The 72089-nt window shown below is 39.3% G+C and overlaps 1 protein-coding gene and 1 pseudogene across 1 annotated transcript; one reads left to right on the top strand and one right to left on the bottom strand.

Moving 5' to 3' along the window:
• Positions 1-28691: 28691 nt before the first annotated feature.
• LOC118523864 (gametocyte-specific factor 1 pseudogene) lies at positions 28692-43392 on the top strand (annotated as a pseudogene).
• A 5653-nt stretch (positions 43393-49045) lies between these two features.
• Positions 49046-57411, bottom strand: SPAM1 (sperm adhesion molecule 1). The gene is made up of 3 exons (XM_036073680.2): positions 56455-57411; positions 55471-55560; positions 49046-49591 (listed from the first exon to the last, which is right to left on the bottom strand). Exons 1-3 carry the CDS (start codon positions 57409-57411, stop codon positions 49046-49048), a joined length of 1593 nt encoding a protein of 530 aa, XP_035929573.1.
• Between the last annotated feature and the right edge of the window lie 14678 nt (positions 57412-72089).

The following is a 72089-nucleotide window of genomic DNA, read 5'->3' as shown; positions in this document are numbered from 1 at the left end:
TCAGATTATGAATGTTATTCTAAGCCTTTATATCATGTAAGATTTGAATTGCAAAGAAAATGTTAAGTTCTTGAAATACTATACACTCTAGGTTTGGTGGGGGTACCAAAATGTATACTTTATTATGTTAATATTTATTCAACAAAATTTTTGAGTTATTTTTTTGTGGGTGTAATTATGTTATTGGACATGCTATAAAAGTTTTAATAATGTGCCTTTGAAGTGTCTACCAAATACACAGGTAAACAGTCCGCAGCTTACTAAAATCTAAAATCATGGTATTTCAGGGGCGCCAGTAGAGCGTGAGACTCTTGATCTTGGGGTTGTAAGTTGGAGCCCCCTGTTGGGTGTAGAGATTACTTTAAAAAAAATGAAAATCTTAAAAAAATAAGAATAAATAAAATCATGGAACTTTAGAACTTGAGGAGAGAACTAAAGTTCATCTAATTCAACTCCCAGACAACAGAATAATTCCTTCTAGATCATCTTTTACAGGTGTTCTTCCACTCTCTTCTTGATCACATCCAATAAGAGAGATTATGGTACTTACTCAGCTCTCCCTCACCAACCCATTTCTTTGTTCTATTGTTTTAGTTGCTAGAAAGTTCTTAACAATAAGACACATCTGTAATTTTCACACATTTTCCCAAGTTTTCACCCATAGAAAGAGGACCAAAGATTTGAAGAAAGTTTCCAAGTGTGTCTTAATTGTTTTACTCCAGGCGAAATATCCAAGATCTTTCTGCAATAGATAATAAAGTATACAACTGGAAAATTATACCTGCTTTGACCAGGGCACTTTATTTCTGCAAATGGGAACAACATTAAACACTGTTAGGTTTTTTAGCAGCTCATTGTTTCTTTTTTTTGTTTTTAAATTTTTGTTTATTTACTTGAGAGAGCGAGAGCTTGGGGGATGGGGGAGGGGCAAAGGGAGGGGTAGAGAGAGTCTTAAGCAGACTCACCATGTGCTTAGAAAAAAAGGTGGGAGTTGATTAATCTCTCCTCTTCTTCCCTCTTCTATTCAGCAACTTCTTTTGTCATGTGCAGAACTCAGGTGATTCTCTGTAAGAGACTTTAACTGCATTATAGATTTTTAAAATTTGTAGGCTATTCAGAGAACCCAAGTACCCTTTGAAATATGAATTTTAAAAAATTGATATGCCCATGAACTAGTTGGCAATATATGTATTACTACATGACACTTCCCTGAAGACCGACTTGCTTAGTTTGCAGCTTATTGATGCCTCTTGATTTTCATTGTTTTTTGCTGATGACCTTCTGGATTTCGGCAACTTTTGAATAGAAAATAAAAATAAAATTCAAAATTAGTTATATTTAGAAAATTGCTACTAGTGGCAGGTGGTAAACATTTATGTTTTGTTATCTATGTATCTGATCACTTCTTGATATATTTCAACTCCAAATATTATTGGCAGATTGTATTAGTTAGGGTTCTTCAGAGAAACAGAACCAATAGGAGATCTATATCTATAGGTAGACAAATGTAGTGATAGATAGATAGAGAAATAGATAGAGATATACAGAGAGAGAGAGGTTTATTATAAGGAATTGGCTCATACAAGTATGGACGCTGACAAGTCCTGAGACCTGCAGGGTGAGTCTACAAGCTAGACCCAGGAGAGCCAATGGCGCAGGTTCTATCTGAGCCCAAAGGCCTGAGAACCGTGAGAACCAGTAGTGTAGTTTCAGTTCAAGACTGGCAGTCTCAAGACCCAGGAAGAACTGATGCTTCAATTGGAGTCTGAAGACAGGAAAATACAAATGTCCCAGCTAGAAGGCAGTGAGGCAGGAAGAATTTCCTCTTATTCAGAGAAGGTCAGTCTTTTTGTTCTATTCAGGCCTTCAGCTGATTGGATGAGGCCCACCCAAATTAGGAAGGACAGTCCACTTTACCTCATCTATTGACTTAAATATTAAGCTTGGGATGCCTGGGTGGCTCAGTTAGTTAAGCATCTGCCTTCAGCTCAGGTCATGATTCCAGGTTCCTGAGATAGGGTCCCACATTGGGTTCCTTGCTCTGCGGGGAGCCTGCTTCTCCCTCTCCCTCTGCCTGCCACTTCCCCTGCTTGTGTGCTCTCTCTCTCTCTCTCTCTCTCTGACAAATAAATAAGATCTTAAAAAAAAAAAAGTGATGGGGTGCCTGGGTGGCTCAGTCAGTTATGCATCGGCCTTCATCTTGGGTCATGATTTCGGCATCCTGGGGTCGAGGCCCACATCAGGCTCCCTGCTCAGCAGAGAGTCTGCTTGTCCCTCTCTCTCTGACCTTCCTCCCCACTTGTGCTCGCTCTCTATGTCTCAAATTAAAAAAATAAAAATTTTTTTAAAAAGTGAGAGATGGATGGTGGGCTGGGCCAGGATTGATGGTGGAGATGGACTAACATACATAGATCTGAGAGACATTAAAAAGGCCCAACAGACGGTGTGTGGTGATAAGATGGTTGTGCAAATAGAGGGAGAGACGCAGATGCAATTGGCTGTGAGGTGACTATAGACTCCGAGCCTTGAGGACCTCCCACAGCTAGTGACAAGAGAAAGCCTGCAAGAGATGCAGGGATAAATGGTCAGATAGGCCGGTGATCCGGAGAATGCGGTTTGGCCGACAACAGGAGAGAGAAGGAGGATGTTTTCAGTATCATCAAATTCAGCTTGAAATTAAAGCAAATTAAGAACAGAATCAACGACCATTGTATTCCAAGATATTCAGGAAGAGGGAGCATAGGCAGGGAATCTGAGGATGTGAAACTGCAATATACTGAGGGGTGCAACTTGGAGAAATGAGGACAGCGGCTATGTGACTTGTCTGAAAAGTGGCTGTAGGGGCACCTGGGTGGCTCAGTCAGTTAAGCCTCTGGCTCCTGGTTCTGGCTCAGGTCATGATCTCCTGGTAGGGGAGGGTCAGGAGATCAAGCCCCACGTGAGGCTCTGCACTCAGCAGGGAGTCTGCTTCCCCTCTCCCTTGCCCTCTGCCCTTCTCCCCTTCCCCCTCATACACTGTCTCTCTCTCTCTCTCCCTCAAATAAATAAATAAATAAATCTTTTTTAAAAAGTGGCTGTAAAGTAGAGGGAAAGGACTGGCCTGTAGGCAAAGAGGGGTAAGGAGTCAAGGAAGAATTTTTTATCTTCTAAATTGGGAGATTTGTGCATATATAATGTTGCTGGGAAGGAACCAGTACAGAGGTTGAAGGTACAAAAGAGGAAGGGGATAAAAGGTCTCTGGTTAAAGCATAAGTAGGAATAATTGATAACTACTAACCTTAATGAGAGCTCACTGTTTGTTTTCAAAGCATGACATGTATGAGTTAATTCCCACAGCAACTTAATCATAGGTACTATAATTATCTCCATTTTTACATATGCTGTTACCGGCACATGGGGGAGTTAACCATCTTTCCTGAGGCCACGAGCGGTAGAGCCAGGACTTGGACCCAGGCAGTCTGGATCCCAAGCTGTATTCTCTAAACACCTACATAGTCAAGTGGAGGAAAAAGGAAAAGGGACAGAGAGAGGGAAAAAGAACCTGGGATTGGCACTACACTGAATGTCCATGCTGCCCAATTTATGCAATCTAATAAAGAACCCAGAGACAGCATCTGAAACCGGTTCTACTCAAGGAGAATTCAGATGCGTATCTGCTGACTAACTTTTGTATTTTTGATTCAATTATGGATTCATTCACTCATTCAGTAAAAATTTCTTGAGCATCTACTATGTAACAGGCACTGAGAATGATCGGGGATTAAAAAATGAGCAAATCTCGGGGCGCCTGGGTGGCTCAGTCAATTAAGCATCTGCCTTTGGCTCAGGTCATGATCCCGGGGTCCTAGCATTGAGCTCCACGTGGTGCTCCCTGCTCAGCAGGGAGTCTGTGTCTCCCTCTCCCTCTACCGTCCCCCCTGCTCGTGCTCTCTCTCTCTCTCTCAAATGAATGGATAAAAAATCTTTAAAAAAAAATGAGCAAGTATGACAGGGACCCTACCCTTGATACCCTACCTTATTGTATTAGTGAGCTGAGGCTGCCATAACAAAATACCACAGACTGGGTGGCTTAAGCAACAGAAATTTATTTTCTCTGTTCTGGAGGCTAGAAGTCCAAGATCAAGGTCCAGCAGGATCTGTTTCTAGTGAGAGCTCTCTTCCTGGCTTGCAGATGGCTGCCTTCTCACTGTGTCCTCACATGGCCGAGAGAGAACAAGATCTCTGGTATCTCGTCTTATAAAGACACTGATCTTACCAAGTTCAGGGTCCTATCCTTATGACCACAGTTAAACTTAATTACCACCATAAAGGCCCCATCTCCAGATACAGTTGCATTGGCAGTTAGGGCTTCAACATATTAAGGGGGGGGGGGGAGATAAAATTCAGTCCATAGCATATATTTTCTCTTAATTCCCACAATGACCTTGTATGGTGGTGGTGGTTATTATTTGTTATTATTATTAATTTACAACTCATAGATGAAGTCACTGAAACCTATCTGCCACACAGCTAGTAAGGGACAGGAATGAGACTCCATTTCAGTATTCTTTTTAGGCAATGTATCAGTCTCTCAGGAAGTCCAGGGCGGTATTATTAGTCCAGGGGGAAAGACTCTAAAAAGGAAGGAGCATCCTGTTAGTTTTATCCCTCTCTAGTTACATAAACCAATCATTGGTTTTTATTCTCTCTAGAGATAAGTTCTATTTTGTCCATGCCTAATTTTAACCTTTCTTAGTATTTATACACAGATTTCTAAGTGAGCCTCTCCCCATTTTTTTTCCTCCAGAGTCTATTTGTTACCCAGAAAATTAGCTCTCTGGAAACACTGATCACAGACACTGTGTCTCCAAGACTCTCCCAAGCTGACACAGAGGCTTTAAAGGGCAACTATACTCAGAGCCAATTCACTTAATTTCATACAATATATTTGGGGATTAAGGTTTAAAATAGTTGGCCAGTGGTGTGCAGGAGTACAAAATCAGTTTTCAATGTCTTATAACTTTTACTGGGTAATCACATTTCCATTAAGTTTATCGGGTGTTTATTTCCATTTCAGAAACATGAATTCCTCATATTTTTTCTAGATGATCTATAAATAACTCTAGATATGCTTGCCAATGTGTTGCTTTGCTTTTGATGGCATAAGATGGAAAACATAAATAACAAAGTATTCCATTTTCTTAGCCAAAGGAAAGAATTTTTTTTTTTAATCCAGAAAATTGTATATTACTTTGGAAGCTGCATGCAAATCAGGTAATTTAGACACAATATCAGAAGGAAAGGTGGTCTCCTAGGAAACTGTTTGCAGTTTAAATGTTCGGTGTATTCCTTCTTCAATTAAAACATAGTACAGTAAAGGGACACATCCTGTGAGTCACCCCTGGTGTTAGAAGTCATTAGCTTTTCCAAAACACTAGAAATAGTCTGAGTGAAAACTTTTTGTTGAGGCAGCTAGGTGAAATCTTGGAAGATAAATAAATTCCAGATTTTAAAATTCACCATACAAATCACATTTGGGGGGTAATATGTTTAATTTAATGGTAGGAATTCTGTCAAGGCTCCACTTGCTGCCCCCAAATGATTTAAGGAGGTCATTGGAAACTTTTCAGAATGAAAAGGTCAGTGATTGAAGTTAGCTATTCCAAATGGCCTTTCTACAAAAACACTTTCTTCTCCAATACCGAACTTTCTTGAATAGGCCCATTCACTAAACCAGATAAATGTTGATAAATAATTTGATAGTCAACTTTACTTTTCACCAGTATGATCCGATAGAACATTTGTTTTGCTTTGTGTTTTGGCCTCTCACAAAATACACTTGGGAAAACATTGCCCTAAATGTATCAACTAACATTCAGCCTATGCCATGACTCACTCTGATCTTCTTACTGTTGGTTACTCTATAACAAAAGCACTCCTTCACAGAGGATTTAAATGTATTAAAAAAGTTTCTCAAAATTTAAGAGTAGTTTGGAAACCTCCTTTTTGCATACCTTATATGCAGTCAGGAACCCAGAATTTCCTCTGACATTATCGTTTATATTAATTTCTTTCCATTCCCTCAGCCTCCAGAGCAAAGAGAAATCTACTGTTAACAGTCTCATACTTTATCTCCCTACCTGGGTTTCTGTACAGTTCAATGTCTAAACTAGTCTTAGAGGACAATAACAGAAGCCACATCTTCCTATTGTATACCTAATACCTGCAGTTGACTTTCAGCAAAGCAACATCATCCATCACTTTAAATTAACAGTTTATTTTAATGTTATTGCTTTATAATTTGCTTTATATTAATGTATAGATGCATTTCAGTTTTATATTTGTTTTTTGTTTGTTTGTTTCTTTGTTTTTTTTTTTAAAGATTTTATTTATTTGACAAAGAGAGACACAGCGAGAGAGGGAACACAAGCAGGGGGAGTGGGAAAGGGAGAAGCAGGCCTCCTGCGGAGCAGGGAGCCCGATGTGGGGCTCCATCCCAGGACCCTGGGATAATGACCTGAGCCAAAGGCAGATGCTTAACGACGGAGCCACCCCGGCGCCCCTCAGTTTTATATATCTGTAGAGCTATAAAAACAAGGTTTCATCCCTGTTTTTGTTTATTCATTATTTAATATCCGTGATAATTTTTTTTTCTCTTTCATGGAAATTTATGTAAGTATCTTTCATGTAAATGCCAGAAACACATTTGGGCAGTTTCCAGCTTTCATATACCATTTTGTGGAAGAGCTTGGTATTTCGAATTGTGGCTTCATCTAAACAAAACTTTCCAAACAAAACATATGGTGGTTTCAGATGGAGATACATCTGTATGTCTGACCTTACCTGAGCGCTATAGAAGCTCTTCTTCACACCACTGCATTGCTTATGCTCCTTATGAAACTGGGAGGAAAGTAGGAAAATAGAGAATAAAGGAATGAAAAAAATAAAATGTATAAGCTTGAAATTAAAGCAAAATCCTCTGTATCGACTTATAGTAAAGCTCTTAGGAGATCAACATTTTGAAATTCAAATATAAGATTTTGTGTATTAGAAGGAAATAAGTCTAAGTGCAAATTTCACTTATCATTGGGTATGTGGCACAGGAGTGGAAGGGAAGGTAGAAAGAAAGCCCATCATTATTCTAGGATGTCCTTCTCTGCACGGATGGTGCTTTTTAAGAGTCCCATGATCTGTTAATCTCTTTCTTTTTTTAGAGGCTTTCCTCCACTGTTGGTCATCTATTCTCCCCGCCCCTTCCTCTCTGGTAGGCCCTGTCTGTGGAATTCACTCAGCTAGATATGGTACCAAACACTTGGGCCCCACTGTGTTCAGTTACTATTTGATTAATGAATGACCCTCTCCTGTGAGATCAGTCCCACAGGATAAATTCAGGTTTAAATTAATCTTATCTTTTTGTGTTCAGTCTACCTTGAATTTTTTCTTTATTGACCAAATGTGATATAAAATTTTCACAGGAAGATTGAATAGGTAAATTTTATTTTAATTTAATGTTTTTAAAGATTTTATTTATTTATTTGACAGAGAGAGACACAGCGAGAGAGGGAACACAAGCAGGGGGAGTGGGAGACGGAGAAGCAGGCTTCCCGCTGAGCAGGGAGCTGGGTGCAGGGCTCCCCAGGGCTCCATCCCAGGGTCCTGGGATCATGACCTGAGCTGACAATGACTGAGCCACCCGGGGGGCCCATGAATAGGTAAATTTTAAATTGACTATGTAAATGTGTAAACTAACGCTTCAGTTCACTTCCTTTTAAAAACTGGCTTCAAATTAGAGAGGAAGATTTAGCTATGATTTATCAGGGATGAAAAATTATTCCGTAAACCACACTAACCAAGGCGTTAGCCTTTGCTGTGTGTTTTCTCTATTGTATATGAAATACCGCTTTCCTCCTTCCTCCCCCTCCCCCCTCCCCCCATAGGCTACATCTAACTTAATTCCAAAACCAGGAGGCACTTCTTAATAGATACTTTTAAGTACATTTTTACCTACTGGGGTCAGGTTTAAAAAAAAAAAAACCTGCATAAATGATACATTTTTTTTAATCTCAAAATTCCATACTTATAAGACTTTAAAGTCTGATTGGAATTACGCTGTACTTCCAAGTTCGTTGGTGAGAGTAGGTATTAAGTACCCTTTTACTGTAACCACAAGGAAATAGCTGCATCCTTCCCAAACAAATTCTGTCCTTAATCAAGCATGTGGGTCACTTAACTGGGGTGGGGGATGGAGAGCCTAGACACTCTGGTCAGAGATGGAGAGGCAGGGGATCAAGGTAGGAGTGGCTGCAGGGTGGGACTGGAAAAGGGGACAGACTATTTAGAGATGTGTATTCTATGCCAAGATGGGATTTATCCTATGGATATTGAGCGTTAATTGAAACAGGAGAGTGAAGTGTCTGTAAACAGATATGGATTTTAGAAGGATTAGTTTGATCAGCAGGGAGGGAATAGTAAATGACAGAGAAACCAGGAGGTTGCTGCAATAATCCAGGTAAATGCTGAAGGTCTGAGTAAGGCTGTGGCAGAATGGACAGGACAAAGTTATTTGGAAAGTAGGTTCTGGAGACTTACTGGGTGCAGCAAAAAAGGGATTGGAGGGGCTGGGATGCCAAAATTTTTAGTCATAAGCATGTGCCAGATGAAACACCATGTCATCCTCATTCTCCTCCGTCTCTCTTTTTTCTTTCTTTCTTTCTTTCTTTCTTTCTTTCTTTGTTTCGTTCTTTCTTTGACATACAACATTATATTAGTGTACAATGTAATGACTCAATATTTGTTTATATTGCAAAGTGATCACCACGGTAAGTCTGGTTAACATCTGTCTTCATACATAGTTTCATCCTGTCATAAGGACTTTTAAGATTTAGTCTTTTAGCAACTTAACAAGAGTGCAATGCAGTGTTATTACTATAGTCACCATGCTGTACTCCTTTTCCCCATGACTTTCTTTATATTTTTGTCTTAAAATGTAGTGGTGTCAAGACTGACAGAATTACCACATGTTAACAACTCCCCGTGGCTTTAATATCTTCTATGTAATACAGGTAATTTGCATAATTTCTTTTTCTTGTTTTAATTTTAATACACATTCATTTTGCCTGATGCTGGCTTGCTTCCCCTTTTAAAGTGCTTTATATATATGGTGTGATATTTAAAGGCCAAAGATGCCTAATAACCTTGTAAAGTAGTGGTTCAGGGTGTGGTGAAGTTGAAGCATCTCAAAGTGTCAGTGAATGGACTCATCTTGGGCCACCTGAGGTCACAGACCTGCTCCCTGAAGGGGCACTGGCATGCCCAGGAGTCTTTCCTTGGCCCACTCCCCAGAAAGTGCAGCTGTCAAAAAACACTTTAATTAGCACAACAATCCTAATATTTTCACACCAATTGAGAGGCACAAAGCAACTACTGACAATTGTAAATTAAATGGCTTTCTGCGTAATCTCAACACAATGCAGGTCTGGGCAATTTCAGTCTGTTCCCAGGAAGAAATAACAGAATTGAAAGACTGGTGCTAGCAAGTTCCAGGACCTGGGGTCAGCAAATAAGCCAAAGCAGCACTTCCGGCCAAGGTACACTGTTTGCTCCCCATCCTCTATTATCCTCCCTAAGGCTGTTGCAGGCTGGGTTTTAGAGTGTGGATTTTCAGCAGGAGAGGTAAGACAGCTCTCCTAATTGCAGCTTGCAAGAAAGCACTATGAGCAGAACTATGTTAAGGACACTTCTCCAGGAGGGCACAGATATTCTGGGTGAAGCCCCAGGTCTAATGGCTATTAATCCTTCAGTGGGTCCCTCTTTTTCTACCCCAGAAAGTATGTGTATGATCTGACTCTGAGCCTATTTATTTATTTATTTATTTATTTATTTTTTAAAGATTTTATTTATTTATTTGAGAGAGAGAGAGCATGAGAGGGGGGAGGGTCAGAGAGAGAAGCAGACTCCCTGCTGAGCAGGAAGCCCGATGTGGGACCCAGTCCCAGGACTCCAGGATCATGACCTGAGCCGAAGGCAGTCGCTTAACCAACTGAGCCACCCAGGCGCCCTGACTCTGAGCCTATTTACAGACCAACCCATTCTATAATTTACTGACCTACATGGGAGTTCTAACAAGGGAAAGTCCTGGTACCTGACCTATTTCTACATTATCTAAACAAAAAGTGAAAAATCCATTTAGCTGTAGGCTATAGCTGTACAAATAAGAAAGAAGGAAGGATTTAGTAGTAGAATATCTCTGACTGGATTTATGGTTGTATAAAAACACTTTGTTTTCCTGTTTGTCTTTCTTATCTTCTCTCAGAGTTGAAAGATATCCACATTAAAACAAATCCAGCATCATAGAAAAGTAACATTATTATAATATTACCTAATAAATGATAAATATAAGCATAATACATATATATTAATAAGTTTCTTGTATTACTCTGGGGGCTCTTTTGATTACTTTGCATGGTATATTAAGTGATTTATACAGTTGAACTCTTTTACATTTTTTAATAGACAAGCATATCTTAAGGTAATTTGCTTAGCATTTTCAAACAGAAATTGGCAAGTCTTTCGTCTTTTAAAATGTCCTTGCTTTCTTTTTGAATGTGTTTATCATTCAGTGACTCATAAGGAATGGTTACATTAGCACATTATAGTAGCATATTTTAAAAATATGGTGTTATAAATTTGTAGAGTATGGATATGGTTTAACTCTAGGAATGTTAATTAGAATAAAATTGATTTGTGTATTTTTGTCATTCAAATATTAATGTAGTCTAAGAGCAAGATACTTTAACATTCTACTTTAAAGTTCAAATAAGTTTAATTTCATTGTTTATAACATTTTATTTTCAAATGGGTATGTGCATTTATATGGCATAACATTTAAAACTTACAAAAGAGAACAAGAAAGCAAATAAAATCAGATTGAAGTGTTTTGATACATTTAATACTGCATTGCAATATGATTTTTTTTTTTGCAATATGATTTTGATGCGTATATATTTTCTGTAAGAATTCATGGTAAAAACTAAGGAAATTGCTTGAGTCTAGCAAAAAAACAACTAATTGAGACATCTCAAGGTAACTGACTTATGTATTTTAATCATTAGATTGTTTTTAAAGATTTATTTATTTATTTTAGACAGAAGGCGGGAGTGGGAAGAAGCAGAGGGAGAGGGAGAGAGAGTAACTCAAGCAGACTCCCCACTGAGGGCAGAGCCCCACGCGGAGCTTGATCTTAAGACCCATGAGATCACAACCTGAGCCGAAGCCAAGAGTCTGATGCCCAACTGACCGTGCCACATAGGCACCCCAATCGTTAGATATTTTGATAAGAGTTTCTTGTCATTTACATATATTACTAGTTAGCCAAGGTGGTAGATACAACTATTGTTAATTAATATTTGCTGTCCCCCACCCCACACCCATGGGTGTACTGAACTTTTCTAACCGTTGACTTTTGGCTTGGCCGTGTGACTTGCTTTGATCCATGGGAGATTAGGAGGATATGATAATCAGAGGCCAGAAAGCACTTACACAGTTGAGTTTGTTTTCCTGCACTTTTGCTGTCTGACGAGAACATGCCTGGGCCAGCTTGTAGGTAAATGGAGCCCATCTGCCTCTCATGAGCTGCTCCAGCCAAGCCCAGCCAAGCCCAGCCAAGCCCAGCCAACCCCAGACACATGAGAAATAATACATGATTGCTTCTTGAGGCACCGAGTTTTGGGGTATTTGGTTACACACCATTACTTTGGCAAATGGATAATGTAGAGGCCGCTTTTAGGCAACCAACTTGAAGGACAATCTGAGTAAGGTAAAAGGGCCCACAGCAACTACTGAGCTTCAAGCAAACAGGCTCATTAATCGACCCACCTCAAAATAGCCATAGGCCCTAACTGACTAATTACAACCAGGCACAGTTCCTAAGGTCACCAAAAAAGGGAGAATTCCATGCCTTCCCATCCTCCCTTCCTCCCTCACTCCGCCCTATAACTGTGGCTCCTCCCCGCCCCCCCCATTGCAGTCCGTCTCTCTTTTACTGTCCTGCCCACAGCTCCCTTCCCATGTATTCAATACACTTCTATCTCTTTTGTTCTGCCTCAGGGGAATTCTTTCACCCCCTGAGCCACCAGCCTCCACCCAGTAAGGAGGACCCCACAGGTCATCAATGCAGACACCTGTAAGAAATGTAAGGGACAAGGGCCTGCTGGGTTTGACTTCCAGCCCTGCCATTTATTAGCTGTGTGACCTTGGCACACTGAGCCTCTCTGAACTGGTTTTGCAGCTTTTTCCAACTTGGAAAATAAGACAGAAGCCTCCAGAAAAGCAGCTTCTCTGGGAGAAAAAGAACTTTGCACTAATTGGCAAGTTTGACAGTGTGGAAATTATATCGAGAGACTAATTGAGGACGTAGGAGGATTTAATGGTAGTTACGAAGAAAAGTATGTAAACGAAAAAAAAATGAACCAATGATTACCTTCGTGAGAAGCAAGTTATATAAAAAGGAAACAATCATGGTACGTGACTTGGCTCAACAGTAAACAACCATAATAATTTAAATGATGAATAGTGATATAAACAAAAATCATGCTGTATTTAAGTTGAAAGGAAGGAGTGCTATATTTACTTACCCCTCAGGTTTCTCAACCTTAGCATAATAAAATGTCCCCTGACTTCACAGCTCTCCACCTACTGTCCAATTCCTGCTCTCCTTCACAGCACAACTCTGTGAAGATTTCCACCCTGCAGTCTCTACTTTCTCACAGCTCATTCTCTGTTGAATCCACTCCAACAAGGTTTTGTCTCTACTACTCATGGAAAATGCTCTTGTAAGGTCACCAATGGCCTCTAAGTGGCCAAACTGGTGGCCAGCCAGTCTCATCTTCCCCGGCCTCCCCACAGCAAGGGTGGCGGCGGCACCCACGCTGTGCTCTCCCCGTTCCTCCTTTGCGCACCTTTGCGGCAGTGTGTACTCCACTCGAGTCTCCTATATCCCTCCCTCCCGTTTATCCTCAACAAAGCTGCAAGGCTTTTTCTTTTTTTTTTTTAAAGCACATATCTTACTCCTTTATTTGAAAATTTCCAACAGCTCCCTATTTCCTTTGGTTCACCTAAAATTTCTTTGTTCGAGGCCTTATTTCCACATGGAGCTAATGTCTAAACCCTACCTCCCTAACAGTCTAGTCTGAAGAGAAAAGGACCAAGTGTGGGGACAGGAATTCCTTCTTCAGCCTTTCCGAGGCCAGCCTCCCTAATCCCAGCTTCCTGCCCAAACCCCTGTCTCTTCTTCAGGGATTGACACTAATAGTTACCTCTTCGAAAAAGACCTGTCTTCTAGGGGCACGTGGGTGGCTCAGTCGTTAAGCGTCTGCCTTCGGCTCAGGTCATGATCCCAGGGTCCTGGGATCGAGCCCCTCATCGGGCTCCCTGCTCTGCGGGAAGCCTGCTTCTCCCTCTCCCACTCCCCCTGCTTGTGTTCCCTCTCTGCTGTGTCTCTCTCTGTCAAATAAATAAAATCTTAAAAAAAAAAGAAAAGAAAAGAAAAGAAAAAAAGACCTGTCTTCTAAGCACGGGACTATGGCTTTACACTGTGCCCTCCTCAGGGATGCAGATCAGAACAGAGGCATTGGAGTCAGATCCTGGGTTCCAGTCCCCACTCTGCCAGTTACCAGCTATGTGATGTGGAGCAGGTGACTAAATCCCTCTCTGCCTCCGTGCCCACCTTTGTGGAATAGGGATAATAATCATACTTACTTCATGGGGTGGATGTAAGGGTAAAGTAAGATAATAGATGTCGAATACTGGAAACAGGGCTCAGGACATAGCAAGGACTCGTCACGTTAACTAGCTGTAATGCAGAGCCACGCCTCCTGCCCATTCACAAGACGCACACAAGTAACCAGGAGAAATGTTCTCTGGCAAGAATACTGATCCGGTACGGGTGCCTGGGTGGCTCAGTTGGTTAAGCGACTGCCTTCGGCTCGGGTCATGATCCTGGAGTCCCAGGATCGAGTCCGTCATCGGGCTCCCTGCTCAGCAGGGAGTCTGCTTCTCCCTCTGACCCTCCCCCCTCTCATGCTCTCTCTCTCTCATTCTCTCTCTCAAATAAATAAATAAAATCTTTAAAAAAAAAAAAAAAAAAAAAAAGAATACTGATCCGGGAAGACCTAGTCAGAGTAGTTTGTCAGGCTAAAGAGGAACATGAAACCGGAGTGTGGCAGAACCTTGACCAGACACAAAGGCACCCCCACACTGCTCTGCAAAAGCTCATTGAGGAATGACAGTTTCCAGTTCCCTCATCCCAAGTCCCCTTGCCTCATCCCCATTTAGAATTCAAAGCTATTGACTTTCCTTCCTTCACCAGGATCCTTTGAAGTGCAAGTTTTACTCTAATCTTGAGTAGAGCCTCAGGGCCTCAGTGATTCATCTGTTCTTTTTATTATGCCACAGTGTTTCTGATCAAACAGAATTTGAGTAAGAGAATCCATCCTGTCAAACAGTAAACAAAGAAACTCTCATAATAACCCAGTGTTCTCACATGGCATCCAGCCTTAGTTGTCCTGGAAAGCTCCTGCCCTGTAGAAAGGCACTTAACCGTCTTGGATATAGAAAACGGACAAGAATAGTGTTAAGTTTGGCTGTTAAATGTATCTGTGTCATGATTATACTGATCGTTAAGTGTTCAAAAATGCTTTAGAAGCATAGCTTGGTTGGTAGAAAGGTCAGCAAATTTTTTTCTGTCAAAGCCTAGATCGTAAATATTTTAGGCCTCTGGGCTACGCTGTCTCTTGTCTCGACTACTCAGGTCTGCCTGTGTAAGGGAAAGCGGCCATAGGCACAGATAAATGAATGGGTGTGATTGTGCTCCAATTATATGCTATTTACAAAAGCAGGAGTGGATTTGGCCCAGTGGCCCAAATTTGCCAAACACTGGTCTAGGATAATGTTTCTCAATCTGGAGTCATGTCCATACTACCTTTATGGTTTTTTTCTAAACCTATGCACATTCATAATCATATTGATTATGACATAATTTAAAGCTCAGTCTATTTTTATTTTTTTTAAAGATTTATTTGTATTTATTTATTTATTTATTTATTTATTTATTTTAAAGATTTTTATTTATTTATTTGACAGAGAGAGAGACAGCGAGAGCAGGAACACAAGCAGGGGAAGTGGGAGAGGGAGAAGCAGGCTTCCCACCAAGCAGGGAGCCCGATGCCGGGCTTGATCCCAGGGCCCTGGGATCATGACCTGAGCCGAAGGCAGATGCTTAACGGCTGAGCCACCCAGGCGCCCAAGATTTATTTATTTTAGAAAGAGGAGAGTGTGTGAGCATGGGGAGGGGCAGAGGGAGAGAGAGTCTTAAGGAGACTCCCTGCTGAGCACGGAGCCTGACAATGCAGGACTTGACCCTGAGATCACCTCCTGAGCCTGAGCCCAAACCAAGAATCCGATGTTAACCCACTGCGCCACCCAGGCACCCCAAGCTCACTCTGTTTTTAAATAAATTGATTATAAAATGAAAATAATATTACTACAGTAAAAGGAAAATGACTATTGCTAGTACCAAAAAAAGGTAACCTGAAAAACATAAGTACAATGAAAACAAAGCATTGCAACTAAAATGCTAATTGAAATTTGAAGAATAAGATTTACCACCGAAGGCAAAGTTCCTTAACAAAGCTCATATTGTGCCTCCTCACTCCAACTGCTCTCTCCCCACTCAGCCACGGTAGCCTTCTTAAAGTCCCTTCTTGCATTACCCCTGCCACCACAGTGTGTGTGCACAAGCTGTTTTGTGTGTGTATAGTGTGTGTGCACATGCTATCTTGCCTACCTGGAATGCTTGTCCCTGCTTCTTTCCTTGGTTAACTCTAACCTGGCAGGGAATCTTTCCCCCTGAATAAGCCAGACCTCCCATTACAGCAGCTCACAGACCAGCAGGCCAGTCCTTGGAAGTACATGTCACAAATGCCGTTTTATATTGGCTGGGAAATTATTGGATTGTTTTCTGACTCCCTGCTGTGCCATCTTCTTTTTGAAGTCAAGGGATCAGGATCTAACACTGTAAGTTACCACAGCAGCTTCTGAGAAATAATTATTGCACTGAACGAGTAAATGAAATAACTAAGATTTTTAAAAATCGAAATTGGTCTATTCTGGTTGTCACTTTTCTTTTTTGTAATCTAAATCTACATTTTATCCGTAAGGCTCTATAAATTCATATTCTTATAAGTAGTTAAAAGCCAACACCTTCTTAATAAGGGAAATGTTTAGCTATTTACAGCAAAGCCAGGGATCAGAATTACTCCCTCAAAATAGGGAAGAGAAAAGTTGAGTGATTCTGGGCCATTTTGAGGTTTAGCTTTCTCCAAATATTCCCAGATGTCACCCTTCCAATGTCAGCATCCCTTTCTTACTTGGTCAGTACCCTCCCATCTCATCAGACCTACTGAGGATGTCAATTTAATGCTTTAAAGTAAGTACACAATTCTTTTTTTTTTTAATTTTTAAAAAAGATTTTATTTATTTATCTGACAGAGAGACACAGTAAGAAAGGGAACACAAGCAGGGGGAGTGGGAGAGGGAGAAGCAGGCTTCCCGCAGAGCAGAGAGCCCGATGCGGGGCTCCATCCCAGGACCCTGGGATCACGATCTGAGCCGAAGGCAGACAGACGCTTAACGACTGAGCCACCCAGGCACCCCTAAGTACACAATTCTTAAGATGTTTGGGTGCCTGGGTGGCTCAGTCGTTAAGCGTCTGCCTTCGGCTCAGGTCATGATCCCAGGGTCCTGGGATCGAGCCCCGCATCGGGCTCCTTGCTCTGCGGGAAGCCTGCTTCTCCCTCTCCCACTCCCCCTGCTTGTGTTCCCTCTCTCGCTGTCTCTCTCTGTCAAATAAATAAATAAAGTCTTTAAAAAAATAAAATAAAATAAAAAGTTTTCATGTCCGTACCATCCAAAATGATCTTGCATTTTACAGCTGTGCTGTACATACTTGGGAACAGTGACAAGTTAAACAGCAAAAGTTTGGATTGAAGCCAACACAGGTTAGAATCCTAGTTCTCTTGTTTACTGACTTCTGTAATCCCTGTTTTCCTAACCTGTGACACGGAGATAACAAGAGCTATCTCACAGGAGTTCAATAACAAAAATTCGACGAAGTAGAATTTAAAAATCTCATTGGCTTTATTAATCAATTCGTGGATCAGGCAGCACTGAGCAAGTAGAGGGGAGTTGCAGAAGACCATAGAAAGGAAAATGTTTTTAAAGACAGGACAAGGAAATCATAAACAGAAAAAAAAGGATTATTTCAGGTGAGGTCACCTTCCTTTGGGGACAGAAAGGTCTTATGAGGTGGATTACCTCATCTCTCCTTGGGTGATAGAAGGGTCCATGTGACAGACTACTTTATTGATGCTGACCAGTAAATTCCTGACTCACCTGCTTAAGACTACACTGTAGGCTGAGGTTCAAAGTGCAGTTAGGTTAGGTGTTAAGCCCTGGTTTGGTGCCATGCCTAGTACAAGTGACTCCATTTTGGGCTTGTGGTTTTCTTTGTTTAACACAGGACTATTCTGGGGATTTTGTTAGGATAATAATGTAAATACTAAGCCCAAGATCTACTGGTATATGATAAGCACTAAATACGCAGTATTGCTGCTACTATTACTTGCATAATTTACATGCTACATTCTCCTAAGTGAAGGTGAAAAAAATGCTACTCACATCAAGAACATTTTAAGAAATTATTTATTTATTTATTTTTTTAAAGATTTTATTTATTTATTTGACAGAGAGAGAGAGACAGTGAGAGAGGGAACACACGCAGGGGGAGTGGGAGAGGCTTCCGGCTGAGCAAGGAGCCCAAGGCGGGCCTTGATCCCAGGAATCCAGGATCATGACCCAAGCTGAAGGCAGATGCTTAACCAGCTGAGCCACTCAAGCGTCCTAAGCTCAATTTCATATTTAAGCAACATCAATGCAGATGAAAAAGAACAGAAATGTAAAAACTGCTAACCCGTAGATCTAGAGTTGATATTAAAAAGGTTGAGTGTAGGGAAATTTGTGGCACTCTCAGTATTTTTTAAAAGTGTGTTTTAATAAAAAGTGTGTTGTTGTTAAATAAAAGCTCCTTCAGCACTTTCAAGTCTTTGCTCAGATGTCACTTCTCAGTGACACCCACCCTGACTGTCATGTTTACAATTGTAACCTGCCCCACACCTCTTCCTCCTCCAGGAACCCCTGATCTCCCTTACCCTAGTCCTTTTTCCCAGTTTTCTATGACACTTATTGTCTTTCACCCTTCTATTTAATTTGTTTATTGTAGTTTGTTGTTTATCTCTCCATTAGAATCTTCACAGGAAGGAATCTTTGTCTCTTTTCTTCTCAGATGCCTCCCCTCTGTCTAGAACAGTGCCTGGCCATTATTGGAACTCGATAAATACATGTTGAATAAAAGAATTAAGGAGGACAGAGACTACAGAACGCCTTCTTGTAGAAGAGTTATGTCCTGCAAATATTTAATAAAATCCTGAACAAAAAAGCAGGGGGAAATAGCAATGTATAAAAGATATTATCTTAGTATCATATTGAGTCCATACTTTTGGCAATTTTGAAAAGAGCTAGATTATGGCACTAAGAAGTGAGCTGGGATTATGTTAACTAAGTGGAATTAAAATAAAAACTTAAAAAAGTAAGGTAGGGTTGACTTCTTGGTGTATGTCTTAGGACTAATCCTGCAAAGGAACAAATCAGAGTCTCATTCCAGTTCCTACAAAGATTTGCATGGAATTAGCAAGATATTTTTCCATGTATAAATTTAAAAGTCTCTGCTTCAAGTCTCTGATGCAAGAGATGTTTGCCTAGAAATCAGCATCTTGTCTTCATAGTGCACATTTTCGGAATGAAGCTTAAGCTATCACCTTATTTCTACAGAGACCACCTCAGTTATTCAATATTATCATCTGATTTGATAAAACCAGTGTCAAAATTAATAGGAAGTGGAAATCTAATATATGAACAATATCATTATATGGCCTTCAGATATGTCTAGAAACTAGAAAACTATAATACATATAAACCACTCTCAGTGTACATATGTATTGCTTTTTTTAAAAAGTCATGGGTTCTCTTCCATCTGTGTATACTTATTTCTTTTTAGAAACTGGACATAAACAATTATCCTTGTTTTATAAAATGGATTGTTCCAGGCACAACATTTTTATTTATTTATTTTTTTTTTAAAGATTTTATTTATTCATTTATTTGAGAGAGTGAGAATGAGAGAGAGAGAGCACATGAGAGGGGGGAGGGTCAGAGGGAGAAGCAGACTCCCTGCCAAGCAGGGAGCCCGATGCGGGACTCGATCCTGGGACTCCAGGATCATGACCTGAGCCGAAGGCAGTCGCTTAACCAACTGAGCCACCCAGGCGCCCCCAGGCACAACATTTTTAAATTGACCTATAGCCAATCCTATCACATTTTAAATACTCAAGAAACATTATTCTAAGGAACCCTGGAGTGGAAAAAGAATTGCCTTAAACAGCTGTTATCTGTTAATTTCAAGCCTACCGGGAATATGATACACTAATTTGGCTTCTTTCCTGTTCTCAGAGCAATAGAAAAATCCTTTCAGGCTAGGATTTAAGTAGACAGTAGACAATAGAGTAGAAAAAGCAAGTCGTCAATGAGAATGAAAAATGGGAAATACCCTCAAGCAATGACAATTTCCACTTTTTATTTATACATAAAAAACTTTTCCTTACTCCATACGTAGGTATGTTTTCTTCTTCATTATGTGGTCTTTATAATGAATATTCCAAATCTGTGCCTTGTGTTCACTCTTACTGAAAAAGGCAAGCCATCTTTGTTGCTTAATACCAAGCAGCTAACATCCCAACTGGACACAGGCTGAGAGTTTGAAGAACTGGTCTTCTGAGACCTTCATTTTATGTGCTACTCTGGTGAAGGACGTTGGTGATGGGAGTGGCTGTGTATGTGTGTAGTGGTGGCGGGTGGGATGTATGGGAAATCTCTGTATCGTCCCCTCAATTTTGCTGTGAACTTAAACTGTTCTTAAAAATTGTCTAAATTTTTTTAAAAAAGGAAACTGTAAATCAGTGTGTGAGTATGATTCCATTTTTTTGGTAAACTATATAAAATTATGTATGTTTATAAGCTTAAAAACTAGTCGAGAAAAATTTTATTTACTTATGCAATTCTGCAACACTTATATTGTTTTAGAATTTACTATTCTTGTACTTAATTTTTTTTCTTAATGCTAAACCAAATGTAATTCAAAGTCACCTAAAAAGCACCAAATTATAAATTGTTTTTATAAGAGCATAAACTTACTTATTTTCATATCTGTTCCGTATTTCTACTAAATTGGTGTTTAAATCATAGCACACAACCAAATAAGCCCATCAACCCAAGCATTTGCCCTCTCTTAAGTCTCATATGAATGGACTCTTCCTTATCTATAAAGAATGTCAGGAACATTGAAAATAGCTAGGGTCAGAATCACAGAATAAGGAACTAATAACACCCAACAATTATTGTGTTTAATATTTGCCTTCCATTGTTCTAAGACTTTTTCAATTATAAACTCATTTTTCCCCCTAACAACCTTATTGTTATTTGCATGATACAGCTAAAGAAATTGAGAAATAGAGAGTTTGAATAACATGCCCAAGGTCACAGGTAGTAAGTGGTGGATCTAGGATTCGAAGTAAGCAATCCAGCTGCAGACCCTGAACTATTTACCATTCAGTAACCAGCTCTCCTTCCAGGGGAATTCTTTATATAGTTTTAACAATAGACAGCATACATCATAGGGCAGTTTTTTGTTTGTTTTTTTTATAGGGGCAGTTCTAGGTATTTGAGAGTTTTTGTTTGTAATCACATTGAACCAAAGTTGGCTTCCCTGTATCTTATACCCAATGGTTTCAGTACTACTGTCTAGAACAATATAGAACAAGTCAGAGAATCAGAGATCTTTGAGTGGAAAGAAACCTTAAGTTCAGACATCCTTCAGGTGCTTCTTCACCTACATGGAATTTAAAGAAAGCTATCATATCTCCCTGTATTACTCTGCAAGCTTCACTCCTCCAATTTCTTCAACCTGAGTTGCTGCTTTGGGAAACATGGCAGTTTGTCAAAGTTTCTCTTTTTGACATGCAGAATTGACTTTAACATTCAAGATTTGGTATATTGCAAAATCAGAGACATTATTTCTTCATGCAGGTAATACTATAATTTGATAAGAAATCCCCGCCCTGCCCATATGTGTGTATCTCGTACTCATGTTGGACTATTGTATTAGGACACAGTTGTCCTATTGAGGCCAAAGTGTATTCTCTTGCCAGTCACCAGAGTAGAAACCAGGGTCTCATTGTGATGAAGTAGTCATTCCCAACGTCAATTGCCCATGGAAAAGAGACATCCTGGGAATAGAATTAAGACCTGGAAGGGGGTCTACAATGTGAAAGAAATGGATCATTTTCCTCTCTCCACTCGGGGTCTTCAGAAGTGTTTGGAGGACTCTCGTTTGCTGGGGAAATTAGACGTTGCACAGGGAGGCAACTGAATGGTTAGCAGGGAAACACAATGTGATGGTTGGGCAGGGGGTCCTGAGGCGAGCCATGGTTCTGCTGTTTGAGAAGAGCCATTCCTAGAAGCTGATTGTGTACAGTAGTCTTTGTGTGGAAATTGCCTCCAGTTTCCTGGCGCCTTTTGTTAAATTATAGCTTGTGCCAGAGTAAGGATATAGAGGGTATAGCTGTTGGTGCCAGTGTAATCTCTTAAGGGATAAGAAGAAAGCTGTGACGTCCAAGTGCTCATCCCTATCTGGAGACTCTCTGTCCACTGCTGAGCCTGGAGAATTAGTTATTCTATTAAGGGAGCTTGTAAGCTTCCTTGTAACATGCTAATACTTTTAGCTTTTCAACAATTACATTATACCTTATCAAGTAAAGTGCTCAAGATGTTCAGACATCTCTACTATACATATACCATACCTGTTTGAATTATATTTTTAATCAAAATATGAAAGCTCACAGTTTTTCAATTAAGTTTTTTTTTCCTTGATGGCCCAGCCTGTCAGGATCATACAGCCAAGTAGTGTCAGTGAGCCTTCTTTGAGCTTTGGTCACATTCAGATTGGACAAATGTGTTACTATGTCTTCAATCAAATCATTTGTAAAAAAGATAAATAAGACAGGGTCAAGGGTAAAACCTTGCTTTATTTATTTGGCCCATTGAAATGAATTCACTTAATATTATCTGGTACATAATTCATCAGCAAGTCCTCAAGGAGATCCTAGGAGGCTTGTCAGATGGCTTGCTGTATTGACAGTACACTGTGTTTGTATCATTCCCTGATAACCTAGTGACAGTTATTGAAATTAGAAAGAAGAAAAAATAGGCTAATTTAGCTATCAAATCTATCGTATGCTTCTTGTGCTCAACTTATTCCTTTCTAAAATACCAAACTATCTGCATACTATTCATTTTTAACTTTTTGCCAAGAATCAATTTTAGTACTAATAGAATTCACATCCCCATTTTTTGAAAATATGAACAGCGTTAGTCCAGCAATCCATTTGCTGGACTACAGCAATCCCATGGGGGCTACCATGCTCAGACCTTTATTTTTTTTTTCTTGGATATGATGCAGTAAATCATTTAATTAGAGAACTAATATGATTACTGTATTTCATAGGTTCCAAGGCATTTTTATGCACTTGAACAAAAAGGCTATATCTTATAATTGATCATTTATGGTTTAATTGAGAACTTTTTTGTCCTTCTTAGTGGAACTTAAAATGATGCCGCATCTTTTTACAGAAGAGAAAAAAAATCCAGCAACATACCAGGTCGCTCTTCCACTGACATCACCTATTGCTGGTTCTAGAGATTTGGCAACAGTAGCAGAACAATAGAGATAAAAAGCCAATGATCAGAAATAGGCTTCCTCTGTTCCAGTAGTCCCCAAATATAAATGACCAGCAGACCCAAGCGAGGAGTGTTTGCTAACTAGTTGGCTGGATTGTTTTAATATACATTCCTTGGACCCCCCCGCCCCAATACTCTGATTCAGCAGGCAGGGGAAGGGATCCAGAAATCCCCTCGTAGTTCTAACAAACAGCCGAGTTTGGGGGCTACCATGCTCAGACCTTTATTTTTTTTTTCTTGGATATGATGCAGTAAATCATTTAATTAGAGAACTAATATGATTACTGTATTTCATAGATTCCAAGGCATTTTTATGCACTTGAACATTTTTTATTAGGCTATATCTTATAATTGATCATTTATGGTTTAATTGAGAACTTTTTTGTCCTTCTTAGTGGAACTTAAAATGATGCTGCATCTTAACAATGGATGCAGTATTAGATTCAATGAAATACGGTGTTACAAGTTGTAAATTAATTTCACTGTTTTAGAGTCACAAATTTATCTTTTACCTTTAAGTTCTTGGCAAATAAATACATGCCTTTGGTTATAAGGTGCAATTAGCTAAGAACATGAAGAGGAACTACACATTTCCTTAGGACTGCTGGAAAAAATCAGAACTCTTTGTATTGCAACAAAAGCTAATAGGGTCTAGGATTTTGGGTGACAAAAACTGAGAAAAAAAATAAATGAGTGGGGTCTGTGAGGAATTATAGGTTATTCCAACTTCTTAGCTTAATGTGGTTACAAGTGAATTTTTATTAATAGTCACTTGAAAATTATGTTTAATAAGTTATAGAGGATAAAGTTTATTTTTTTTATTTTCTTGCCTTCAGGAAAGCTTCCTGAATAGGGGGTAGTGAAAGCAATAAACAGAGGCCAGACAGTGACATAGTGACAGGCTTGAATATCGGTGTAGGCTGCACAGTGAAACACATGTGACGCCGTCACAGCAGGGGGAAAGAAAAATACTGACCAGGAACACTTAATTGTATGAAAGAAGAAAATGAAGAAGAGTAGACAAAATACCTAGTGACGCGCAGGAATGGGAAACCAGGAGCATGGCTCCGAGTCCAGTGCTCTTTGAGCTCTTCACTCTATCAGGCTACTTCTCTTGGCACCTAAGCTAAGTTTGTGATTTTCTTTAACCTTGAAAATCAAGACTGTTTTTAGAAATCAGAAATTTTCCATAACCTGAGAAAAAAACATCCTCCAGTTACGTGATGCTAACTACATTTCAGTGAGAAGTCTGCTTTTTTTTTTTCTTTTTATGGAAGTACAGATTTTTTTCAGCAAAAATATTTTATCTTGGGAAAGAAGTTTGACCTCAAGCATTATCCCTTTCATTTCCTGACAGTTATTTTAAAAGACACAAAAGCAGAACAAAAACCAATTTAAGTTGCTTTCTCAAGACTATGGCAAAACTCCAAGACCGTGGTAGAATCTGTGGTGGTCTTGGTTTAAGGATCATTAAAATGCATCTAAAAAAAGTCTGCTTTAACAGCAACAGCAACAACAACAACAACAACAAAAAATTAGAGAAATCTTTTATCATGGATTCCAGATACATAACAAAAAGATGTATAGGTGATAGAAAAGAAAACATTCTTCTCAGGTTTTATTTTATTTGATTAGCGCTACTTAAAACCAGTTGGATAAGGTGACGCTGAAGAGCGATTGTCTTAAAAAATGGTACTGGTAAAATTGGAACTCTAAAAAGGATAACCAATGAATCTTAACCCTACCTTTCACCATAGAAAATAATAAATTCTAGGTAGATGGCAGGGCGAAATCTGAGAGGTAAAACAAAGTTTCTAGAGGATAACATAGACTTTTTTTTTTTTTTTTTTGAGAGAGACAGTGCGGAGGGAGGGGCAGAGGGAGGAGAGAGAGAATCCCAAGCAGACTCCATGCTCAGTGTGGAGCCCAACATGAGGCCCAGTCTCACAACCCTGAGATCACCACCAGAGCCAAAATCAAGAGCTGGATGCTCAACCAGCTGAGCCCCTATTCAGGTGCCCCTAGAATAACATAGGATTTATTAATAACCTTGGTCTAGGCAAAGATTTTTAAAGCAGCACAGAAAAAGCACTACCCTTAGAGAAAAAGACAGATAAATCAGGCTACATTAAAATTAGGAACTTCTGATATTTAAAAGAAACCATTAGGAGAGGAAAAGTGCAAGCCACAGTATTGGAAGAAAATATGCTGATAGGCATTAAGGCTGGATTAATGCTGCTATGGGCATTCTTGAACCTGTCCTTTGGTGCACATTCTGTACATTTCTCCTAAGTATAACATAGGACTGGTTTTATATAATTTAGTAAGATTATATTATATTATATCATATTTTATTATATTATAGTGACTATGATATTCATATCACAGAATGTTATACAACAATGAAAATGAACAAACTACTATCACAACAGTATGAGTGAATCTCACAAAAATAATGTTCAGGGGAGAGAAAGGCAGCTACAAGAGGGTATATTTTATTTTTATAAAATTATAAAATAGAAAAACAAATCTATGATGATAATAGCCAGACAGTGATTACCTTTGATGAAGGGAACAGTGACTGGGAAAAAAGCACAAAGGTGTTTTAATGTGAGAATGCTTTGAACTGTAGATGTATGATCTGTATCCCTTTCTGAATGTATGTTATACTTCAACAAGACAATTATTATAAAAAGGAAAAAAAAATTACAGTAATAATCATCAATTGTGGAATTGATTAGGAACTGATAGAGCTGTAAACTAGAGGTAATCCAAAAGAATCACTGAATTTCAGCTAAAACAATTACCTGACACAATTCTACCTATTTCTGGTTAAGGAGGACATTTATTAGTATACCAGTCTTATTCCAGAGAAAATTTGTTTTTGTTGTTTTTTAGGTAATTCCCATTACTTCATTTATGAGATGTCATTTAAGTTTTTTTTTAATTTATCATCCTTTATTTTTTTTTATTTATCTTACTTCTATAACCTAAAGAAATGCTATGCAATTCAATGAATTGCAACTTTTCTTCAGAGTTGGTTTTTCCTGCTTTGTTTTTTAACATTACACTTTTTTATTTTTTAAGATTTTATTTATTTATTTGACAGAGAAAGACAGTGAGAGAGGGAACACAAGCAGGGGGAGTGGGAGAGGGAGAAGCAGGCTTCCCGCTGAGCAGAGAGCCCGATGTGGGGCTCGATCCCAGGACCCTGGGATCATGACCTGAGCCGAAGGCAGACGCTTAATGACTGAGCCACCCAGGCGCCCCTAACATTACACTTTTTAATAGGAATTTTATTCAATGGCCTGCTTTGACTATAAAATGAAGAATTTAGTAGTTCACATGTTCAACAGGCTGGAACTTTCTGTTTTGATCTCATCTCTCTAGGGAATATGTATTACTGCATCCTCTTTTGAGTTTGATGGAAAAATAAAACTCAGGCTTCACAAGTACATTGGCCAATAACAAAGGCATTCCTTGTTCAAATGTTACTCTTCAGAGGCCCCTCAGTGTTGTGAGGATGGGCTGTGGGACACCTATAAGGAACCCACTTTGTAGAGTATCATTGCTGTTAGATCATTGGAGGGACAACTAATCAGCTATCAAGATAGAAATGATCTCTGAAAAAGAAACAAATCTAATATTGAGAATGTACTTCCAATGGAATATTTTTCTCAGAGATTAGGATGTAGTTGAGCAGATTTCTAGTGTGGTTGACATCCTCATCAACATTTAGGGGATGGCTTGCAGCTCTTCCTACCCCCTAGGAGCTGATGCTTAGGGAGAATGTGTAATCTTGCCCTTATCACAGTCAATGGTAATTTCGAGGTCTCCCACTTATCCTGAAATACACATCTTTAATCCTAAAGCACTCAATGTTTATTAAATGGGAATAACAAACTTCACCCAGGAAATATAATTTGAGGAAATTATTAGCACTGATAAAGCAGAAATTAAATACAAACTCAGGAATAACCCCTAGTAATTATAATAAGTCAGTTAATGAGCTACTTATTGTTATTATTAATATTATTATTATAATCAAGAAGCACTTCCTCTATGCCATAAATTCTTTCATGCTTTATCTCATGCAGTCCTCCTCACAATTTCCTGATTGTACCAGTGAAGGAGGCTTAGAGAGGAGTTAACATTTATCCGGGGTCCATGGCTCAGAAGTGAGCATCCAGGTCTCGAACCCACATTTACCTGATTCACCATCCATGCTAGCTAGTTAGGCGGCAAGAATGATGAAGTCAGACATACGTCTCTGTCTTTTCTTCGCATTTTGCTCCATTTTGATATATATCTTCATCCGATGGACTTGTGAGTTGTTGTAACTCATCTTAAGGTGGATGGCATTGATGTGGGCCATGGTGGTCACTTTTCCAGGTGTCATGTGTGATGGCTCCCACAGGGCTGCTTTGTCTCGGGCAGGGCCTCCCGATGACAGCACGGAGTGGAGGGGGGACTCTCTGGAAGACCCTGACATCTTATGTCAAAACACGAGTGTTTTCTCATCTATTTTCCGTTACCTTATTTTGTTCTCATGATAATCATGTGTGTCACCTAAGACATTTATTAACATTCTTATATTCGAGAAGAAATTCCTGACGTAAATACTAAGTAATTCCTGCCTGATAAATCCAAGGTAATGGTATATTAATCATGTTTTTAAAATTTTCTGTATATTATCGTGTTTTGACATCTTAAAACACCTTTCTGGCTGGGGAGAGACTGCTCCTCCTGGGGCTAGCTAATTCTTAGAGATAGCAGAGAGCATGCTATTTGATGAGTACATGAACCAGTCCAGAGCCCTACCTCCTCTGTCGGCTCTGTACACCCCAGGAGGCAATATTCCTCTGTCTTTATCATCCCAGCGCCAGGTACCAGGCAACTAGAGACCACCCTTATAGCCCCAAGCCTACCAAAAGTATTCAAACTAGCCAATCCCAAACTATTTACCCTGCCCTGCCTTGCCTTTTCCATAGAAACTCCAAAGGCCATGACCTAAGCGCTCCCCCACCCTCACCTACTCCTGCCTCTGCTTCCTAACACAAACCTGCTGTTCCTCGTGTGTCTACGTGTGCTGAGCTCTGCCTCTTGTTTCTAGTAAGTCTGTGAGTAACATTAACTTTTTCCTTCATTGGTATTGACCTCTCCGTGCAGTCACTCAGACTGCACTCATTATGCAGTCACCTGCATAAATGAAGACCCGGACACAGGACAAACCTTTCCCTGACTTTTTTCCTACTTGGCAGCCCCCCATCCCCATCACTTTACATTCAGCCCTGTGTCTCCACCTGCCCCGTACCCTGCCTGGGCAGATCCTGCTTTCTTCCTCTATCCCCACACGGCCCCTTCCTCATCCCACCCCACTCTCTGATGCGTTCTTAGTCCAAGGAAAAGCACATGGCATACTTTGCGCATCCCTGTCCCCTGAATTTCGGTGATGAGACCGTGAAAAATTCCCCCAGCCTTGCTGCATCCCACCTGTGCTCCCCTCCTTGACTTTGTTGGGATAATACAGGTGGTTTCAACATCCAGCTCAGTTCTTTCTGTCTTCTCTGGCTCTCTCTGCCTCTTCCTTTCTCTGTGACCTTAAGCAAGTCAAGCAAATGTTTTACCTCCTGCTTGGAGGCAGATGAAAAATGTTCCACTTCACAGGGGATTTGGGAGGACTCGTTAAAAGCTCCTGAAGTGTTTTGAGAACCTGCCTGGTCTCAGGCAGAGGGAGCAGCCTTGACAGCATGGCTGTACACTGTCACTGTAAACATGGCAGCTCGGAACAAGCTCTTATGACTGGGCTTTGGAAACAACTTCCTCGAGGTAGGAATGGACTGAAATGAAACTGCAATGTGGTCAGCTGTCACTTCAAATGCAGCCATAATGCAAGGAGCTGTTAGTCCTGGGCTCCTCTTTGTGTCCACAGTGCTTTGGATATAAATGTAGCACTTTTCTTTATTCTGACTTTCTCATTTAGAGGCTTTCGTGGAGGAGACCTAACAGTTAATATATGCAAGACTGTGTATGAATATTTTTTTAAAGTATGAAGAAGTAATTGATGAGATTTCAGACAAAGGTTTCTCTTAGGTTATTTGGTTGAAAGAAATCACGTGCTAATTTATATCTGTAAATATGCCTGTGACATACAATCCAGCTCAAAATATATTGTCTCGTCAAAATGTGGGTGAGGGACACTAAGAAAAGCAGATGATGCTACCCAGAAGGTCCATCTGAGTGACTTGCAACATACTATCTTAAGCAGGAGGAAAGATTACATCCACTGTGACAGAGAGCATGAGACACTGTTTTCAAATTGGAATCAGAAAGGAATCTGGATGGTTTATGGGGCTTTGGATGATGGCACCCTTAGCCCAAATCTTGAGAGTGGTGGGGTGGTCAGGAAGTTGAACTTGACAAGCCCCAAGATTCATCTTCTGCTTCTATTCCTTATTACTCTTTATTACTTCACAGAATCAACCCAAATAAACAAAAATGGCAGGAACTAACTGCCATGGTTTGAATGTTTGTGTCCCCCTCGAATTCAGACAAAGAAATCCTAATTCCCACAGATGATGGTATTAGGAGCTGGAGCCTTTGGAAGTTGCTTAGGTCATGAGGGTGGAGCCCTCATGAATGAAATTCGTGTTCTTTTTTTTTTTTTTAAAGATTTTATTTATTTATTTGACACAGAGAGAGACAGCGACAGAGGGAACACGAGCAGGGGGAGTGGGAGAGGGAGAAGCAGGCTTCCCGCCGAGCAGGGAGCCCGATGCGGGGCTCGATCCCAGGACCCTGGGATCATGACCTAAGCCGAAGGCAGTCGCCTAACCAACTGAGCCACCCAGGTGCCCCGAAATTCGTGTTCTTATAAAAGAGGCTCCAGAGAGATCCCTCCCACCATGTGAAGACAGTGAGAAGGTGCCAGGTGTGAGTCAGGAAGAGGCCCTCACCAAAACATGACCATGCTGATCTTGGATTTCCCAGCCCCCAGAGCTGTGGGCAATAAATTTCTGTTGTTTATAAGCTACCCAGTCTGTGGAATTTTGTTATAACAGCCCAAACAGACTAAATATCAACTAAGATACTTTCTTCCTATAACCTTGAGTTGCGTGGATAAGCTCATTTGACAGAGGAAGATATGAGGGAGGAAATTCAGAAATATAAACAGTTAAATCAAGCTAGATCCAGCTGGAGTCATCTCCCTCAGGCAGAACAAGCTCCATGGTTGATTATAATCTGACAAAATTCCTTAGAAGAAATGAAAAGAGGGCGCCTGGGTGGCTCAGTTGGTTAAGCGACTGCCTTCGGCTCAGGTCATGATCCTGGAGTCCCGGGATCGAGTCCCACATCAGGCTCCCTGCTTGGTAGGGAGTCTGCTTCTCCCTCTGACCCTCTCATGCTCTATCTCATTCTCTCTCTCAAATAAATAAATAAAATCTTTAGAAGAAATGAAAAGAAACCCAGCATGTGTTTTGTACAGACCCCAGAGAAGCACCTAGCCTCCACTCCATGAGCACCTTTTTAGAAAATCTGTTTTATTTTTTGGTGCTCCTTCTTCTTCCCCTTTTTCTCAGTCCTCCCCATGCTCAGTTTTCTGAACATATAAGTGAGACTCAGGGCAGTCACAGCTTCTGCTTAACACAATTTTATGTCACTCGGGGGCACTCATTTCTAGCATATTCCAGGAGAAAGTATTTATTTATTTATTTATTTATTTATTTATTTATTTGAGAGAGAGAGAGAGAGAGAGAGAGGGAGAGCATGAGGGGAAGCAGGCTCTGCCTTGAGCAGGGAGCCCAGTGTGGGGCTCGATCCCAGGACCCCAGGATCATGACCTGAGCCGAAGGCAGACGCTTAACCGACTGAGCCACCCAGGCACCCCTGGGAGAAAGTACTGACAATCGATCAATAGTGCATGGAATTCCTTCTCCCAGACATGTAAGGACCTGTAGTCCTGGGCCCTGGCGGATGCACAGTGTCCTTCGAATCCAGGTCAAGTGGCGGCATGTGTCACTTGCACACAGAAGTGTGTGTGGCCAGGATGGTCTGAGAAGCAGCCTCATGCAAAGAAGTCAATCAAACGTGAGCAGACCATCCAAAGGAAACATCTGCCTGAGGGGCTGACCAGAGAAGGTGAATCCAGGCATGGTGATCATTGGATACAATTGATGAAGACTTTCTACAGGAGGAAATTTAAAACAGAGGAGGTAGAGGAAAGAGCCTGATTTAGAGGGCTGGCTCTATGGCAGCCCTCTGAGAAATTTTGGCTATGTCTCTTAGCCTATCTAAATCTGTTTCCTTAGGTACCTGGGTGGCTCAGTCCATTAAGTGTCTGCCTTCAGCTCAGGTCATGATCCCAGGGTCTTGGGATCGAGCCCCGCATCGGGCTCCCTGCTCAGCGGGGAGCCTGCTTCCGTCTTGCTCTCTGCCTACCGCTCTGCCTGCTTATGTGCACACTCTCTCTCTCTGTGAAATAAATAAATAAAACCTTTAAAAATAACTAAATAAGTAAACAAACAAACCTGTTTCCTCATCATGGAAACAAGGACAGCTTCTACCTCAAGTGTTATGAAATGAAACCTGATGATACATGCAAAACACTTAATACGACATTTGCACAGAGTATAGGCTCATTCCACTGCAGCTATTAGAATTATCAATACTATTATTGCTATTGTTATTTACCCTAAATGAAGGGGAGGGTGGCTGTATCCATTTTCCTAGGGTGTTGATGTACTTGGTGTGGCAAGGAAGGGTTAAAGAAATCCTATTTGGACAAATACAAGATCCTGACCCAAGCTGACTTTCAGCTGCCATCCCCATATTAAAAATGAGGAAATGGAGGTAATAGGATAAGTTTACAAAACTTATCCAGGATCACACAGAAAAATAGCAGAGTTAAAACTCAAGCCTACATAGTTTTCTCTGTCTTGATAGTTAAACATTTCCAGCATAACTCTTAGCTTCTTAGAACCGTTCCCACACCGTACTGAAGTTCCCTGGTTATGGCATCTCCCTTTTCCGTTTCTGTCTGGAATGCCTTTGTCCTCCTCTCAACCTAAAGATCTTCTATTCTACTCAGTCTTCAAGTTGTAGCTCCGATGTTATCCGGGACTTTTCTAAGACTACCAGGAAAGTGGGGCTCTCCCACCGTCGGGCTCACACCCTTCTTGGAGTCTGGGTTTCGTTGAAGACACTGTCCACTCATTCATCCCAGTGCTCTTACCCTGTTGTCTGTGGGAGGGCATCAGAGGGCACTCCGTGAATCAGGCTATGGATATGTGTGTGAACATACACGGGGACAGAAATGCACACACACGTACACACCAGTAATTTTTTATGTGATTTTTCCAAAATATCTTAGTGAATACAGTATTTCAATGTCAATTGTGGCTGCCCCTATAGACAGACACTGTAGACTCATCAGTGTTGTCATATGTCAGAACAGCTTTCTACTGCTAGGAACTAAAAAAATATGTGTCCTGCCATCATGATGATGAGCATCTGTCTTTGTTTACTTCAGGATTGGCTTAAGTTAGAAAATGGCAAAGAAAATAATAAGGAAGAGATGTCGAATAGCTTTTGGCTTTGGTTCCCACTGTGTGTGATAGAACACCAAAGCCCTAGTCCTTTTTGCATGACACATTCTTGTCGGTGAAAGAAGCATGAAGCCAAAAATGCTGAAGAAGTATCTCATAATTTTTATACCAAAAATTTAGTAGTGTAGCTCTTTTCTAAGAAAAGAAAACTAGAGTTGAAAAGGCAAGACTTTACGAAAATTTAGTCTGCCCTGAGATGAATCAGCCTACTCTTAATATAGCAACAAAGTGGTAAAACCTGGGTACCCCAGAAATGGTCAAGTTAGTGTGTGGTTTGGGGCAGAAGAGGCAGGTTAAAGCAGTGACTCCAAAAATTGAAATTATTCCATGATGGTTGACTTTTTAAAAATAGTATTTTGAGGCATATGATGGAGGAATTGGAAGCTTCTTTATGCAGCCAGCTGATGCCTTCAAAAATAAATTCCCATCTAGCAAGTCCCTTCAGAAATTTCAAATCCATTGATATCTTTGAAATGCTGAAAAGTTTATTCAGCAAAAACAATTCATTGGGCACTTTGTGGATAGACAGAACACCTGTGGGGCTTGGTGACACAGCTGAGAGGACCTATCTTCATGCAGCAAGCTCTATGCCCATTGCTCTCTCTGGTCCTGCTGTCTACAGCAAGGTGTCAGCTTTGTTTATGCCAGCGGCTTGAATTATTGCCTTTTCAAAATGTTTTCTCATGAAACGAAAGCAGAATGTGAACTTCTCTTTTACAAATCTGTGATACAGAAATATGCAGACAACTTGAAACTCCACAACTCTTTAAAGTACTTCTGATAAGACAACCTGAAAATTGAAACATGAGTTCTTAAATCTCCCTTTGTTGACATCAACAGCATCCCCTTGCTGAAGAAGAAACTCAGTGATGTGAAACCAACAGAAATTAAACGACATTAAACCACTATCCACGTCAGATCATCTTGAAATATCTTGGTGTTCTCTTGTCGTAAGCCCATGTGTCATCTGTCATGAATTGATTCTGTTTGCCACCACATGCTGTTGTGAGCCCAGCATTTTAGCATGTATTGCCATCAAAACAGAAAGTGTATGGGAAAGTGTATGTGTTGTCATGCCAGAGACCACTCAGTAATTTCAGCTTCTCATCAAGCCAAGGGAGAGATGCCTTCTCAGTGAAATTTATTTTTTAGCAAAGATAAAGTTTATGGTTTAACTTTATTTGCATTCATTGGATTTCTTTCTTTCCTGCTTCCTATTTTTTTTTAATGTTGCCTGAGATTAATTTTGCATGTAAAGAAGGATGGAAAAAGCACCATTCTATATAAAAGTATTTTGATCTAACCTAACAAAATCAGCTGTACACATAATTTTGCTTATCATCATATATAAATATCTCCAAGAAGAGAAGGTCTAGCTTTCACCAGATTCCCAAGCCTCTATGATGCAAAAAGGATTAAGAATAATAGCATGAAATTATAAATATCTCGAGGTCAGAGATTCTTTGTAACCTGCCTCCCTTTCCACAGCACCTGGGAGAGTGACTGCACTTAATACCCAAGAGGTTGGTCATGGGAGTCATGGCTTTCCCATTCCCTAAACGATGTTGACTGAAAGAGACAGAATTGGCTAAATGAGCAGGTAAACTCATGATTTTTAATTTTAAAGTGAGTGCAAATCTTTTTCCTTAGCAAGAGAAAGAAGAAAGCCTCTTTTTTTTTTTAAGATTTATTTATTCATTTTGAGAGAGAGAGAGCACAGCCTGGGAGGGGCAGAGGGAGAGAGAGTCTTAAGCAGACTCCTCACTGAGCATAGACCCGGACTCAGGTCTTGATCTCAGACCTGAGCCAAGACCACGAGTCTGAGGCTTAACCAACTGCACCACCCAGGTGCCCCGAAAGCTTCTTTATTAAATATCTTTTTTTTTTAAGCTTTTATTTATTTACTTAGAGAGCAAGCAAGAGAGAGAGCTTGGGTGGGGGAGAGGGGCAAAGGGAGAAGGAGAGAACCAGACTCCCCGCTGAGCAGGGAGCACAACGTGGGACTCGATCCCAGGACCCCAGGACCATGACCTAAAACGAAGGCAGATGCTTAACTGAGCCACCCAGGTGCCCCTCTTTATTAAATATCTTATGAATCGGAAAGGGATGACTGGGAGGATATAAAATGAAAATTTATTTCCTTTGGTTGATACCACAAAACAGTGGGGTAGAATATGTTTCCTTACTTGTACTGCATTTCCATACTGGATTCAAAGTCAAAGTCTTTAACAATTAAAGTAAACATCATTGGGGTATTGATATTGTTATGGGCCAAATTATGTCCCTTCAAAATTCATATATTGAAGTTCTACCCCCAGTACCTCAGAATGTGACTTGTAGACAAGATCTTTACAGAGGTAATCGAGTTAAAATGAGGCCATTAGAGTGGCTTCTAATCCAATACAACTAGTATCCATATACAAAGAGGAAATCTGGACACATACGAGGGACAGATGGAAGACATGGAGAGGGGACGGCCATCCAGAAGCCAAGGAGAGAGACCTGGAACAGACCTGTCCCTTATGCCCCTTGGAAGGAACCAACTCTGTTGACACCTTGACCTTGGACTTCTATCCTTCAGAACTGTGATAAAATAAATTTCTGTTGTTTAAACCACCTAGTCCAGGGTACTTTGTCATGGCAGTTCTAACAAACTAACACATATATCCAGAATAAATCCCAGGAACTCCAGGCAAAGACAGTGAATATAGGCTAGGGGGACCCCGGAAGTAACACTACGCTGGGACACAGAAGCAGATATGATGATTAATCCCTCTGGCCACTGCCTCGGGAAGGAGAAAGCTCTTAGCACCTGACACAGACAGCAGCTCTGAGCTTCAAAGTTTTAAGTACCTTCATCATACATTAAGTCTATTAGATAATGCAATGCCTCTAGTATAGGAGTCAAAATTCTTGTGTCGAGTTAGTAGTTTTTTTTTCACGCCCAGAGGTTTAAAATGTAAAATCTCAATGTTAGGGGTAGAGGCAGAGGAGCAATTATAAGAGCATCGTGGAAGTCAATCCTTACCTTCCCGGGCTCCAGCTACACTCGACTTGACTCACCCGCTGCTGCTTCTGGCCTTGCACGCCTTCAGTTGCTTTTCTCTGCCCTCACCCCCAGCTATGGAGGCACCCTGATGTTCCCTGACTCCTCTCCCTTCACACACTCTCATGGTTTCAGGTATCATCTTAATGGGCTTGGACTCCTGTTGTCCTTCAGGCTTGAGTTTGCATCCTGGCTCTGCCCTTTCTTTCCCAGTGGGTTGCTTTGGGCAATCTGAGCAGCCTTCCTGAGCTCTGAGTTTCTTTAGATCCTAACAGTATCACCATTACAGGGTGTTATGGAGAGGAAGTGAGAAATTGCCTGTAAGCTCTTAACACAGGTGTGGCCCAGAACGGGTGTCCCATAAATGAAAGCTGAAATAAAAATAAAAACAATACAACAAACCAGTATAGGGTGCTTACCACGTGCCAAGTACTGATGTAAAAGCTTTACAGATCAACGCACTTAATTCTCACAGCATATGAGGAAACTAAGGATACATAGAAGGATAACAGAGAAGTTATGCAACTTGCTGAAACTCACACAGTCAGCAAATGATGGACCTGGAACTCAAACTCAGGTAGTCTCGTTCCAGACACTGTCTTCTCAAACTATTAGGCATACTGTATCTCTCTGACTTATTTTTCATTATTAATGACACAGTCCTACTTTCTCCCTTGAGCTTCCAAATCGTATGGCTTAAAAACAAAAATACAAACAACAGAAAACTATGTGGATACCCCACAGTGACCTCAGATACAACATGCTCAAATGAGCCCCCACACCTGCTCCCTGCCCCTGCTCCCTTCTCAGGAGTGGATGCCATCGTCCAGCAAGAAACCTGGTGTCACATTAGGTTCCTTGTTTTTCCTAGCCCTCCCACACCCAAGCAATCTATTGATTTCTCTATTTCTATCCTCCTATCTCCTTCCCTCATCCTTACCTCGTTCAAGACTTCATCGTCTCTGCTTTGGAAAATAGCAACAGCCTTCTAACTAGTTTTCCTGCCTCCAGGCTCATCTCCTCCCCTCATCTTCTCCACAGATTTAAAATACAAATCTGACCCTTTCAGTCCTGCCTAAAGGATTAATTTGGAGTTCATTAATGTAGCCCAGCGGACCCTCATATCTGACTCCTGTCTACCTCTCCAGCCTCAACTCCCCCTCCTACCTTGTCCCACACCTTCTTGCACTTGAGCAAACCCCTGGTGCTCTCTTCATCTCGCTCTCCTTCCATCTCTCTGCCTCTCTGTCTCTGTCTCTCGGTCTCTCTCATATACCATGTTGTTTCACAACTAGTATATCAGAATCTACATTTAAAAAGAATTATTCAGGGGTGCCTCTGTGGCTTAGTTGGTTAAGCGGCTGCCTTGGGCTCAGGTCATGATCTCAGAGTTCGAGTCCCATATAGGGCTCCTTGCTCTGCGGGAAGCCTGCTTCTCCCTCTCCCTCTGTCTGCTGCTCCCCCTGCTTGTGCTCGTTCTCTCTCTCTCTGTCTCTCTGTCAAATAAATAAAAAATAAGATCTTTAAAAAAAAAAAAGAATTATTCAGCTTATCTACTAAGAATACACAAAACAATCACAGGGAAAATATAATCACTTACTTTCCCACCCACCATTTCCCTCACTGCCAAAATGCCCATCAAATTAAATTTGTTACTTGAAGGAAAAAAAAACTTGCTTTTAAATCAGTTTTATAAGTAAGCAAGTTAAAAAAAAAAATATCTCCAAGACATAAAGATTCTAAAGTAACCACAAACCAGCAATTATTTATATTCTGTTTTTAGTATCTAAATCCCCCATGTTTCATCTGAAAGTTAAGCTGACTGATTTTCTTCTGGTGACAAAGTGGGCTAGCATGTGACCAGTTATCATTTCTGTTTGCTGAAACCAAAAGGCTTCAAGGACAGAGGCGGTATTGTTGAAAAAGCCTTGGGATTGACGCTGTTATCCTACTACCCTCTGCTGCTGTAAATGGAAAGTTTGTCACGATGTGCCTGACATCCAGACTTCCTCTTTCTTTGAAGGCCAGTTTCTCCTTTAAACCATGAAAGTTACATATTGAAAGTATATGTGAAATTAAATGCCCCTTGGTCACCTGCGCCCTGGGTCTAGCACACAGAAAAGTTCTCAGTAGTTGGCAGACACTCGTGGTCAGATGCTGCTGTGGAGTAAAAAGAAATTGGAAGTAGTTCTATGTTCTATGTGCCATGTTATTTCATCTCATAACCTTATGGGAGGGCAGTATGTTGTAATGGTGGGATGCACAGGCTGGGAAGTCAAAGCCATCGGGGCCTTCTTTGTAGCTGGACCTATGTGACCTTGGGGAGTCACTTAATTGAAGGCTCAGTTTCTTCATCTGAAAAATAAAAATTAAATGGGAAGTTGTATGTAAAGCACATAATTAAATGATGAGTAGCAAATGGAAGCTCTTCTTATTTATGAAGAGTTATAAGGCAATGATTGACAATTTCAGCAAGGGTAGTTCTCAACATCATCAGGGAACAAGACATCACTAAAATTATTAGTCACTGAAATCGGCTCTCACCATTCAAGGATTAAGGTTTTCTATATGATGCAAAAAGTCTACTTTTGGCTGTTCAACTCTCAAAAATATTTGTATACTACATATTATAATCTTCATGATTATTTCTACTTTCATAAAATGATTAATCCCAGAAATCTCTTTTACCTCTGATCTTCAATTAAAACCTGTAAGAGGAAAATGAAATAATCCATAATGATTTGTTCTCCAAAAGTTACATAATTATATGTTAACCCAAGCCCATCCTTGTCCCTATATGTATTATTTAGGATTAGCAAGTTGGTGTGGGGGAAGAAATATATTTCAGTAAAAATTGTATGTGCTACCTCCTACTCTGACATTTGTTATTAAAAATGTGCTATAATGAAATAATTGGGAACCAAGTATGTGAACAAAATTGTATTAACACAATGTGTTAAAATTTTATGGAGTCTAATTAGAAATATGGCACATCAGGCATAAGACAGAAACCCCTAGAGGTATTAATTTTATTTTGATAATATTTGTGCATCGGCATAATAACACATTGTGCCAGAATTAGGTAAATTTGTTTTCAATCAAATTAAACCTACTTATCCTTTTTTTTTTTTTTAATTTATTTATTTGACAGAGAGATAGCACAAGTAGGCAGAGCGGCAGGCAGAGGGAAAGGGAGAAGCAGGCTGTCTGCTGAGCAGGGAGCCCGATGCGGGGCTCAATCCCAGGAGCCTGGGATCATGACCTGAGCCGAAGGCAGCCGCTTAACCGACTGAGCCACCCAGGCGCCCCCTACTTATCCTTTTTAAGTAAAGAATAATTATAAATACATCTTCCTGAATATCATATTCCTCAAAATGAAATTTTTAAAGCCAGTTTTAGATTTCAAATGTAAACTCTAAATCATCTACTAGATGGAAAACTCTGGAATGTCTATAAAGCCTTCAAATAAATAATGATCTTTATCGAAGTGCCTACCATTCTATGATAAGCACTGCACTAGCTGACTTTTGTTTACTTTGTCTAGTCTTCTCAGAAACTGGCCTTTCATAGTTGGAAAAACAAAGTCAGGGAAGGGAAGTGACTAACCCAAAGTCAACAACTTGCCAATGCTTGAACTGGAATTAGCTTGTTCTTTCCTTTACTACTAATTTAGGCTTCCCATGAAAAACTACTATCTTATTTTATTTAAAAGATACTTCTAACGAAAGATTTATTTGCCAAAACTTTATATGGCCTTACTGCTCATGAAAGCAATGAGGTTCAGTGGATAGGGGAATGTGTAGCTCCTAGTGACTAATGTACTTTTAAAATATAATAACGATAATTAAAGTCAAATACCACATGAGAAACAATAGGCAAAAGAAAGAAGGTGTTCTTTTTAAACCTGGTCGTTGGTTTCCTGTTTCATATTGTAATCTGTTGATATCTGAAAAAGTCTATCTTAATTTTCAGAAATGGCAACAGTCTCCTAAAAATATAATTTGGGCATAAATGAGAAACAAAACACGGTTTGCTCTTTAAAAAAAAAAAAATCTTGGCAAGAAAAAAGAATACCCTTTAAACAAACTATGAAAAAAAATGTCAACTTTACTATTTAAAAACCAAGTTTATGAATAAATAGTAATTACAGAATCTGATAATGCCCAGTGTTGGTAAGGAAAACTGGCTCCCTCTCATTCATTATTGCTGAGATCCTTATTTGGAACAAACTTTTTAGAAAATAATCCAGCAGTGTCTATCTAAAGTGAAATTTATATACCCTTTGCATTAGCAATTCCACTCCATTCTGGCAAAAGTGTGCATATATATATATACACACACACACACATACATACATACAAACGTTAACTACAATATTTTTGATAGAGAAGAAAAAAATCTTCAGAAAATGAAATGTCCATCAATAAGAACTTTAAAAAAAATTGCCATATAGGGTACAGTGGAGTACAATGTGGTTACTACAGATACTCCAAAAATATGGTCATGTGAGAAAAGTAAGTTTTAGACAATGCATCTTACTGAATATCTTACACCATAGCCCCATTTGTTTTAAATACACTGTTAAATAAAGAGGCCCTGAGACTGATGTGGCTCTGTTGCTATGGCAGCCTATAAAGGCAAACCAAAATCTAAACCTATACATGCCTCAAAGGTAGAAATTAAAACACTAAGGACAACCAATCACAGCCAACTAGGCTTAGCTTTAGCCAATCAATAATTTCCTTTCTTTGCTTCCCTTCTTTCTCCATATCTCTTTTCCCTGGTCCCTGTCTGTGGAGCGCTCCTAACCACCCCTGGTTTGGTGCTACCCAATTTGAATCAGTTTTTGCTCAAATAAGCTCTTAAAATTTTTAATATATCTCACTTTATCTTTTAACAATAGACACACACATTTGCTTCCATATTTCTAGGAAATTTCTGGAATTACATACAAGAAACTATAACCATGAGTTATCACTGGTAGAAGGAGGAAGGAAGAGGGTGTTTAGTTTTCATCTGCATAACTTTGCATTATTTCACCATGAGCAGCAATGACTTTATAAGAACAAAAGAGATTTTATTTTTTTTATTTAAATTGAATTAATTAACATATAATGTATTATTTGTTTCAGGGGTACAGGTCTGTGATTCGTCAGTCTTATATAATACCCAGTGCTCATTACAACACATACTCTCCCCAATGTCCATCACCCAGTTACCCCATCCTTCCACCCCTCTCCCCTCCAGCAACCCTCAGTTTGTTTCCTATAATTAAGAGTCTCTTATGGTTTGTCTCCCTCTCTGGTTTTGTCTTGTTTCATTTTTCCCTCTCTTCCCCTATGATCCTCTGCCTTGTTTCTTAAATTCCACATAACAGTGAGATCATATGATACTTGTCTTTCTCTGATTGACTTATTTCACTTAGCATAATACCCTCTAGTTTCATCCTCATCATTGTAAATGGAAAGATTTCAATTTTTTGATGACTGTGTAATATTCCATTGTATATATATATACCACATCTTCTTTATCCATTCATCTGTTGATGGACCTCTTGGCTCTTTCCATAGTTTGGCTATTGTGGACATTGCTGCTATAAACATTGGGGTGCATGTGCCTCTTTGGGTCACTACATTTGTATCTTTGGGGTAAATACCCAGTAGTGCAATTGCTGGGTCGTAGGGTAGCTCTATTTTCAACTTCCTGAGGAACCTCCATACTGTTTTCCAGAGTGGCTGCACCAGCTTGCATTCCCACCAGCAGTGTAGGAGTGTTCCCCTTTCTCTGCATCCTCGCCAACATCTGTTGTTTCCTGATGTGTTAATTTTAGCCATTCTGACTGGTATGAGGTGGTATCTCATTGTGGTTTTGATTTGTATTTCTCTGATGCCAAGTGATGTTGAGCACTTTTTCATGTGTCTGTTGGCTTCTTTGGAGAAATGTCTGTTCATGTCTTCTGCCCATTTCTTGATTGAATTATTTGTTCTTTGGGTGTTGAGTTGGTAAATTCTTTATAGATTTTGGATACTAGCCCTTTATCTGATATGTCATTTGCAAATATCTTCTCCCATTCTGTCAGTTGTCTTTTGGTTTTGTCGACTGTTTCCTTTGCTGTGCAAAAGCTTTTTATCTTGATGAAGTTCTAATAGTTCATTTTTGCCCTTGCTTCCCTTGCCTTTGGAGACGTGTCTAGCAAGAAGTTGCTGCAGCTGAGGTCAAAGAGGTTGCTGCCTGTGTTCTCCTCTAGGATTTTGATGGATTCCTGTCACACATTTAGGTCTTTTATCCATTTTGAGTCTATTTTTGTCTAAGGTGTAAGGATGTGATCCAGTTTCATTCTTCTGCATGTGGCTGTCCAATTTTCCCACACCATTTGTTGAAGAGACTGTCTTTTTTCCACTGGATATTCTTTCCTACTTTGTCAAAGATTAGTTGTCCATGAAGTTGAGGGTCCATTTCTGGGCTCTCTATTCTGTTCCATTGATCTATGTGTCTATTTATGTGCCAGTTCCATACTGTCTTGATGATTACAGCTTTGTAATAGAGCTTGAAGTCTGGAATTGTGATGCTACCAGTTTGGTTTTCTTTTTCAACATTCCTTTGGCTATTTGGGGTCTTTTCTGGTTCCATACAAATTTTAGGATTATTTGTTACATTTCTGTGAAAAAAGTTGATGGTATTTTGATAGAGATTGCATTGAATGTGTAGATTGCTCTTGGTAGCATAGACATTTTAACAATATTTGTTCTTCCAACCCATGAGCATGGAATGTGTTTCCATTTCTTTGTGTCTTCCTCAGTTTCTTTTATGAATGTTTTATAGTTTTCTGAGTACAGATCCTTTGCCTCTTTGGTTAGGTTTATTCCTAGGTATCTTATGGTTTTGGGTGCAATTGTAAATGGGATCAACTCCTGGATTTCTCTTTCTTCTGTCTCATTGTTGTGTATAGAAATGCAACTGATTTCTGTGCATTGATTTTATATCCTGCCACTGCTGAATTCATATATGAGTTCTAGCAATTTTGAGGTGGAGTCTTTTGGGTGTTCCACATAGAATATAAAAGAGATTTTAAACCAACATAATATAAAAGGCCATGCAAGTGTTTCCATTTAAAAAAAATTATTGGAGTCACAGGAAGTGGGGCCCCACCCCCTAAAGTCAGGGGCAGGAAGTGAGTGTTGCTGGGCCGGATGTGGGGAGAAAGAGATTGTGGGAACAGGGTGTCTCCACAGAGAACTTGGATTCAGCTCCTTCCTTTCCAACAAGTAAGAAATTTACATTGATTCCCTGGACCTTGAAAAGCTATTACAATGCCCCTATGATAAAAACCCCCGGATCAGGGCTGGTAGGTTTCCTTATCATCTTATCAAGTGCAGAAAGAATCATCCTAATGTCGAAAGCGAAATGGCTACTTGTCCCTTCAGTGCTTGCCACCATGTTTCTCTGGCCAAAATCAGTCATCTTATCTCAAGCTGTGATGATAAAAGTTATGTTGAGCAGGATGTTGCTATCTGAACCAGGAACCTTGGATAAGAGACTGTGGCTGAGAACACATGGCAGTGCCCTCCTTGGGATGAAGACTGGGATAAATATCTGTGGGAACAGACCAGTACCCCCGTTTGTCTGGGGCACAGTCAACTACTGTGGCCACAACAGTCTGCAAGCAACATAGTTACGGAACATAAACGTAACCTGGCACCAAGCATGCACGCTGCCAAGTCTCTGCTGTATGTTCTGCCGTGGAAACACAATGGAAATGCACAGGAACAGAATATCTATCTCATCAAATGCAGACCCTAGAAGACTCTTGCTTTTTCCTCCTAATCTAATTATAGAAAGATTAAACTATGACCTTCAAAAAAATAAAGTTATTAGAGCTTGAAAATGTGCAGTAATTTGAATCATTTTGAGTGCTTTTATAGTTCCATCCCAAATCAAATATTAAACAAAGTTTAGACATGAAGTAAGGTCTAAAACAAAACATTTCCCTTTTTTCTCACAGGAAATTTAATGCCTCAAAGAGTTGACCTCAAGATCTTAGTGACTCTGTACCATAACCTGTGAGTACATAGCAGGCTGGATTTGGCACATACCAAACAATACCACCATTTCGTGGCTTCATCCTTTTTGCTTTTTAAAGGAAGTCTGAGGCAAGGGGAAAAAGAATGAGGAAGTGACATTTGTGATATCTGGGCAGTGAATGTTTTTTCTTCTCTCCCACCTTCTTTTCCCGCTTCCTCCCTTCCCTCTCTCTTTGACTGCAAGTAGAGGAGAAAAGAGAAGTATCCAGGTTTTCAATTTTATTGATGGTTTTATGTGGATTTTCAAATTCTTAATCACTCCATGTCAAATTTCAGTGTCATCAGAATGTCAGTATCTTGTGCAAAATGATTGTGTTGAAACAATCCTGGCAGTTTTGCAAGTGAAATGTAATGCAAGCCCTAGTATTCTTAGCTGGGGAACACTGAGAGATAAGCCCCTGAGTCCTGGAATATGAACCTTACACCCAGGGTCGAGATTGCAGTATTTGTCAAGTTCAAAGGAAGTTGCCGTTTGCTAGGTACCACATTCAAAAAGTCCTTTCCAAAAATGACCTTTCAATGAGAGAAGCTCCTTTCACAGTTAGTTTAAAAAGCACACTTTAGGGGCGCCTGGGTGGCTCAGCCGTTAAGCGTCTGCCTTCAGCTCAGGTCATGATCCCAGGGTCCTGGGATCGAGCCCCGCATCGGGCTCCCTGCTCGGCGGGAAGCCTGCTTCTCCCTCTCCCACTCCCCCTGCTTGTGTTCCCTCTCTCGCTGTGTCTCTCTCTGTCAAATAAATAAAATAAAATCTTAAAAAAAAAAAAAACACACTTTAATGGACATATGGCTCATTTCAGTTAACATGTAGAGTATGAACTTACTACAGAAGAATTCATGGGGAGAAACAAGATACGAACAAAGAGAAAAGCATTTCTACTTTCCCATTTGTTCTGTGCTGGAGTCTTAATTTATAAAGGTGACATAGAGGACCATATGAGGAACACCAGGTTTTGGACAGGAAGCAGACCAGGAGCGAGGGGAAAACCTTTATTGGAGTTTCCTTGAGAACTGCAAGGCAGGGTTGGTTAAACAGTTTAGGACTGGCTAGTTTGAATAATTTCAGCAGGCTCTGGGCTGCAGAGAGGAAAAAGTTTTCCTCTTCTCTCTTAGGCTCCTTGACTGGATCTGAAAATTAAACTGACAGATTAACAGGAGAAAACATACAAATTTTTTTAAGATTTGGGTGACACAGGAGACTTCATAAGGAAAAGACCCAAAGAAACAGTTAGACCTGTGTATTTTTATGATAGGTTTGTTCAAGAGTGGGAAGTAGTGTGGAAATAAAATACGGTAAAGAATATGAGGTAATTTATAGTAAACTGGGGGAAACTTAGCAAAGCCTGTTCGTTTGGATTCTTCTTGGCACCTCTTTGTCTTTGGAGACGAGGATGATCCTTTCCTCCAGGTATATGGAGGACACCTTTCATGTGAGGGTTTTGTGGCCTGTTTCAGGTAAGAAGGGGAGGTGAGAGGAGATCAGAGTGAACTTTCTGCTTCTGCTGTTTTCTCAAATTCTTCAGCTTAAAATATTCAGTAGGCCAGGTGCCCTATTTTGGAGTAATGTGTCCTGAACCCCATCAGGGCTATTGAGATGGTCTCTAGTTGCCTAGTACCTAGCCCTGATATGATAAAGACAGAGAAATATTGCCTTCTGGGGTGTACAGAGCAGATAGGGGTGGTAGGGCTCTGACTTCATTAGTTTGCTTATCAAATAGCATGCCCTTTGCTGTCTCTAAGAATTAGCTAGCCCCAGGAGGGGCAGTCACTCCCCTGACAAAAGGAGCGTTAAGATGTCAAAACATCCTAATATACAGAAAATAAAAAAAACATGATTAATATACCATTACCTTGGACTTATCAGGCAGAAATTTAGGAGTAAGATCATTGTTGACATATACCCAAAGAACAGAGGAAAGTGGTGGGGAGCATTTCGAAAGTGAAAAATAATTTCAAATGAATATCTTCCAGCAAAGGAAAAAAAAAATGCATTTACTCATGGTAACTAACCAACTGAATTAGGACTTTATCAAATTCACTTTCAATCAATAGCAATTATACTCAATAGTCATTGCAATATTTTTTCAACTTTTTTGAGCACCTACTCTGTGCCAAGAATTGTGCTATGTCATAGGATCCCAAGCATATAGTTGTGCCTTTACTGAGCTTATCTGGGAGTGGGGTGGAAAGGATATAAGCTGGAAATTACTCTTCATTGCAGTGTGAAGTTACATGGGACGTAAATGTCCTCAGAGTCCTTAAATATCTAGTCATAAAATAACATGTACCTGATTCGCCTCTTCCTCAGTAGGAGGTCAGACACCATCTGAAGATCACTATTACTTTGCCAACAGCCGATTTATAGAAAAGTTTGAGAAATTAATTTCTTTCACCACTACTTCAATACCAAATAAAGGTAAGCATTTTGGAAATATTTCTTGTTTTGTGGACTTCTCCTCTTCATTTTGTCCTATGTACTCCTGTGGGCTATCATTTCCCTGTTAGTCACTTTTGTGTCAGCATAATGTTTGCTATATTAAGAATCCAACAATTTTCCCGAATACATATATTTATCTAAAGTTCACTGCCAAGAGCTTTTTTAAAACACTATCTCATGTCTTTATCACTACTCAGTAAGTACCCTGAAATGATTACTCATGATCTCTCAGTAAACATCTGCTTTCTTCCAACAATATTGAATGTATCTATATAATAAACTCAAGAGTCTACTTTAAATCTATATTCCTTTCAAATTCACTTTCAAAAATAAAAGCAGGTATCTTAATACCTTTGGAACTAAGCCCTCTGCTGTACCAGGGACACGGGTTTTGTATGACACTTGAGAGTTTAGGGATGCACTCTGTATCTAACAAACGAATTCCGTATCTTTAGAAGCTAAATTGCTCAATTCCTTAAGTATGTTGTGTTAATTAACAGGAGGAAACTGTGTTTCTTATAGCCCTTCAATTTTTACAATTTCTGTATATGCCACATTCTGTGGACAATTTTGGTTGATACATCTATCATCTCTATCAGTGTGCAAGCTTCTGAAGAGCAGGGATACCAAATTATTTTCTTTGTATCTCAGATACAAACATGATCCCTCGTGAAAATACTGGATCTGTGTGGAAATCCAACTTTGCTTCTGTAAACCTGATCATATATAAAGATGTGTATTATATAAATTATTCCTGCCAACTTTTTTTCTATTTAGTGGTCTCTTTTCTTAACTGGGTTCATGGCCAAGTCTGCCATGGCAGGAACATATCCATCTCCTTCCTCCTAGAGACATTTACAGAGTTGCTTCTAAGGCCAGATGCTTTCCAAGTATTATATTAGTCAATCCTCTCAAGAACCGTAAAAGGTTTGTATAATTGCCATTATATAAAACGGAAGGTTAACTCTCTTAGGCTTGTATAGCTACTAATTGTTGGAGGCTGGAATTTGCCCTTATAACTGTCCAACTCCAGAATCCATGCCTTTTCCAGTTTGCCTTGCAGCCTCCATTCTTTCCAAGTCCTAGTCACCTGATAGCCATTTATGTATTCTAAGTAAACTAAACTAGTCCATATAACATATCCTTGCCAGATCATTATCAAATTATCTCTTTTCATGGCTTACTTATGAAAACCTGGTTTTGACAAAAGAATTGCAATTGGAGCAGAGAATAAAGGACAGAGCTAAAGAAAAGAGCAGCATTGGTCCAAGAGGACCCAAATGTGAAAAGTGGCCATGACAACTCCCACACTTAGAATTTTTTAGTGGCTCCCCCTTGGCTTTTATTTGTTTAATAATAGTTAGTGGGCCCCTACTAAGTCCCAGATACTGTTCATCACACTGTGGATATAGCAGCAAGTCAAATAGACCAAATGCCTTGCCCTCTTGATGCTTACATTATAGGGTGGTGGTGGGGAGTAAAAAGAGATAAATGTGTCCTGCTGTGACAGGTGTGCATGGGAAAACAGGGAAGGTTAAGAAGTTTGGGAGTGTCTTCCTTGTAAACTCCAAACTTCTTAGTATGGTGAATAAAAGCTTTCACCATTTGGCCCATCATCTACTGTATACCACTGTAAAAACCACACTCAGTGGTCCATCTTCCTGAAGTTCCTTCTGTCTTGTGTCTCCACACTAACTGCTGTTCAGTCTTCAGAGCAGTGGACACATCATCTCTTTCATGGCATCCTTGAAATTTTCTCTGAAACCTTCAACTTCTTATTTGTATGCCAGAGCATGCTGAACTTCTATAATAGCATTTCTATCACAGACTATGTTGGCGTTTTCCACTTTCAAATATCTGTCTTCTTCAAATGTACAAAAAACTCACTGAGGCGAGAACATGCTACTTCACCTTGAATCTGTGAAACTGAATAGTGAGCCTGGCAGAGAGTAAACACTCTCTGCCGTGTGAATGGATGCTCAGATGAAATAAGGCCATTTAAGTACACAAGATTGTCAAAGACCATCAAGAGTGAAAGAAAACTGGGCTATTTTTTATATTTATTCTGAATATCTATTAAACCATGTACAGAGTTGACAGGATAATCACTTTTTAAAGGTTACCTTTTTATAAAACATAACTTGAAGACATTATCAAGATGAAATAGCTAAAATCCATAGTTCTGTGCTCAAGGCAGACAGGTACACTTGGGATATTACATTTTAAAAGATAAGGTTTATTACCATAGTAATTTCTTGACATTTTTATTGCAAATTACAAACTACTCAGAAAGACATTCATTTGAAGTAAATTGGCGTTACTTAAATCTTTACTTTTCTCAGAAAGAACACTAGGCCTCTAAGTGTTACAGACCTTAAAATCAGTCTAGATTGTACCAAGATTGAACCAAGAATATAACAGATACCTGTTAGTTCTGTATATACATCATGGTATGTGAGATTATTTGCTATAGACTCATGGCAATTAGAAAATACAAAGTTGGTTATCATCTTACAAAGCAAATTCTATGCAATATTAATAATTAACATTCTACTCTGATTTTCAAAAGCAAAATGTAGTATCAATGGATTTAGTAGTAACACTGCCCTGACTACAATTTTGAAAATTAAAGGTGCTAGCCAACATACTTTGTTTATCAATTAATAATAATCTCAGGTTCAATTTGATCATGAAAAAGCAATCTTTGCTCAAAAAATCAAAATACTATCTTGGCCATGAGTTTTGATTCACATTTCAAATATAAGTCTTTAAGTATATAGGTATCATCACTTGCCTAAAAAAATCTAAGCTAGCTAAACTATTACATATAGAGATGTAAAAGATATTAAAACAATGTATGTAGACAGAAAATTTAATAAACACTGAGCTTGTACTTGAATAGGTTGTTTTATTGTTTCTTATTTCGAATATATACACTCTAATAGCCCACTTGAGGGGTTTTGGAGTTGGCTTCTGCTATAAATCTGGCTTTGAGGCACCTACTAAGGTCTTTACCAGGATCACATGGAGACCCTATGGCAGGTGACATGGCAGGTAAGATATTGCTGGAAGTGGCAGATTTCCCCTTCCAGCTAGAAAGATGACCAGTGGGTTCTGAGTTTAGAAAGGCATCTATACAAACATCTCCAGCAACACATACTTTAACAGTATGAATTTCAGTCATATCAGCTCTCTCCTGACAACGGACATTGGCATAACAAGCGCAATAAAATTTGTTGGAAAATTGGTGCAGGTCTTCAAGTGTGGGTTTCCCTTGTATTGTGTATCTTCCACTTTTCTCAAGTTGAATAGCAAAATTCTCTGGGTTCAGGTGAAGATAGTCACTTGAATTCCAGTGTTTCCTTATACATACTCCCTGCTCCTGGCAAAGCACTTGGTTACACATTTTGGCTGCTAGGGTGACGTTGATTATGTAAGGATTCAGTTTATTCTTCATGTAATTGTCTAGCTCTGTGCAAGATTGCTGTAAAATTATAAGAAGGTTAGAATATCAAGGGACAAGTTAGTTCATCTGTGATATGCAAGTTCTAAGGAAGCATGATAAAACAAGACCTGGCAAGAGGTAGGGAATAGTTTACCTTTTTTACCTTATCAAGCAAGATTATTCTGACTGTTTTTGTAACATTTGTAAGTAAGTTTCACATGCCATTTCATGTCAATGAATAATTGACCAGTTGAACCTTAACTTCAAACTAGCCTTGGACTTCTTTAATAATTCATAAACTAATGGGGCAGAATGGTAGAGCAGTTAGAGAATGGTCTCTGGGGCCCATCTTCCCTGATTGGTCACAGTTCCATTAATGACTAGCTCTGTGACCTTGGGCATCTTGCAAGCATTCTCAGTTTCCTATCTGGGTGACCTTGGGTGAATCAGTTAACCTGGCTATGCTTCAGCTTCATCATTTGTAAAATAAGGATGATTATAGCACTTAACTCAGATGAAAAGATACAATGTATATAAAAGTGCTTAGCACAGGGCCCAGCATATCATTGGTTAGCCCTCAAGAAATTATGAATAAAGGTAATAAGAATCATCTTTGTGGGACAAGTTTAAACAGCATAAGAAAGATTTCTCAACTGCTGGCTCAAAACAACTAAACAGGTTCAATTGAGTATACTTTATGTTAAATGTTATGTATAGTTCAAGTTATGGGTGAATTATGAAGCTCTTATACAAACATACTTATTTGGCAGAGCACGAGTGATGAGTAACGAAAATGATTCATCTCGAGACTGGTGCATTCTAAAACTGGGATGCTGTCTTTTTAAAAACACAGAAGATAGTCACTCGCTTTCTTTCATAATCCATAGTTCCACTGAGTAAGCTGGCTGTGCTGGTCCTTCAGCAGACCAAAGGAAGTGATGGTAGTAGATCAGAAGGCAAGCTGAGGCAGCTTCCACTTGACTCTCTCGCCATCGATGGTAGGAAGAATAGGGCCTTCCAAGAATGTCCATACTCTAATGCCCTGGAATCTGTGACTATGTTACCTTGCATGGCAAAAGGAGTGTTACACACATGATTGCAGAGAAGAGTATGGACCTTGAGAGATTATCCCAAGTTATCTGGATGGGCTCAATCTAATCACATGAGTCCTTTAAAAATGTAGAAACTTTTCCAGCTTGGATTAAAAAAAAATGAGATGGAAGAAAGAGAACAAATTCAAAAGTAAAGGAGACTCAACCCCGCATTGCTGGCTTTGAAGATAGAGGAGAGGGCCAAGAGCTAAAGAATGCAGTGAACTCTAGAAGCTGGAAATGAATGACCCTTAGCCATAGCCAGCCAGAAAATAGACATCTCGTTGTTACAACCACGAGGAAATGAATTCTACCAACAACCCAAATGAGCAAATGAGGATCCTCCCCTGGAAAGGAATGCAACCCAACCAACATCTTGATTTTAGTCCATTATGACCCATGCTGGACTTGTGAACTACAGAACTATAAGATAATAATTCTCTCTTGTTTAAACTAAGTGTGTTGTCATTATTATGGCAGCAATAGAAAACCTCTTCTTAATCCTAGTTTTGCATGGTGTTTAGAATAAAATTCAACTTCTCCCGACTTATATACAGCCTGATGTGAGGTAATCCTTCCTTCCTCTTGAACACCTCTCCCTTACCCACTCTACCTTAGGCATACTAGTTGTTTCATAAGCATGGTGGGTTCATTTCAAAGGGCACTTACTTATTCCCTCTGCTTGGAATGCTCTTTCCTCTAATTTTTAACATGGTCACTTTATCTTGTCATTCAGATTGCAGCTTTAATTAAACCTCAGACACCTTTCCTATCTACTCTCACATCTGTTTTAATTCTCTGCATAGTACTTATTACATCAAATATTTTTCTTGTTTGTATATTGTTTCCCTCCAACATTAATATAAGCTCCATGAGTGCAGAGACTTCGCCAGTATTCTTCAGCACTGTATCCCCTGGGCCCAAGATATATGAGAATTAATACCAAGTTCAGAGGACAGTCTGAGTGACCACAGAGACAAGAGCTGGGCAAAAAGAGGAGTAAAGTATGACAATGGTTTGAGAATCGTTGGCCTACACAAGATGTACTCTCTGGAAGGATCTGAAACCATTTCTAAAAGATAAGGCCTGGTTTACAGCATTTGTCAATTTCCATGCTATAAATACATCTGCCATGGCCAATTTTAAGCTATCAGCCTGACATCACTGAGTGATTGGAAATCAAGCGCACGCTGTGATAGTATCACATCATTACATACTATTTCCACTTGTACAGATACAATAGATGTAAAGTTCCTCAAGAGATAATAGTAAAGTGAAGGATGTAACTGATATATTTTGAGTATTTATTATGGTTTTTTTTTTTAGATTTTATTTATTTATTTGACAGAGAGAGAGAGAGCACAAGCAGGGGGAGCGGGACAGGGAGAAGCAGGCCCCCCACTGAGCAGGGAGCCCGATGCAGGGCTCGATCCCAGGACCCTGGGATCATGACCTGAGCCTAAGGCAGCTGCTTAACCAACTAAGCCACCCAGGTGCCCCAAGTGTTTATTACTTTTGTTTTTGACAGTACTTATTTCATTCTAAGTTTTGGTAATTTAATTTTTAATAATGATTGTGTTAACAACCAGTTCACAAAATTTCCAAATATTTAACAATCAGATCTCCTGAGCTGGGACCAGTAGGAGCTGGCTGTCATACCACTGAATCTAATAAAATGGAATGGAAGGAAATAGCTTGCTTACATTTGATAACAATTGTTTTAAGTCAATTTCAGTCATTAAACCTGCAGTTACCAGTTTCTCAAGTTGTCAATGAATCAGAGGAAATAAGACGAGTAATCCATGATTCTATTGATTACAAATGGCATAGAAAAAAGGGGAAGTAATGATAGAACTAGCATTCAGAATCAGCATTTGGGAAAAGTAGCAGAAATATATAAAACGGAGACCACAGGGGGCAATTTCAAGGCAGTGTCATTAGGTAGAAAATAGCCATATTTAAATTGAAGAACTCCCTGTATGAAATATGCTGAAGATGATCTGAGAGTCATGGTAGAAGAATGTAAATCTAAGATTAAAGTGCAATAATAATTTAAAAAAAAAAAAACAGGTGTGACAATTAAATAGAATGTCATGCCATACTACTAATTGGAGAAAGCCTGATTCACTCCTCATCAGAGTAAGGGTGGAGTTCTCAGTTCTTAAAAAAAAAAAAAAAAAAAAAAAGGAAGTAGTATGGAATTTATAAATGATTCCGTCAGAGAATTTATAAGACCCTTGAGAAAGGTGTTTACAGATTTGAGAAACAGTGAATGAAAATTAGGAATATATTTGGGAGAATTATAATTCTTAAATGATTTTCTGACATGAAAGATTTTGCAAATGGGACATATACCTTTCTCCAAACTTATATTATTTCGCTTTATCGGTGATCAAGCCAGAGATAATAGAGTTCTACCAAATAAGTAGAAGGGCTCAGATTACTTTGAAAGAATCTCATGATGGGAACTACTGTTGAGTACTTTTATAAATGAATTAACAATATAGCGAGTCTATCTGGAGGACAAGAGACAAAAGGTCTCTTCTGGTCTTAGAGTGCTGTATAAAGTCTCTTCTCTCTAGGTCCTAGGATAATTCTCCCGGGCCATGAGCTTCATGGGACATTCTCTATGGCACCTAAGTCACTCATATTTCCATATGTTAGAGAAGAAAAAGTTGATCTCCAATTCAGCAGTGTCCATGTGATAGCTTTACTCTTGAGTCAAGAGGATTGAAGAGGTGGGGAAGACAGATCTGATACAGAGAATTAAATGAGGATGAAAATGAAGAGAGAAAAGGATTAGGTGGTGATAGTTAAAGGCTTTTTGAACTAAAGAAAATGCATTGGGAGAAAATGAAAACAAGTCATCCATACAGAAAAAAAATGCCATTTTTTCCCCAATAAAACAAGTTTTACTCAAAATTTTACTTAAAATAGACAATAGTACATATAACCTATGGAAAATAAAGAAGCATTCCTTTTCCTCTCCCTTAGAGAAGTTTTGAACAATTTAGTAATATTTTTAAAAAGTAATTCCCAATTGCCTATGCACCCTTTCCGCACTCCTGGATCCTTTTTCTTACTCCCTTCCCGGCCCCCACCAAACCATTCCTCCTAAAGTCTTTCCCATCTCAGAGGCCACTTCCTTCAAGCCAAAAGCCTCAGAGTCATCTTAACCACTTCTCTTATCCGTCCTACTCATCCCATCCCTCAGTCCAACCTCTCAGTTCTACTGTTGGGTTATATTCAAACCACGCTGCCAGCATGTATGGTCCAAGCCATCGACAGCTTCCTCTCTCTGCTCCTGCTCTTGCCCCTCCACCGCAGATCCTCAGCTCAGCTAAGTAAGAAATGTTTGTCAGAGATTGCAACTCTTCTGCTCAAGCCTCCTTGTGGCCTTCCATATCAGAGTGAAAGCCCCATGGTGGCCTACGAAGCCCTCCATCTGACCCTCTTCTCACTGACCACACTCTTACCCCTGTCTTCCTTGCTCACTGCACTCTGCTCACACCGCCTCCATCTTTTTTTGACAAGCACATTCCAGCCTGAAGGCTCTTGCACTTACCATCCCTGACTTGGTCCCTTGGAGACTTGGTCCCTGGTTTCCATCAGGTCTCTGCTCCAACAGCACCTCATCAGAGAGGCCTTCTGTGACTGCCCCATCTTAAGCACCGCCATTTTATCTCTGTTTATCCTGCCTACACGGTTTCATTGCTCTTTATTGCACCTATCACTACCTGACATTATCCTATCTGGATATGTTGCATTTCCACTTGTAAGGATGCAGCTTCACGGTGAAGGGATTTCGCTTTGTTCACTGCTACATTTCTAGCACCTAGAATTATCTGGCACCTAGAATTATCAGGAAATGTTCAATAAACCAAGGGTCAGCAAATGTTTTCCGTATAGGGGCAGACAGTAAATATTCGGGGGTTTTGAATGATACAGTCTCTACCATAACTATTCAGTTATTTCCTTGTACAGCAAAATCAGCCATAGACACCTAAACTAAGGCGCATGCCTATATTCCACTAAAACTTTACCGATAGACACTAAAATTTAAATCTTACCTAATTTTCACCTATTATAAATACTATTCTTGGGGCACCTGGGTGGCTCAGTCGGTTAAGCGACTGCCTTTGGCTCAGGTCATGATCCTGGAGTCCCAGGATCGAGTCCCATATCAGGCTCCCTGCTCTGCAGGGGGTCTGCTTCTCCCTCTGACCCTCCCCCCTCTCATGCTCTCTCTCTCTCTCTCTTGTTCTCTCTAATAAATAAAATTTAAAAAATATTATAAATACTATTCTTTTGGAGTTTTTTCCCATCCATTTAAAAGGGTACAAATCATTCTTGTCCCCTGGCTGTCATTTGCTGACCCTTGTAATAAACTGCCATTGAATGACTAAATGAATAAGTAAAAGAAGTGCTTAATAAACAGTAATGGAATGAATGAAAGAACTGACTATTCTTTCATTGACTAGTTCATGGGTTTTTTGAGAAGAGACATATCACAGTAAAGTACAAAAAGCCAAACACCACGGCAGAACACTGAGCTTGTCGTCCTGTTTTGGCCACTTGCTAACCACATAGCCTAGAGAATTTTGGTCAATTTCACTGAATTTCTGCTTCGTCAGTGGAAAACAGGTACAGGTTTTTCTGCCTTATAGCATAACCACACAAATGAAGGACAGTTTGATGCAACCAGTATTAATTGAGCACCTACTATTGTGTGCCAAGCGTAGTACTTATTTTATTATTCAGTACAGCAATCCTCAAAAACATTAAAAGAATACATGTTTTCATCTATTTCCTATCAATTCAACTTACCACATTTTGGGTTAAATTGAGGCTTCCCCATATTATCATTCCAGAGACACCTAGAGAAACCGTTTCACCGATTGTATTCTCAAGGTCATCCTGGTGAATGTGACAGAAAGAGTTAACAGATAGAAATAAAATAGAAATGCTGTGCATAAGACAGTAAAGGCAAAGCTAAGAATTCTGACTTAACAATAATAATTCAAATATTTCCCCACTATTTCAATTTTTATTGCCACCACGACCCCACTAGAACAAAAATACAGATTTTTTTCTGTTATTTTAATTACTTCTATTGACAAACCGTGTGAAAGAAAAAAAAAGGACTGAGTGAATACATTGTCTATGCTACCTAGTTTTTTCGTTGTTGTTAAGATATTATAGGATTACATTAAAATGAAATAATTTCTTGAGATGCCTGGGTGGCTCAGTCGGTTAAGCGGCTGCCTTCAGCTCAGGTCCTGATCCCAGGGTCCTGGGATCAAGTCCCTCATCAGGCTCCTTGCGCAGTGGGGGACCTGCTTCTCCCTCTGCTTGCCGCTCCCCCTGCTTGTGCTCTCTCTCTCTCTGTCTCTCACAAGTAAATAAATCTTAAAATAAATAAATAAATAGGAGCGCCTGGGTGGCTCAGTTGTTAAGCGTCTGCCTTCAGCTCGGGTCATGATCCCAGGGTCCTGGGATCGAGCCCTGCATCGGGCTCCCTGCTCCACGGGAAGCCTGCTTCTCCCTCTCCCACTCCCCCTGCTTGTGTTCTCTCTCTCGCTGTGTCTCTCTCTGTCAAATAAATGAATAAAATCTTTAAAAAAATAATAAATAAATAAATAATAAAATATATTCTTATTTTGCATTTATATAACAATGCAGAACTACCTGTGTGCATATTCCTAAAGGATGTTAAAAGCCAAATCTCACTCCCTTCAAAAATGATGTTGAATTCCACTAAATGCCTTTTGTGGATACTACTTCATAGGCCTCACATCTTGATTTACTCACCTCAGAAAGATATTGCAAAGACACATCAGTAAAAACTGGACGGGTATATACAAAAATTGGAAGTGGATGTTTAACACTGGATACTTTAGAAACCCGGATGGCTTCCCAAACACGATTGCGGACATAGAAAGCAGCGTATGGAGAAGATTTTAATTTGCTATTCAAATAAATGGATGGGAAAAGGGCTGTGCTTTCCTTCCACATCCAGTTGAGTTCATCATTTCTTTTCTTTTCTAAATCAAAGCAACTTCCATTGTAACCGGGGGTCTTATAATTATGATTGTAACAGTCAGGAAAGAGATAATAACCCCATAAATAATTTGGCCGAAGGAATTTTCCCAGTTTTAAGGTCTCTTGCATGAAACATTTTCCTGCCTTTTCAAAATCTGCTTTGGCTATCTTGGCGGCCTCTGTGGCATTAAGTTCTATATGTTGTTGCTGAGCCAACTCAATAGACTGGCGCTTGTAAATATCTTTAGGTTTCCAGTTTCTTGCCCAGACAGGCCTCCAGTTTTCCCAGTCAATAACAGCCAGGCCCGTGGTGTCTCTTTGTATGTAATGGCCAATATCTTCCTTGGCTTTCTCCAAGTGCTTTTTTAAGTTTCCAGCCTGGGGGATTCCTCCATTCACATTTTTGCCAGTCTTTTCATGTATGTGAGGATAGTAGCCAAGTCTGTCAGCGTAAAATAATGTAATGCCTTGTCCTGTGGCGCTTTTTCGAGGGCTTCCTACTAAAGAGAAAAGGTTCAGATCTAGCTGCACGTTAAACTTTTGAGCACAAAGTTCAGTTGGGGCATTCCAGCCCCAGAGGAAAGATACATTGGGGATAAAAGGGGGTGCTCTGAACTCCTGAGTCAAGCAACATGGAATCAGAAGGAAGGTGAGCACTGCTTGGGTGACTCTGCTGGACCCCACAAAACTCCTAAAGAAGATATGCTGGAACCTGAGCACACCCATTGCAAAGATTAATGACTATGAAAATTTCTTCCCAAACACTTCGGCTTGTCCAATATTTCATGCAAGACCTAAGTACAGAAGAGAGAGAGTGGAATGAAGCCACTTTGATGGATAAAAGGGTATAATGATCACATTACTTTTAAATATTATTCTTCTTGCTTCATATTTCAAGAATATTTTGCAAGTTGCTTCATCTATAACTGGAAAAAAAATAAATGTAGAATATATTGTTACACTATGTTTCTGTATCGAGACTGTCAACTTTACCAAGTTCTCAACTTGGAAGTGCAGGAGTTTAATTCAGTTTTCCAAGCTGGAGAACTCCTGTGTTTGAATCAATAAAATTATTTTCTCTTCTGTATGATACAAATCCTATAATAGCTAACATTTGTGTCATCTTTCCAAATCATGACTGGGGTGAATGTAGCTATTTTTCCTTTTGCCTTCCCACTGTGTAGAATGCTATGCCTTAGCAAAGCCTTGTTAAATAGAATTCCAGTTGAACCTCTAATTTTTGTTTGTTATTTCTTGAAAGACCGCATTAGAGTGGCATGCCAAAAATTGAAAACAATCTCTCATAAAATTATGAGATTTCATTTTTTTTTTTTGAAGGGGGCAGGTAGAGGAGGAGGCAAAAGTCACTTCTCGTCACTTCTCCCAGAAGGAGTGTAACAAAAGCGTGCTTGAGACTATTGAATTAACCAAAATCTCCTACTGAGGAACAAGTTTAAGTGTTATTTGAAACAGTGCTCCATCATATCTCAAATTGAGTAAAAGATTAAGTAAGAGATGCACTATATTTATAGATACCTGTGTGTATATATATATACACACACACACGTACATACACAAAATTTATGTATAGGTACAGAAAATAGGTAAAAAATTTTTTATGAAACAAAGTATCTCTTCTTTATACATCTTTGGACAAAGCCTTGGGGCACAGAATTGGGGGCAGACCTGGGTTAGCATCTAGAAAAGCATCTCTTTAGAAGATATACTAGAGACTTTACATAAGAATCTCATCTCCCAGGAGAACCTGGGTGGCTCAGTTGGTTAAGTGGCTGCCTTCGGCTTGGATCATGATCCCAGGGTCCTGGGATCGAGTCCCGCATCGGGCTCCCTGCTCATGGGGGAGTCTGCTTCTCCCTCTACCCCTCCCCCCTGCTTGTGATCTATATCTTGCTCTCTCTCTGTCAAATAAATAAAATCTTTTTAAAAAAATAAAAAATAAAAAAAAATCTCATCTCCCTAGAAAATCTTATCTGACTTAACTCCAGATAATTAGCATCTCTCCACTAGTATGTGTAAGGCCTGTTCTCAATTTATACCTATTAGGTTACTTCTCAAGTGTCCTTTTTCCCCATTGTCTGGATAATAGCTTCCTAAAGCACTCCTGCTAAGCCTTTGGTACCCCCCGCCCCAACTCCAAATAGTAGTATTTGCCCAGAAGTCCTTTCAGGGTCCAACACCCAACTTGTGTTCAGTAGTGTCCAGGCCAGAAGCCTGTTGGTTTTAATGTCTTCCTAGAGCACTGGCAAGTCAATAACATTCCTTAAAAAAAAAAAAATCAATGTATCTCAGAATTAATTTAAAAGCTCAAGATTTGAAGACATCTAAAATTCTTCTAATTAACTCTTATCCTTATTTTAAAGAAATTTTATCACTAAAACACATATTAATTAAAACCTTTGAACCAGGAATGTTTTGTCTGAGAATTAGTCCAAAATTATTTTGTAATAAAAAACAGTATGGGTAGATACAGATACTTAAAATGTATCCTTCACCACTGTGTATTGTAGTGTCTAAATCAGAGCAGGAGAAAATATTAAAAGCTGACAATGATGAGATGCTTAAATAAATACGGTATTTTAGGCTGAAGGAATTTATGCAGACATCAGAGCTAGTTATAAAGATAGTTAAGTAACATGTGAAGATGCTTGCCTAAAATACTAGTAAGCAGGGACCAACTAGTTCCTTGCCTTGATGCTACTGAAGACAAGCAGTTTTTTGAGATATACAGAAACGTAAGCACATGCTTCAGGAGTTAAAGAAAATCCAGAGATATAAAAGAATATTCATATTTCCTGAGGGTCCATTACATATTTTCGATCTTCTAATTTTCTTTCATTCAACTACCATATAGTTTCTCAAATAAAAACTGGGAGAAAAATAAAATTTAAGGCTAGAATTTTGTTTGCCAGAACAGATTTGAAGCTCAACTTCTCCTTAGTGGCAAGAGGAAAAATAACCATCCACCTTCCTACTGTTTATTCACTAGGATGCTTGTTCAAGGGGTTCTCCTTTTACCTCTTTTTCTTTTTTTAAAGAGAGAGTGCGCATGGGCATGCAAGTGTGGTGGGAGGGGCAGAGGGAGAGGGAGAGAGAGAATCCCAAGCAGACTGCAGATGAGTGGAGCCTGACATGGGGTTCTATCTCATGAGCCATGAGATCACGGCCTGAGCTGAAATCATGAGTTGGACACTTAAGTGACTGAGCCAACCAGGCACCCCTCATTTTACTTTTTGAAGGAGTTGGTGTTTGGAATTTTTGAGGTAAGGAGAAGACAGTCACAGACAGAAAAAGCCAAACAAAACAGCCAAATTTCTCGGCTTAATTCTAAGCTCTTCTTTTCTACAACAAATGCTTTCTTTCTAGAAAATCATAATTAACAGATGTAGAAGTCAGTCACAGGACTGTCTTCAGAATCCACTCTTCTGGTATTCTTACTTCCTATAAGGAGTCCATGTATATATTATCTCAATGGAATTAAGAACTGACTTTAGATACAATCCTCTTACTATTAAAATTGTTACAGATTTTGAATATAAATTATTATTATAAATATAAAGGTGAACATACAGAAATGTGGACAAATAGTGATAAAGCCAAGATTATAACTTTGGTAAAAGCTCAGTGAGGACTGAAGGGAGGGACAGAGTGGAGAGTCCCAAGGTTTAAGATGTATTTCCCCAGCACCTCCGAGATCCCCTTGACCCTACTGCCCCCAGAACAACTGAACATGATAAAGGCATGGTTATAATACTCATCAAATGGCCCCTAGCCTCAGGATGCTGAAGGTAACTTTAATGTATCTAAATTACCTCTGTAAATACTTCAGGAATCATTCGTTAATATGAAAAATAAAAAGCAAAACTTCAAGTGAGCAGCTGGCCCCAAATTTATTGCCTTGGTACCCCTTGTATACTAATTACATTTGGTAGGCTGTGTATCATTTCTGAAGTACTACTTGGTCTCTAATTTCAAGTCAAAGGTTGACTTCTACCTCCAGTTACAAGGCATATTAAATCTAAGCTGAGTTCTGAGCAAACTTAAGAGACCAGCATAATATCCCCAAAGCAAAAAAGTCCATGTGTAATTTTCTTCTCTTAAAGCAAAAATTTATTCATGCTTTCAGGAAAGAAAGGAGCCTTCAAACAAGATTTTTTTTTGTAGGAAATTTCTTATTAAGCTGTGGTGTTTTATAAATAACTTGGCCAGAAATAGATATGATGATAAAATTGATTAAACAAGAGAAGTTAAGGGACACCTGGGTGGCTTAGTCGGTTAAGCATCTGCCTTCGGCTCAGGTCATGATCCCAGGGTTCTGGGATGGAGTCCCCATTGGGCTCCTTGCTCAGCGGGGAGCCTGCTTCTCTCTCTCTCTGTCTGCCACTCCCCCTGCTTGTGCTCTCTCTCTTTCTGACAAATAAATAAACAAAATCTTTAAAAAACAAACAAAACGAGAAGTTAATATTATTTTTGGTGGCATTCCATCAACTCCTTCCTTCCCCTTTTCCTTTATTATTATTATTATCATCATTATTATTCCTCTCCTTTGGTTCCTTCTCCTACTCTTGTCTTAACTTTGTCAGTGTCTCCCACAGATAATTTTTTCAAAGGCTGGAACTCCTCAAGGCTAAAGAAATTACTCCTTCCTGGGACCCATGGCTGGTTCAGTCGGTAGAGCATGTGACCCTTGATCTTGGGGTTGTAAGTTTGAGCCCCACGTTGGGTGTAGAGATTACTTAAAAATAAAATCTTTAAAAAAAAAAGAAAAAGAAATTGCTCATTCTTAATCTGTGTATCTACTACTAAGCACAAAGTGCCAAACTACTCCCACTAACGAGGTAGCTTTCAAAACATGGCACGTTACAGAACTTCTAATTCTTTTTCACAGATACCGTATCTGATTATCCCGATCAGGCTATGCAGTAGAAAGAAAAAAAGACAACTTATTTTTGAAGCAAAATTTTAAAAGTTTCCTCTGAAATGTCAGCAGGTCAGAAATTGCTCCAGAAGAATCTAAATGCTCTTCAGTATTCAACGTGTTGGGTGAGAAAAAGCAGCTCTTTGCCCAGTCAGTTAAGGAATTAAAGAAAGACTTAATCTTTTGAAATGTTATTATGTGATGGAGGAAGGGGGACATGTGTGTGTGTTTTTGTGTGTGTGTGTGGTGTGTGTGCGTGCATGCATGCATTGAATCCCAGCAAATTCAAGTGCCTTATAGTAGCAAAAAAGATTGGTAAAGATGGCAAATTAACACCAAAATGCTATAAATTTTTTATTAGTATTTGAAATAAGTTTAAGAATCCAATGGTAAAACAAATCCTAATTGCAGTTGTTTTGATTATTAACCATTTTGTTAAATTAATAAAAGATTTCTGTCGTGTAATATAGATGAAGAATGAATTGGTTTCAAGGAAGTACAGCATTTACGATAAAAGTAATTTCTCATTACAAAATTGAAATGAATTTATATCTTCGAAGTGATTAAGAAAGCCATGTTTGACATTTGTTAGTTGTAGGAAAATACTAGTTTTCTGAATCCTGTTCCTTTCTCTAAGGTAGGAAGGGAGAGGGGAGAGGAGAAAAAAGAGAACCAAATAAATAACAAAATCCCTCAAAAGCAGTTCCCAAAATCAAATTTTATTTAATTGCTATAGTAGAATATAGAGATATAATTTATACATGTTCATTTTATGCAATAAAAGTTTGTCCTGTTGGGCCATGATATAATTAGAAAGCAATACATCTAAGAAGCTATAAAACTACCATATGATTAAACATGAATTGTAAATATTGAAGCCTTAAGCAAGTTACATTGATAAGGTGTAAAAGATATTAATATTTCAGCTTTTGAAAATGCAAGATAGTTCAATAGCAAGAGTGTTTAGTTGAAAAGAAGAAAGTAATTCATCTCACTCTTAGAAGGAAATTCCTTTGAAAAGAAGGTGAAGGTGCCTATAATAACATTCTGTGTCCGTAATGTCTTTATAGACCTGAGAGGCCTTATAAAAGAAGGTACATAATATGCCCTTAATTGTTGGATTAGGTTGTTGTTCAAATTTCCAAGCCACTTAATTGATACTCGATAGATACTTACATGAGTTAATTAGTTCATTAACTGAATGAGCTTGATATACTTTGAATTTCAGTAAACTCAAAATTACAGCCTGAAGATGTTCGAACAAAATCAAAATATGTCACTCAGAATCCACAGAGCTGTCAAAGGAAAACCAGAACAGTAGGGTAGAACTGGACTCAATTCCAAATACAGTGAGAAAAAGCAGGACTTCATAGCCAAAGAGCAAAGTTGGAGGAGGGGGGTGTCTGTGGATGGAAAATTACTAAGAGGGAACATCAGGGGTAAGGGAAGATTTTGGCTAAACTGACCTAACAGGATTCTTGCTAAAGTCAGGCCAGGGGGGTCAGGCAAAACCAGGGGGACAGTAGAAGATAGGAAACCTAATCAGATACCCAAGGTGACTAGATAGGGAGGATGGGAATTCTTGCTAAATTGACTTAACAGGATTCTTGCAAGAACTAGATTCTACAAGGAATGATACAGAAGCCCAGCATTTGAGGCTTAGTCAAAGAGAGTTCAGGCGCACCTGGGTGGCTCAATCATTAAGCGTCTACCTTCGGCTCAGGTCATGATCCCAGGGTCCTGTGATTGAGCCCCACATTGGGCTCCCTGCTCCATGGGAAGCCTGTTTCTCCCTCTCCCACTCCCCCTGCTTGTATTCCCTCTCTCTCTGTGTCTCTCTGTCAAATAAATGAATAAAATCTTTAAAAAAAGATCTTTTAAAAAAGAGAGAGAGAGAGAGTTCAATGAGCCTGATTGGCGTGGTCAATAGAGAATCTTTGTCAGTCTCCACTATGGTGCATGCTGGATGAGTTAATCATTTAATTAAGTAAATAAACTCAATGTACTCTGAATTTCAGTAAACTCAAAATTATGGCTTATGGTACCACTTTAAGATGAAAATGTTCAAATAAAAAACAAAGTATAGCATCCAGAAGCCACAGAGTTCAAACATTACTCAGAAGACAATTATGTCTTCTGTAGCCAAGCGTGAGGCCCTGACACACCCAGATATGACTGAAACTAAGCACTTGAATAATTGAATACAGTCTTTAAGAGTCCCTCAAATTCTAGAGGCTAGTTAACACAATAACCTCACTAGGGATACTCTCTGCAATACCATTTGTCAAGCCCCAGACTGAGCTTAGTAATGCCTGACTTGCAGGCAACCCAACATCCCACCGTCATAAACCTGTCGTAGTTCTTCTGTAATGAGAGTGTCTCAGCTGCCTCGGACAACTAGGCAAAAAGCCTTAGTATCACTCAAGTCAAAGTCTAGGAATAACCAGCACCTCCATGATAGCTAGTGCCTTGCACAATGAAGTTCACAAAGGTATACCAGCTATGATATGGGCTATGAGTTTACAACTGGTCTTCTGTTAGCAATAACTAATGTTTCTCTTTCCTTGACCAGTCAGATGAATTTTGGGTTTTTGTTTCTCTGAATTGTCACAGTCATAGTTGCTAAATCTACATGTGGGATTATATCAAAGATCCAAATGGCCACTATAGTCTAACACAAACAGAAAACACCTATTTGCTCATAAATGTCCTTTGTTCAAAGGCAGTAGGGACCTAATTGCATCGAATGTGATTAAGCACATTTGCAAATGCTGAAGGTAGATGCCATTGAAAACAAGTTTCAAAAGACGATACAACAGATGTTTTCCTTCTTATCAATTTGTTTGGCGCCTATAGAAATACCAGGCTCCTAAATGCTGCACGTAGGATGCAGACTGTTTTTTTCTTCTTAGGATAGAAGACTGGTTCAAAAATCTTGTCAGAGTTTTAAGTGATTTAATATTTATCTTCCTAAAAATACATGTTCTACAGTCCACCTTAAGAATGCACATTTTGTGAAAGCAAAACTATGGTTGAAGTCTCAAGCAAGCAAATGTCTTCCCAACCTATTCATCTCTTTCTCCACTTGTAAGGAATGTGTGGCAACTCAGTTTAGTCCCGCTTTTCAGCCAGGATCTAAAGTAAAATAAAACTCAAATCTTTCATTATCCATATGAAAGTCCCTCTTCCTTTGAGGAAGAAGAGTTTTGTGGTGACAGGCTCTTGTGGACCATATGAATTCCATATGAGAATTATATATGTTTCATTCCAGTGGGATCCTGCCTTGCATGTCTTGTATAGATCTCTTTGCCCTGGATCTTTAAAAATCTATTCTGAGCATAGAGATATATCTCTCAATGACTGTTCCCACTGTGTAGCCTTTCCAAACACATCTGACTATTAAAGTGTTCATTTCTGATTGCCACCAAGGAGAGTTTTAATGTATAAAGGCTCTCATAAAAATTGTACTTATTTCTTAGTACCAGTCACAGTTTGTGTTCAAATTTGAAATAAGTCTATCTTTCTCACTAAACTGTGAGCTCAATACTGTGTCCCCAGTTCCCAGTACTATGCCTGGTACGTAGTAGAAGGTCCATAAGTACTTAATTATGGGTGAATGAGTGAATCTATCCATCAATTAATTCTTTGATCAGATTATTTTTTCCTTCTCCCCAGTTTCACTAAGTTATTTTAGATTTCCTACCATTCTCCCAAAGCACAAGTTCACCTATTGGATAAGATCCAATTTATTTTATCCTAAACATTAACAAGATAAGGAGTTAAAACAGTTGAAGAAATAATAGTAGTTACTTTGACCTCACATTGTGGCATGGAAAGTAAGATTTATCTTAGAGATTATAATTAGCAGGGATTTTTAAGATTACTAATTCAAATCTAGTCCTATTCTCTCAGGAGGGTCCCTAACTGCTACCATGCTCTCCAGCTAATGATGTGCTATAGCTCAAGATTAGAACAAATATGCCACAGAGCATCACTAGTAACATTTATTGGTGTCTCCCTTTGCAATGACTCTTCTCTCCTCCTCATACATCCACTTTTAATTTTTTTCTTCCTATCTTAACTGAGTCTTCCATCTGCCAAAGGGACCTGAAGCTTGGACACCCACAGCTAAAGGGATTAAGGAGCCCAGACCAGAAAAGGATTGAGACGTTATTCCCATTTTTAGTTCCATCATGCAAGAACTGGAAGATTCAAATTAATCAATCTTTAGGTATTAACTTTTTAAAGTATATTGGTGATACCTAGACCAGTCTCACTCCCAGAGATGCTGGGATGATATGTGAAATGATATCTATGAAGTATTTTTTACAAGAAGCTATGCAAATCTAGGGTGCAGTATTATTGCTCCTGGACTACCTATATTATGAAATCTTGCTTATTATGGTTCATTTGCATTTACCCCAAACTATAAGAAAGACAGCTGTAGTAAGGTGTGGAGACAGTAGTTTTTGACTTATAGCAACCAGAAAAGTCAATATATATAATTAGATTAGGGGTATCTCTAGAAAAATTTAGGGATTGCGAATTCCTAGTCCAAGGATGCCAAAGAAATGTTTACTGGGGATGCTGAAAGTTTTAGAGGACACGGAGAAGTTTGGGGGTAATAGCGGGACTCTAACTCTCCTTTAAAGAGTGTGCTCAGTGAAAAAAGCAGAAGGGAAGAAGAAGACTCATAGCAGCAAAATTTACTTCAAATTGTAGAAATTCAGTAAAAGTTATATTTATTTACAATTAAGTTGCCCCCTTATCTTCACCTAGAGGTTGGGAGGTTGCTGCTGTTCGGCCTCAGCGGAGATCACATGCTTCTAGTTCAAGGAAATAGGAAAGCCCAGATAATGCCTCCACAGTGAGGTCACCTCTGGCCTAAACGCAACTACAAAGAGCATTGCCGAGCAAGGGCGAAACATCACCTAAGCCTTTTAGGTGCATCTTAGGCCAAAATGGAGAGTAGTTGTGAGCATGATTATCTAAGAAAGTGATGTTGGAGAGGCCTATTTCTAGCATTTTTCCCCCAAGTTCAGGCCACAGACTATTAGTGGGCCATAAAACTGATTTAATTGGTTGTAATGAGCATTTTTTTTAAAAAGAAGTGAAATTGACTATCATAGAGTGGAATGGCTAGGCTAGGCTAGAACAGGGCAGGACAGGATCAGAAGCACGAGAATACCATCATCACATACAGTAAGCAGATTATTTTATGAACATTTTCTGTCTGTTATATATTTACAAATGTGTGCACTGAGTCACAACGTAAAATGTATTTTTTACTGTGGCACGAACGAATCAAGCCACTCTGATCGCAGAAGCGTTGGAGTCTGACGTACCTGGGTTTTGAGTGCTGAGAATAGGCCCTTGCTTATTAAGTGGCCTCCGACAAGTTCTCAAATCTCATTAATTTAATTTCTTCAGCAACCAGAATAGAATTCTGATCTGTCTGAAGATTCTTTAAAGTAATGTCTATGAATGACTGAACTGCTATAAAGGCTCCCATGTGCATGTAAAAATATTAAATAAAGTTTGTATGTTTTTCTCCCATTAATCTGTCTTTTGTCAGTTCAACTCACAGGCTCCAGGTGCAGAATCTAACAGGGTTAAGGCAAGTTCTTTTTTCTCTCATACACCTGACCCAGAGTAAATACCAAATAAACGTAAGTTATTCCTGTTTTTATTAGTAATATTATCCCTTGCCTCCACCCTCTTGTATGAAAGACAGGGAAAAGCATGACAAAAGAAGGCAAAGTCCAAGACTATTTCATGATTCATAGACCTGCTAGCATTAAAGCTTCCCTAGGAAATTAAAAAAAAAATTTTTTTTTTACTCTAAATATGTGAGCATTATGGAATTGTTCTGATAGAACTGAGATACTCAACAAATTCATACAACCGTGGAGCCAGATCTGATGATGGCGTTCATCAGCAATGGCATTCATCAGCACACAGCGTGATCTGAGAGGGAACCTACATGAGAAAGTCTTCATGGATCATGACTCTATCAGCAGATTAGACTGGCTCTAGCCTTCATGTGCCTTGCATTAGTTTGGCTGTGACTGCTTTTTGGCATCTTATGGAGGAGTCCACTAAGAAAGCAACCTTTTCAAGCTCAGACTTCAAACTCTTCACTCAGCCCGATGGAAATATTTTTCTAACTTGTCAAATGTGATTTATCCAGACAGTTTTCAGCCTTTATATCGGATTAGTGGAATAAGTAAGTGGCATATAAATAAGTGACATTTAAAACAAATAATAGCAAAAATTATTAATATAGAATTCAGATATCTCTACAGTGTTTGGTGGGTTATATATTAGTTTGGCTGAATGAGCTGGCTCTGCTTCCATTTCACAAAAGAGGAGGAAGAGCTGTTACCAAAACTCAAAGAAGCGATGGTTAACAAAATTATTTCTCAGCATCAAATTTCCTTTGGCTATTAGCATGTTTATTACCTCTACGAGATACAAGTACTCACTAATAATCATTATTGTTGTTGTTATTAAAATAAACAATACACCTAGCATATCACATATATCAAAATGTGTGACAGATGCTATCCAAAAAGAAAAATTAATTATAAAGTCAACCTTCTAATGCCATTAGAAAGATCCATTAGTACCTAGACTTATCTCTGCCCCCCTACACTCTTCCATAAAAACCTGAGCACATTTACCCTTGTCAATGAGAAGAGCAGGCAGTTGTACTTGTCTCTTCACCAAGAACAGAGGAAAGCAGAAGTACCCTATGGTTCTCACCTGAGACAGGGGAAACAGGAACTCAGAGTGACGGGCGACTAAGGATCCGGCTAATTTATGACGGGATGGGAGTGTCCCTAAGACTCACCTACTGGGAGATGGCTGAAGGAAAAAAAGGAATTCTGAGAGAATGGGGAAATCAGAATTTCTGCAGCAGAGATTCTGCTTTAGAATTTTTGAAGCATTTGGACCAACTATGAAGTTGGGGGATGGACCAAGTATGAGGGTGGGGGATGGGGACAAGATCTTTATAAGACCTACTATTTTGCTACCAAAAAAAAAAAAAAACAAGCACAAAACAGAATAGACAGATAACAAGATAACTTCAAAGATTTAAAAAGAAACTTCCAAGGCACGTGTTCACTTGTCAACATAATTATAGGGCAGTGAGTCTCTCGAGGTTGAATCTAAATAGTACTTTAGTTACTTAATGAATGTTTATAATTTTGAGAAAAAAATATTGTTTTTATTCAATTGTGTATGGCTCATTTACTTTTAATTCTTAATATGCAATAGCTACAGTTTTAAAAATCCAAGATATAAGTAATATTTATTGGTCGCCTAAACTGCTTTCAACAAATGTGCAATATTTGTTATATTTTAAATGTTGACACGAGTACAGCAAGCCTTTCATTAAAATGTCATTAAGAGACAGTGTTTACAGGAAAGCAGTTTCAACCAATCTTTAAAATCAGACAATCAACAACTAATTAGGAAGTCATCTAAGGGTTTTTAGTTAACAATTAGTTATGGTATTTGAATGTCTCCATAACACTCTGGGGTAAGAATTATCATCCTCATTTTCTAAATGAGGAAGTAAGCATTAGCAAAAATTAAATAATTTGCCCACCAACCCAGTTCTAGCTAATTCTGAAAATCTTGCTCTTTACAATGTCCTCTACTGGACAGGTCACTATTATTACAGAGATGAAAATATAAAACAGGATATTTTCTGAGAAGGGAGACTGAATATTTTAATTGTCTAGGACACGTGTAGATATGGACATACTTCCACTGGCATAATTAATCATCATAATTTGCTATTAGAATCAACTCACTTGAGAAAAAAGGAATTAAAGCCCAATCTAAATATTTTCAAAGGTGCGCAGTTAGACCCCGTTTGCAGTGCGCTTACTCCTAAACCCTGCCTGCTTTTGATGTCAATAACTTTAACAGAATGTTCACCCTTTCTATTAATTTTTTGGTGCAACTCTTGTTTTTTGTTTATTCACTCCAAATGATTAGTGGCATTAATGTGGCAATCATGTTTCATGTTTTGACCTCATTTATTCGGTTTTGAACAGGAAAATGGAAATGCTGTGTTCATAGTTACTAACTTTCCACATCACAGGACCTAAGAAGTTAGAATAAGAAGTCCTTTAAACTAAAAGACTAACCCTTTACTTAAATTAGAGGTAAATTTGAATTATTTATGGGGGTCTTTTATTTCCCGGTTAATGTATATTACCTTCTAACTTTGCCAAAACTGATAAATTGAAGTACACCCTTGTCATACAACTTTCTCAGAAAAATACAATGTAAGATGGGTGAAGTCTGCGCCCATCAGCACCGAGCCTACACATTTTTGTCATATAAAGCACGTTGAGGAAACAGAGGACAAAGGGCACTGACTTGAGTTCAGCCTCAGTCCCAACTCTGAGAAGAGAGTTGAATAGTCAGTAACATTTTAATTTTCTTCCATTTCTTCCCTTCCTCTCCCTTCTTCCCTTCTCTCTCCCAGACACTGTAGACATATTAACACATTTCTTCCCAATAATAATCCTAAGAAGTAGACACAAGTTTTGTCCCTGTTTTACAGATGCTACTCAACTTTTTTTTTTTTTTTTTTTAACCCCAGGCAAGCAAGTTTCAGTTGAATCCCTTAGATTCAGATTTCAGAACCATATCTACTCCATTACCAAAGTCCTGGAGAGCCTTAGCTCAGCAGTTCAGATGAGGAAAATAAACCAGTTGCTGTGAGACCAGGTGGGTTCTTCAGTTTAAGAGATTTGTTTTATCAAAAAGCTAGCTTGGATGATATGTGAGATGTTTCTGGCTATCTTCAAAGATTTAGACTCGAATTTTAAAATCTCAGGGAGAGAACTCCAGAAAGAGCCCAAAGAGATGTGGCTGGAACCAAGGTCCCAGATCAGAGGGTTGGCTAAAACTAGACCGTGTCCAGAAACCCTTAGTCTCTTGTAGCATTAGTGTCTGTAGTCAAGTATAGGGTACTACCTAAAGGGACAGAATTGTTCCACACCTCAACCCTGCCCCTTTCCATATTCCTACTAGTGACAAAACTGGGAAGTCTCCATTATTTTTGTCATAATCTGCCTAAGTTGGCTGGCACCTCTAATGCCTCCCTCTTCATCCAGAAATAATGTCGTGGATTCCCCTTAATTCTTCTGTGCCTGTACTCATGGGCTGCCCTCTGTAGGCTCTGGTTATAACCCACTGCTTCTCCCTGCTTGATCTGTTCTGATGCCTGAAGGATATTCCTCTGTGCCCTGGTTTTCACTTCTCTGCTTAGAACATTCTGGTGAACACTGTAGTACTCTGCCTGCTTTGGTTTTAATTCTGGTTTCTCCTCTGTATTTTATCTTAAAACTTCTCTTGGCTATAATCTCTGCAACCAAATAAGGCTCCCCACACTCCAAGGTCTGCCATCTACTTGCTTGCAATTAATTAAGATCTACTTCATGATTCTGATCTTACCTGGCCTACAACCTCAGTTACAACCAACTTCTTTCTTGCTCCAATTCCTTAGCTAATTTACCTCTATTTAGATTTTCATGATATAATAGTTTAATAGTCTCCCTTAGCATCTTTGTTACTTGCCTAAGTGAGAATTTCAGACATTGCAGAAGAATATTGAGATGTTCTAGAGTCACTGGGGCATCTCAAACTATACCATAGGTGCTGATTACTTAATTTGTAAATTCAACTATTTTATTTTTTTTTAAAGATTTTGTTTTAAGTAATCTGCACACCCAGTGTGGGGCTTGAACTTATTTTAAATGTTCTTTTCAAGTTTTATAAGAGCATTTGCTATAGTCTCAATATTTGTGTCCCCTCAAAATTCATATGTTGAAATCCTAATACCCAGTGTGATGGTATTAGGAGGTTCCACCAACTGAGCCAGTCAGGCACCCTGATTCAGCTATTTTAAATGGAGTGTTTATTACATGTCAAGCATAGGCATGGAGGATACCACGTAGACCAATGTCTGTTCTATGGAGCTTGCACTTAGTGTGAGGAGACAATAAGCAAGTAAATAAGCAAATAATTTCAGAATGATAAATGCTGTTTTAATCCATTTGGGTTGCTATAACAAAATACCACAGACTAAATAGCTTGTATACAACAGAAAATTATTTCTTACAGTTGTCAAGGCTAGGAAGTCTAAGGTCAAGGTGCCAGCACAGTTGGGTGTTGGCCCTCTTCCGGGTTGCAGACTTCTCTTTGTATCCTCACATAGTGGAAGAAGGCTAGCAAGCTCTTTGGGGGCTTTTTCATAAGGCCACTAACTCCATTCATGAGGACCCACCCTCATGACCTAAGCACCTCCCAAAGGCCCCACCTCCTAATACATCACACTGGGTATTACGATTTCAACATATGAATTTTGAGGGGACACAAATATTGAGACTATAGCAAATGCTCTTACAAAACTTGAAAAGAAGAATGAGAAAGACAGCAATTA

The sequence above is a fragment of the Halichoerus grypus genome, chromosome 12 (assembly GCF_964656455.1).
Source record: "Halichoerus grypus chromosome 12, mHalGry1.hap1.1, whole genome shotgun sequence".
NCBI classification, from domain to species: Eukaryota; Metazoa; Chordata; class Mammalia; order Carnivora; family Phocidae; genus Halichoerus; species Halichoerus grypus.
Note: the sequence above shows the minus strand (reverse complement) of the source record. Positions and strands in the feature narration are given on the sequence as shown.

Bases quoted from the DNA above. Each gene is read 5' to 3' on its own strand.
- SPAM1 (XM_036073680.2), bottom strand. From the start codon at position 57,411: ATGGGTGTGCTCAGGTTCCAGCATATCTTCTTTAGGAGTTTTGTGGGG. The intron at 55,561-56,454 runs GTGAGTAAATCA...CACATTCACCAG, and splicing joins CTTTGCAATATCTTTCTGAG to GATGACCTTGAGAATACAAT. The intron at 49,592-55,470 runs GTAAGTTGAATT...ATAATTTTACAG, and splicing joins TCAATTTAACCCAAAATGTG to CAATCTTGCACAGAGCTAGA.